This window comes from Dermacentor andersoni, chromosome 7, assembly GCF_023375885.2.
Source record: "Dermacentor andersoni chromosome 7, qqDerAnde1_hic_scaffold, whole genome shotgun sequence".
NCBI lineage: Eukaryota > Metazoa > Arthropoda > Arachnida > Ixodida > Ixodidae > Dermacentor > Dermacentor andersoni.
In genome coordinates this window covers 82,369,253-82,430,200 of record NC_092820.1, presented here as the reverse complement: position 1 = coordinate 82,430,200, position 60,948 = coordinate 82,369,253, and the positions used below count along the sequence as shown (strand labels likewise).

General features: G+C 48.1%; 1 protein-coding gene across 1 annotated transcript; it reads right to left on the bottom strand.

Moving 5' to 3' along the window:
- Nucleotides 1–6,772: 6,772 nt before the first annotated feature.
- Nucleotides 6,773–15,153, bottom strand: LOC140219584 (neprilysin-1-like). The gene is made up of 3 exons (XM_072289487.1): nt 15,082–15,153; nt 12,186–14,101; nt 6,773–6,893 (listed from the first exon to the last, which is right to left on the bottom strand). Exons 1-3 carry the CDS (start codon nt 15,151–15,153, stop codon nt 6,773–6,775), a joined length of 2,109 nt encoding a protein of 702 aa, XP_072145588.1.
- Between the last annotated feature and the right edge of the window lie 45,795 nt (nt 15,154–60,948).

The window sequence follows — 60,948 nt, the reverse complement described above, 5'->3', positions numbered from 1 at the left end:
TATATATATATATATATATATATATATATATATATATATATATATATATATAGAGAGAGAGAGAGAGAGAGAGAGAGAGAGAGAAAACAGATGGCGCAGCAGAGGCACGCGCATTTGTACTAGTTTTGTATTAAAAAAAGTACAGCAAAGATGCATGTATTTACGGAGTTCAGATAAAATGAAGGCAATGATATAGTGGCTGCAATGATTAAGAGACCTGTCTACCTTGCCATCTCCGCCAAACCACTCTTCCCGTCTTGTTTAGAAAATCAAATGCCTTTTTTGAGACTTCCATTGAAGGCGCACCAACACACGTGTCCCCCAAACCATAGCGATCTTCACCGCTTCAATTATTTCACGAGTTGCTTGCGCCGGACTTCTTATCACGCTGCACTGAGTGAATATAACGGATTGCATTCACAGTTCCTGCAGTGAAAGGCCAGATGGCCCATGCGTCCAGTTTGCCCACGATTTGCGTGCTCACCTAGCTTATCATGTGCGCAACGACCCCTCTGGCCAGTGTGTTTTTTGTCTCAGCACAATGGCAATTCGTACACAACGTTACTCTCACATTTAACACATCTTTGTCGGTGCTTTTTCTGGCAGCTGGGCGTCTTGAAGCCGCAGTAAGTGACCTTGCACAGATTGGGAAGCTTGTATGGCGCTGAAAAGATAAGTCTTGCATTTCAGTTATTTCCGATATTCTCCAGCCTGTGTGAGACATGTGTACTACGGCATTACTACGTATTTCTGCTTCACTCGCTCCGTTTGCGGCGTGGCATATTGTGCATCCTTTCGGGCTCATTTGACGGTATTAATCAAGCTTTCGGCCACTGCTATGACAACATGCTGTGGAAATCTGCAGTTTTTATTTTCTGGTTACCTGCTTGTGCCAAGAAACTGCTGCAACACTTGTGAAAACATGAACGGCGAAGCGCATTCATTAAGACTAATTTGCTATGCCTCTTTTTACCAACTTGAGTGGTAGAACGAAAAGGGATGCAGTGGCTTGTTGGGACTTGGTTCATACAGCCAGCGCACATGGCCTTCCTCGAAAAACATTCTTACCTCAAGGAATCGCAAAGCCTTGTCGTTTGGCAATTCATGTGTGACTGAGCGGTTGTAAGCACTTGGTGAAAGTATCTGTAGCACGTGTGAAGTATCATGGCGAAGCCTGGCTGAAGTTGTTTGAAGAAACATTAGGTGGCCATCAACGTGCCTAAATACATTCTCCACATTTGTATTTTGTATGCCAGCTTTTAGTTGCCTGTTTACACGAGCAAGATAAAGATCGCTTAATATTGGCGCGATGCAGGAACCAATGCAGATGCCTTGCTCTTGCAGAAAAGAATTTACATGCCACTTGGAAAATGCGGCACACGCGTAAAAAGAGAACAGTTTAAGAAATCATTGTACAGATATGCAGACGGAATTCACACATTCAGTTTATCGTAAGCATCAATAGCCTCTTGAACGCATGTTAATAACTATTGTGCAGCAGGGAATAATACAGATCCTTAATCTATAGAGAAAGCGCTAAATTACGGCCTGCATGCATCTTCAAGTAGCTTATCACTTCTTCCGAATTCTTGGTAAAAAATTCACCGACAATTACGATGCTCCCTAATGCGAGATTTGAGCGCCGCTCTATACGTGTTTTCATTTCGCGATATATTGGCTGGCGCGGACATTCGGCCTCGTGCGGCACGTTGCACACCGAGCGAAGTGTGGCCCGTCTGCCTCGCTAATCGGGAGATCGAGAGAGGCAGTGCGGGGGTGACGCGTGCGTGCCATTCAAAGCAGTCGCCGCAGACAGACCTCCGCTCATGCAGCGCGTTGTTTCCATAGAGACGCTTGAGGAGGGCGAGGGCTCTTGCCCTGCGTCTGCCTACGTTGTGTTGAGGATTAACATGACGGGGAAACGGTGCAACTCGTATGTTGTTCCTTTGATCTTCTGAAATTTCATATTTGCGCTCTTCCATGAGGATAGGGTTGACCCCAAGAACCGCCAGGATCTTCTTTCCAGCCGGGGTACGGGATAGACGGGCCAGTTGGGCTGACTCCTGGGCCTCGATTATCTCGTCCAATGTGTTGTGCACTCCTAGTTGCATAAGGAGATCCGTGCTCGCCCGTAACGGAATGCCTAGTACTTTTTTTATACCTTTTCTGATGAGCGTGCCTAATCGTTTCTTCTCGGAGTTATACCAGTTGTGCATGGCTGCCACATAAACTATATGACTCATGAGGAAGGCGTAGAACAACCTGAGGAGGTTGTCTTCCTTTAAGCCTCCACGCCTATTCGAGACTGTTGATAAGTGTGATCATGTTCTCAGTCTTGGCTGTGAGCTTGTTGCGCGTCGTATTGTTACCGCCATTGGATTCGATGAACATGCCAAGCACCCGAATGGTGTCTACTCTGGGGATGGTACAGCCGATTTTAGTGTGGGGTTTGATGTTTATTTCTGACAACGGTTTCTAACCTCTAGGTTTGGGAGCTCTCCTGACTGGCCTGTAGAGGAGGAGCTCAGACTTGCTCGGGGAGCATCTAAGCCCGGTATTTTGCAGGTACATCTCTGTTTGATCTACAGCCTCCTGTAAGCCTAATTCAACAGCTCCTTCGCTTCCTCCGGTGCACCAGATTGTGATGTCATCAGCATAGAGAGTAGGATTGATCCCTTCTATGTTGGAGAGCCTTTGCGATAGTTTCTTCATGGCGATGTTAAAAAGCAGTGGTGAGACTACCGCTCCCTGTGGCGTGCCTCTGGGGCCCAAAGTGAGATGGTCGGACTTGAGGTCACCGATCTTGAGCGTGGCCTTGCGATCCCGTAGGAACGAGCTTATGTACACTCTAAGAAGAATTCCGGGGAAAACGGGAGCAACTGCGCAGTTAGTCCCAAAAAGGGCGCTTTCGTCCCTCAAGGGAGTAACTGCATGGATGTGCGGGCCGTGTGCAAATTTTCGAGAGTAAGTGTTTAGTCCCTGGTCAGAAAGAGAGCAACGGGAGGACGAACGGCAACAGTTACTCCCCATGCGCTCCGCTGTTTTCGTCCGTGTCGTGCAGTGATGCGGCAAAAACTGTGTTGTCTATAAATCGTCAATAGTTCGAAGTTCGTGCACTGTCTATTGAACTACATGCAAAGCAGCACTTTGCCTCGTCGTGAGAAAATTGCGTAAAAATTAAAGTTGGGATGTGAAGAGCCATGCCCTTCGTTCGCACACCATAAGTGAGCAATACACATTAAACGCGCAGGTCATTGATAGACTGCCAGATTTTGCTGGTGAATAGTACCTAACTTCCTTCCGTTCCAAGGAGATTACGAACTTAACTGAAGCGATGTGTAGCTCATACGGGACACACTAAGCGACAGAGCAATTGTCCGTCTCTGTCGTCTTAGGTGCCCCGTTTGAGCTCGCTACACGTTTACATCGCCTAGTGTTGCAGTTTAAAGCACCCTAAGAATACTCGGGCAGATTTCTTTTCGCTCTCGCTTATCGTTGCAAGTACACTCAGCGTTACACTCTCCCCGCACAGCATACACAAAATGCCGAGTCGCTTTTACATTGCCGCACCTGCGTTCTGATGCTTAACCTGTCTCAATTTCCTACCCCCCGTCATCCAATCTGCGGCGTGCAGTGGTTAGAGTAGCTTACTTGGGAGCGAGAGGACGTGAGTTCGAATCCTACTTTCGGGCACTTTTTTTTTCAGCTGAGTAATCTTTTTTATTAGCGTATAAATGCCTAATTTTATTAATTCCACCTTTGCGGAGCATCGGAAATAATGACCGTTACTCCCTTGAGGAGCATCGGAAAAGAGCAACTGTTAGTCCTCGGAGGAGTAACGGCATGGGGAGTAACAGTTCATCCCCTCGCACTTACCCCCTAAAGGGAGGAATGGTTGTGGCAGATCAGTTGCTCCCCAAAAGGAGTAACCTCAGTACCCCATTTCCTCCTTTTCTTGTTAGAGTGTATCTGTGGAAGGTGCCTCCCAAATTGAGCTCCAAGATGGAGTTCAGAATGTGAGCATGGGATACATTGTCAAAGGCCTTCTCCAGGTCTAAGCCTAAGATGCCTCTTATATCTCTTGTGGTGTTGTCAATGATTTGACACTTGATGAGTTTCATCACGTCTTGCGTTGACAGGGCCGGACGAAAGCCGATCATGTTGTACGGAAACAATCCATGTTTCTCGATGTGCTTGGAAATTCGATTGTGTATGTGGCTGAAGGGCTCGGCCTGACAGTCCCAACGTGGGAGCGGCCCGCGTCAACGTATGGTTGACCTTCAGGACCCAATAAAGTTCTCCATACCATACCATAACATGTTCCGATACTTTCCCCATACAGGACGTGAGGGAAATGGGTCTGAGGTTTGAGAGACTCGGGGGCCTTCCAGGCTTTGGAATGAGAATCACCGAGGCCATTTTCCAGGACACCGGGACGACCCCTCGCTCCCATATTCCATTAATCTCCTCTGTCAACCATTCAATAGAGCAGTCGTCCAGGTTTCTGAGGGCCGAGTTGGGGATGCCATCAGGACCAAGGGCCCACCTGCCATTTAGATTCTGGAGAGCTTCCCTTACTTCGCATTCCTTGAAAGGGTTGTCTACTAGGGGCAAGGTGAGCCTTTGTAGGGGGGATAGTCTTCGTCACTCGAGTTGCCCAGTGGCAGATACTTGCGAGCGAGACTGTCGAGTACGGTCTGCAATGTCTCTGATTGTGGTGCCTGGTGTAGAACCTTCGCTATCACTTGTCTTTGGTTTGACTTGGTGTTGGTATCATCGAGCAGACGCTTGAGTAGGTTCCATTTAGCTCCAACTCTCATCTGGCCATCCACGGAATTGCAGACCTCATCCCACTGTTGTCGACTCAAGGTTTGGCAGTGATCTTCTATAGTTTTGTTGAGCTCCGCGATCTTTTTTCGGAGCCTTCGGTTGAGCTTCTGCCCTTTCCATCTGTTCAACAGTGACGTTTTAGCTTCCAGAAGATGAGCGAGGCGGCTATCCATCCTGTCCACCTCCACTTCAGTCTGGATTTTTTTTTGTCACCGCGCTGATATCCTCCTTTAACTGTTCAGCCCACTGCTCTAGGCTAAGTGCTGTCATGTGTTTGTGCTCGCTCTTCCCTAATCTTCCCTAAGCCACATGTAATAGGATTACATGTGGCTTTTCCGGGTGGGTCCGAATGAACTGTTGGAGGACATTCCTTTTACGATGGAATCCCCTACAGGTCCACTGCCAGATATTAATTACCCTGTGATGTGCCGCCATGGTGGGACGTAGCAGTTAGCTTGTATTATAAAATGCTGCGCAGCGCAGCCGCTGCCGGCCTTTCAGTGTCGGTGTTAGTCACTTTGTCCAACGAGGTAATTGCAGCCATTGTAGGAACATGGCGCTCCAGATTGTCGCATCTGATTCCTAGGGCTCTGACCACCTCCGCGAGTTTGTCAATAACAATTTGAACTTTTTCGAGGGATTTATCAATTTTATCTATCGTTTCTTTCCACTTTACGAACACTGGCGCTCTTGCCTGAGGCATGAACTGCCAGCGCCCCCTTCTTGGGTAGACCATTGGCACTCGGTACCGCTACGGGGATCTCCATGGGCGTTTCTACTGCAGGGGCCTGAGTGGGTTGAACGGTCTCTCGCTTGCTGGCTTTTTTGAGTTCTGTAATTTCTGCTCTGAACTGCTCCACTGCGTATTTTAACGAAGCGTTTTCTTTTTCCAATTGTGCAATCCTGTTGTGCTCTGGCGATTGACTCTGGCTACCAAGACTGTACCCCTAGAAGGGGCACGGTCTTGGTAGCTGCCATCCTCGCCGCCGGGGTCTCGGGATCGGCTCCTGGATCTGTGCGAGCTGCTGAGGGCCGGCTTCAGAGGGGTTGGCGACCCAGTTGGTTGTTTGGATTATTCGCGGTTGCGCCGTTCTCTTCTCCGTTGTCTAACTACGAACGGAATTTGGAACCTTTGCTTGCAGGTTCTGTCAGGCGTGGGATGAAGGCCACTGCAGAGGGGGCACTGCGGTGTACATTCGTGCTTATTGTCCGGGTTGCTCGCACCACATCTGCGGCAGATTGCATTTTCAGGGGCTGGGCAAACGTCAGCTCTGTGGCCAAGCTTCCCACATGCATAGCAAACGTCAGTTTGTCTGCGATAGACAGAGCATTTGACCAAACTGGGACCGCATTTTACGTAGTCCGGGACTTTGAGTCGATCAAACAGGATGACTACCGTGCTTGTGTTCTTGATTCGTCTCACCTCGAGGGCGCGTGGATTCTTGGGTTGAATGATGAGGCGTTTGAGCTCCTCTCGATCGATGGTGGGATCAATGTCACGAATAACCCCCTTGCACGAGTTTTCGGGGGCTGCGATATATGCACTAACTTCGTAGCTTGCTTGTCCAATAAGTATAGCTTTCACATCGGTGTAGGCCATGGCGTTGCATTTTGATGGTGTGCTTGCCACCAATATGTATTGAACCATGTTCGGACATATAATAACCTCCGCCGTATCCGCCTCCGTAAGTCTAGCAGCGGTAGTGAGGGCTTTGGCAACTCTGAAGTGGCCCATCCTCTTGATGTCCAGCCCTCCATGGAGACGGATTATGATTCGAACATGCTCTTTCGGTAGCCGAGGCAATCTCGAAGCAGTCGTTAGCCATGTCTTGACAATCGCCGGAGCCTGGCTTTTATTCCCGCCACGTCGCGTGTCGGTGACTCGGCCGCCCTGCCCGAGCGGGCCCTGGATGATGGATTTTCGCTTGTGTAATGCCGTGGTTCACGCAGCGCTCTCACTGACTTCGTCGGGAGAGATATCCTCACCCTCAACGGTGATTTGCATAGCCGTAGACATGGTGGCTTGAGCCTGCGGAACCGCGCTGAGCTCGCCCGCCGAGCCCCTGCCGGGCAGAGGTCGCGCAGAAGAGTCCTCGAACGATTGGGAAAATGTCCACCCACCGTTGAAAACTTGGTATCGGCGGAATCCTTGCAACTTTAGCCGTCGATTGGTGCCGACATCCTCAAGATTGAAGCAAGTTCTCGACCTTAATCATGTAGAGAAGCAGGAAAAGCAGATATTGACGCACGCTCTCGTTTCTTCTTCTTCTTCCGCCGCAATACCGATAGAATTGCGCAGTTTGTTCGTTGTTGGTGCCACAAAATGTTATTATCAAATCGATAGAATTCCAACAACACTTCTTTTTGCAAGGATTTGCCAAGCCCGCTAGCTCGTTGATTGCGCTCCGTAACGTTCCGATGGCCTCCGCAATCGGGTCTGATCTCAGAGGCCATGGTCATCAGTTTTCTCGTTACAACAGTTTGTGCGAGGCGGCCCTTGTGCGCCTAAGAGCCAAAGTGTTCGGCATGTGATGCGTCGTTCTCCTCGTTGCAACACCTCGCTCGTGGAAGTGCCATACTTAACATGGTTGTGAATAGTAATGCCGTAGCTTCTTTTTGCATACCTCTCACTATCGCGCTAATGTAAATCGCAAATTACATTTCTAAGCAATCCTATATCACAGCGGCACTCTCTTTCGCTTTCGTTACGTCCTGTCTGCGAAGTAGGCGAATTTGTCTTGTCGAGGCGATGTCATCAATGCCGCTCAACAAGCTTTCCCTGGCGGATTGCAGGGGTGCCACAGTCATTTCAGTGAAGCTGAAAAGTCTGCAGACTTTTCGAGCTGGTTACACTTTCTACGGAGTAAATGGTACTGATAAATGATACATCTGCACGCTTATGCTAACGTCTTAAATCGTTTCTTTTTTGTTCAGTACAAATGAAAATACAAATTTCGTGTTCATTGAGTGGCCTTCGTAGACGCATTCTACATTTCTGTTGTGTGAAAATAGGTGTGGTAGCAATCCGTGAAGCTTTTCTTATTCTGTCTGCGAAATATTTTCCAGCTGCTAAAACGCTTAAAGGGTCTGAAACGGTTGGACAACTTTTTAAAGTGCGCAGGGTACAGTTAAAGTGAAGCGTCTGTTATTATCGGAGCTACGGGCGATTACAAATTACCCTCCACCCTGGCAACGCATTTTCTCCTCAATCGGTTCGCCGACTGATCGGTGCTGAGCTGCGCCTTCACTGGCTCTGCCTCGTGATCTGACGCCGTGTTGTCTATTTCAGATTGTCTTAGAGACAGAAAGCGAGAAAGGCCGATTTACGCTCGAGCCACCCAGCCCCGCAGGCCGCACCGGACGCGTCCGGTCGTGCGAAAAAATTGCACATGTCGAACACTTGTGCACAAATTTCAGTTTACACTGTGTACTGTTAACTCTGCGTACACAGTGTAAACCAAAATTTGTGCACAAGTGTACGACATGTGCAATTTTTCGGGGCCGGGCGGCTCGGGCTTAAATCGGCCTCAAGCATCTCCGCTAGCCGCCTGGTAGTCGATCTTTAGCCAGAGCTATCCAAGCAGCGTGCGTTGCGAGCATTCTGTCGCCGCGCCCAATTGCTTCATGGGCTCGAAACTGTGATAGTAATTCTCCGGCGTGAGGTTTCCATATGTTCAACATCTTCCTTTTATCGTCATCGTCACCCACCATGTACCTCTTTCTTCCCTCTTTATTTCCCTCTTCCCCTTCCCCCAATGCCGAGTAGCTGGCTAGAGGAACATACCTCAGGCCGACCTCTCAGCATTTCGTATCATTAAACTTCTCTCTCTCTCTCTCTCTCCGGCGTGAGCGATGGCGGCGAACGCATAGGTCCTGGTGCCGATCGGATACCGGCAGCCCGATGAGCTAGAGACACTCTGCTGGCCCGTTGCGTTGCAGAGTGACACGACGTCGCAGCTTGACATGTCGCCAATCGCTATATTTGCTGCCCACAACGGAGTAAGGATGTTCAATATTCCCCAGGAAACCTCGAGACCAACACTAACCACGTAGCTCGCGTGATCCCGGAACACGTTGTAACACAAGCAGACGACACTTATTGTGCGCAGAAGTGCTTGCATGTAGTCCAACACTACCTACTAGGGCTAGTAGTCGTGATCTTGTTTTATTCACTGCTTCTTTATGCATATTGCAAAAAAGAGAGAGACAAGCTTATAGCTTGCTGTAGCCGTTGTCAAGAACTCCTTGCTTCGCAAACATGTCAGGTGCTGTAACAGCGATCAGCTGTGCAATGACAATCATTGGTTGAACATTTTTCTGAGTTTACAAATCAACATTTGTCTCAAAGGGTTCTATTAGAACCTTGGTCGTGCCCTTGTCGTCAGACTTGAGTTGTAAAGGCCCTCATGAAATTCTTCCACGAGAGTGGTCTGAATTTGAGACTTTGAAGAGTCTTCGCTGATCAAGTTGATTCGCCACCATCTTCATCCTCATAAAAACCTCAATTTTGAATGCGTAACCATTTCTACGCTTACGAAACCATAAATTTGTCCGTCCGTCACTTAAGGCGAATGCAATGGCTCATTTTCTTTTGCTTTTTCACGTTTTCTTTCTCTCGCATTTTTTCTCCCTTTCCCAAATTTCTCTTACGCTCATATTTGCTACTAGCATTGTATAACATCTGTGCTTATTTTTGTTCAGCTTACTTTTATTTATTTTAGTACCATTCTGTTATACTTTATTTCAGTTTTACAATTTGTCGCTAATACTGTATAACGCTGCACGTTTCATTCTGTTTTGTTTGTTTATATGTTGCCATCCACTCCCCTTTGCAATGCCTCGGGGATTGAGGGTATCGAAATTAAACAAACAAACAAACAAACAAACAAACAAACAAACAAACAAACAAACAAACAAACAAACAAACAAATAAATAAATACCCTCGTAAAAAAGAGAAAAATGCAATTTCTCACACCCACGAAAGGCTCAGCAAAGCTTTGAGCAACGTGAAAGGAACACTGCATCCATTCATTGAAATCACTCATACAACAGACAAAACAGCATGCTTTTCGATAAAGAAGAAGCTGAAAACAAGCATCTGAACCATCAATAAAGCACTGCATATCCCCCTCAGCGATTGTGGTAGTGGTTTTGCAACAGTTTCGCTTGACATCCAGGTCGATAAGAACCAATAAAAATTCACAAGGGCCGGATAATGTTCGATAAGGGAGGTAACGACCGATGAGGATTGATAACGGTTTATGCTGGTCGAATCAAGTCTCATAACATTGATAATGAAACCGGGCTGTGGGGAGATGAGCGAGTGGCTCAAAGCTTACGCATACTGAGACAACTCCCACAGAAGTTACTGCGTGAATTTGTTTACTCCTGTTTCCCTTTCCCAATGTTGTGTAGCAAGTCAAAACTTTGATTCACATCGCCCTCTCAGCTTTTCTATGGCAATATATGTTTCTCTCCTCCTTGATTTCCATATGGCAGCGACTAGCAGTGGTAGGCTACCGCATAACACGGGGCAAAGCAGCAGCTATGCCGTCGAGTGAGCAGTTTCAGTTGATCGTGCCCTAGAAAAGATGGCGGATGGGGGTTTGCTGCAAGTAGATAGATGGCGCTTGATACTTTGAACAGTTAGTTTCCGAAGGGGAGCACATACGTGACTTCTATGATCATCTCCTATACTCAAAGTCTTCTCAGTCAGCCAGCTGTTTTTTTGTAGCTACAAATTGTTTTTTTTTTTCAGATTTCTTGTTTGCTTAATTTGTAAACCTCCAAAACATTTTTCTTGCATCAAGAACGTCCGAATTTACCCTTGCGATTTCACACTTTTGACGACTCCATGTTGTGGACTTGTACTCAGTCTTTGGTATCGAGGCAATCCTCAAAACAAATTTTTCTTTGCGCTCCTCCATATTCGTAAGACGCCCAACCCATACGTCACCCTGCAATGCCTTAGTTCGTAGTTTTGCCGTGGGCTGCCAAAGCCTATGCGCTCGCAGGCCTTTGGTGAAACTTGACACCCAACAGGATATCCAAATTTAAGCACAGAATGGCATAGCTGCAGCTCCAAAGTACCTTTGTTTTATTATAGCCACGCTCAGCCACAGCTTGCCGTGGGTGGGCCAGTAACCCTCTGCGTTCACTGCGTGCGCTGCTTCCCAATAGCGCCACGGCGAAGTCCGTCCTATCAGGCGCATTCTTAAGTACTTATAGTCCGAAACCAGATCAATATGCGAAAAGAGAATAGTTGCATTCAGCGATGTCTCGCCAAACAATTTGCAAACAATTTTAGCCACTTGTGCAGTGACCTCATCATTTGAAGAACAAGCAATCAAAACGCTAAACACATAAGGGCGAAGAAAGGGTCCGGGACTACTAGCACAGTAAACTGGGAACAATAGATTTCACTTCAGATAGAAAAAAAAAAAAACAGTACGTAAACTACTCTGTGCAAAATTATGTACCGATCCATGCCACAGGTCTTCTAAGCATCTAGCGACTTCTTTCAGATGAAATTGCAGCGAGCCGGCCATAATGGGTAGAAATGGCACACAATGCATCAGCTTCTGCCTAAAAGCTGGTGTGCGGGGAACATGAGTTTTGGGGTAAATCGAGCGGTGGTGAAACTGCGAGATATGCACCGTGTTTCACAAGACGCAAACGTTCGATATTGAAGCTATATTCACTACTATATCTGTCCCTTTCAGCACTGCCATAGGAAAATGTCAAATTGTTATATAGGCAGACGTGATGATTTCAGGTTGCGTTATAGGGTGGCGAACGACACACTGACGCTGAAGCCGTTCGGCAAAGTCTCTGCGGATGCCGGGATGATTTCTTAAAGTTCAGATCTGGCTCATGCTACTGTGCCATAGTAATGTACGTATACAATGCACTTCATGGCAACATGCTTGTTGAACAAACATTGAAAGAATCACCCATATTAGAGCTTATCGAATCATCTGCGCGCCAAGTTGCCTTTACAATTGCATCACTGAGTTTCTCCATGTTTGTGACACAAGCGTGTGTTCGAACTAACAAGGAAAGCTCGAAGAATTAAAAGACAGTTGCAGAAAGCTAACAACAATGCTAACTAAAGCTTCACACAATAATACCAGCAATGTAGTTTTCGTCCCCAAAATATGTAGTCACTGGTATCGTCTGTGCTCGTTTACGTCTTCATCCAAAGAAGAATTCGCATTTCTTTTCGGCATTCATCTTGGATCCTACAGGACATTGAAAAGCTTCAGCGAAAGCAATGGAATTCCTCGCTACTTTGTTACAGCCGAAATCACGGGAGTGCTGGCGACCAGAGATTTCGCATGAAATATAACACAACGTCATGAAGAAGACCTTGTCTTCCGAGAGGTCATTGCGCAGCGCCAGCGGTTCGCTGCCGTCTCGAACGTGGGATTGCTTCATGGCTGCGTAGGCTATCGCAGCAGCCGGCGCTTCGGGGAAGAGGCTGCGCTCTACGGTGCCGTCCAGGCATCGCTCCCTGTCGCGGTATTCGAACAGCGTCGCATTGGACAGGATGCTGTGGACTTCGGTTCCGTTGGACGTCCACCTCAGGCCTTCGCTGTCGAATGCGCGAACTAAGTTAGTCGCCACGAGGTACAGGAGACCACCGTACAACATAGACTTCGCACCGTTCGGATAATACAGCGGTGCTGCGATGGTGGCGGTCGCAAGCTCTACAACGTTCGAGACGTAATCGTAGAAAGCGTAGCCAGGATAGCTATTCCAAGGCAGCCTCATTGTCTCCATGTATGCGCCAGTCATGTTAGCCTGGCTCGCAGCCACTCTCGTGCCCATCCATAGGGCCGCGAAACTTCTAGTATCTTCTGGGAACTCACCGTACAGCTTCTCCAGCAAGTCGGCGTTCACGATAGCCTCGGGCGGCCACAATGACTTCTTCACAGCGAAGATCTTCTCGCTTAATCGCGCCTTGCTCTCATCGTCCATCCAGTCCGAAGCGTTGACCCTTTCGACGGCCGCCGAAACCACGTTGTCGAAGCCTTCGTTGACGGTCTTGATGTCCCTCGCCGTGAACCCGAAGACGAAGTCTAGCGCTGCAACAAGAACCTTGAAAGAAGCCTCTAGCTGGTGGCCGCAGTAGACGGGCAAATGCGACGCGGCTTTGTCCTGGCTCCCGTAGTAATCGATGAGCATGGGGTAACCGGCCACAGCAGAGTAGTACTGCACGAGTAGCCACGTCAGGTGCATGTTCAGCTGCGCCACGTCGTACTTGTTGAGGAGCTCGCTGACTCTCGGCAGGAGGCGGACATCACTGACGACGATTTCGTCGTCGAAGGTGAACTGTCGTCTCAGAGGGATGGATGCCTGGAAGCTTCGAAGCCATTCAAGAGCCGAAGCATTGGGAACGTGGGCCGGAATGTTGCCGAATGAGAACACCGCCTGCCGCGGCACTGCGGTATTGTCCAATGACTTAAAGGTTTCGAGTATGTACTTCTCCATGTTGCGAACCTCGTAAACAGCTGCTTTGTTCATGGCGGGTCTCGTTGTCTCGTCCGGATACATGTGAACGAGAAACTGCTTCCAGTACGTAGTGTACACGGATTCAACGATCACATGGTGATAGAGCAGCGTGGGAATGAGTGCGCTCGGCCGAATCTGGACCCGCAGCCTTGCAGTCGACAAAGAATGGTCCCGTATCTCGAACACTCTCACCGACACCCAAAATGGGGAATGCCACAAATAGGCGAGCTTGATTACGAAATCGAGCGGCGGTTCGAAGTAGCGTGGCGATTCGGGCCAATTCATTCCCAAGTCCCTAAGAAATTTGAGGAAACGCGGCAGATCGGGCTTGTCTGACGGGTACTGATCCAGGCACATCTCGTACATGGTGAGCGCCTTCTTTCCGATGGGAAGCTTGCGCGACCCGCCGTGAAGTATGCCGCGAAGCCTTTGGAACCAGGAGAGCCGGAGTCCGTCAAACACCGTCTTGAAGAACTCGCTTCGGTCGGAGGAGGAGGTCGCCGCCGAGCAAACGAACGCTTGAAAATCTTCGCAGGGATCCAGCGTCCAGTCGAGATGCTCAGTGAGCAGCTTGGCGTGCGCGCGGCAGTCTTCCGTGTTGCAGAGCTGCGCGCGGACATCGGTGCGTCGGTGCGAGCTGGCAAGCAAGATGACGAAGCTGAAGAGGGCGACAACTCCTAAGGTGACCAACACGAGTGCCCAACGGTAGGACTTTGCAGCGCCAGGCTCTGACGCTGACGGCAACTCGGTTCTTGGCTGCAACGAACATGGAACGGTGTCCGCTGTTGGTAGCGAAGCAGGGTTTGGGCGTGGGCTAGTTGGTATTCCATTGCAAACTTGACTACGGCGCGTACAGCGCGTATTTGGAAGTAAGCGCGTATTTGGAAGTAAGCGCATGTCGCCGCCGTTCTTTCGGTCCTTTTGTCCGTGTACACGCCGTAGTCAAGTTTGCAAAGAAATAGGTAGCGAAGGCTGTTTGCCCTGCATTGTCTAACACCCGCTTTTTCATTTTTTTCTGAGCGCATATTTTGTTAAAAGGTTGACGGGGATAACGGCACGGCAGGATGCTACTAAGCAACACGTGACGCTGGTATTCTTAGATAACTTTACTAGACTTCCGTACTATATTCCAGAAATTTTGGGGCTCTTGATTTTTTTTCTTCCACTTATAAAAGCGCTGGCCTTTTCTTCCCTCTCTGTGCTCGTCGTGTTTTTGTTGCGCTGATTTTCCTCACCAGTATTACACCTCGTCCTGCTTGTTACCCTGCTTTAACCAGCTGCCCTTTTCAATTACGAAAAGTCCGCACTCAGTCAAAATGGCCCGTCCGTTATTTTTGAACCGATGAGCCGCTACTTATAACACTTGATATTTTTAATTCAGTTTTCCTTGACTGTGGGTGAGTTCGGGATCGGCGCTACGTTCATCTCGCAATAGATAGTCGTAGGTTGCCCGTAGCACATACCGCCTTACGGATTAACAAGAGTCTGCCCCCGTAGACGACTATAGCAACGCTGGTAGCGACATCTCGTGATGATTTGTCCAATTACTACGCCTTTGATGCGTTTGTGTGTTACAACACTGTTCTCGTCAAATAAAAAATGGTAGGTGACCCTAATCTTTGACTTGGGTGTCTCTTAGTGGCGCTCGTGCCTCGGCGTTGGTATTCTTTAGTTCATTATTGGGCAACTGCTGTCCATTAATTAGCGGGTAAATATCATGCCAGCTTGTGTGTCACTTCATTAGTGGTGTCACTACTTCCACTTTCTACTTCCGGGTTTCCAGCAATTTCGCCAAAGTCTGCTCGCATGGCGGGTCTCTAAAGTGTACGATTCTGAGCTTTGGTGTGCGGTAATCAATGATTTCTCCGTCTAATTATTCCAGACACTTCAGTAATTCAACTTAAGCTCGGATAGCTTATAACGAAACCCATTGAGTTTGTACTTTATTACTTGTATTTTTTCTGACTTATTTTGAATTTTGTCCTCGGTCATCTCAGTGATTTCTAATTACCTCTAATTATTCCAGACACTCCAGTAACTCAACTTGTAACTTAAATTACGCTCTGATATCATATCTATAATGCAATTCATGAATTTTGTACTGTAATATTCTTTTTCTATTTTTTTCCTGATCTATTTTGAATTTCCTCTCCGGTAGTTTGAGGAGGTGAAGCGGAAGTGCAGCGCAAGAAACAAGAGTGTCACTTGATGCTCGTGCCATGATAAAAAAAGAACTGAATTTCAACGGCTGCGTCGCTACTGGCAATCTATGCAGCTAAAGAATGCGTCAGGTCACGGTAATGGCTGCAATGTGTTTTCCGTGTCCTCTCTGGTTAAAGCTTTCGCAACATATCGAGTAGCTGCTCGTGCAGACGTCTCCGGCAATCCCCGTTAGCGCATATCCAGTGACGTGGGAGTTTAGCTTGAGCAGATTTTTAACACTTATTGCTCTTGACTAAAGGCCGGGTTTACCGGTGACGTTTGCGTTTAACTGGCAGCCTCGGTGCCCCCACCACCTGGCTCAGTGTTTACCCGGAGAGCACACAGAACCTTCTGCGTTTGCCGGAATACCGGACAAGCTAAATCTTTCTGATACCTTTACGAACCCGCTAAAACTCTCAAATGACAAGAAGACATGAAGTTTTCCTCCAAACAAGTATTTTTGCGGAAAGAGCCCGTGCATGATTATCTTCTAACAAGCAAAAAAGACACAGTTGGAGAAAAATTAAGCAGGTCCACTCACGTAGTTCGCCGGTTTAGTGAACGGAAGGGCCGTCCGTGCAGGCCTCAAATCGGGGGCAGACGCGGGAAGCTGGACCTTCCCCTCGACCTTGCTGGAGCTGATGGGAAGCTGCACACCGCAGAATATTGCCGGTTGTTCATAGTGCCGACATGATCTGCTGACAGGGCAACGCGTAGGGGGCGTAAAATGTTCTTGTTAAACTAGTGGGTTGATTAATCTACATTTTAGCACCACAGCTGTTGAATTGGTAGCAGTACGCTGTAGCCATTGAAACGCTCCGCATGCGCTCCAATATTTTAATAAGATATTCATACATATTTATTGGAAATCATACCGAGTTTGTATGGAATCCATGTAGATTTTACACAAATTACTTTAAAGAACGTATGAAATATTTGGAACGGCATATGGAACGTTTCCGTAAAATAATTGGTTGTTTATGAATAAATAAATAGCGCAGTCTGCTATCACTTCAACGGCAGTCAGCAATGGGGGGGGGGGGGGGGGGAGTAAAAGGACAGGGTGAGATGATAGAGCAAAGAAGCGAATCATTTGCATATACACAACAGGGCGAATACTTAAGAGTCATCCACAGTTCGCACGTGAGGTGAGTCCAGAGATTTTGTCAAGCGGCCTTGCACACCAGCACTGTCAGGTCACGTAGAGCAGCCAGGCGGCGAAGCCCGACTACTCGACAAATGGGTTTTACTTTATATGCCTGCTTTGTTCGACGTGCCTTTTTCATTACGAATATTTTATGCGCCTATTTCGTTCAGAAATTTCACACACGTAAACCTAGCCTGTGGCGATGTCTAGTACAAAATTTGAAAACTTCCCCATCGGGAAAGACGATGGAGTCGTCTGTTGTCCGAAGCACCAAGGGGTCCGCGCACGCCGCTTCGCCCACTTATAGAACATACAGCGCCAGTGTTACTTTTCACAGAGTCACCAGTCAAGAGCTCTCTGCGAACGTGACTGATACGAGTCACTGGTATTGTTTTCGCCAGAGTGAAAAGCTTTACGGTACATACCACTCGTATGGCTGGCACGACAAAGCTGCAGAGGTTAATTCTAACTCGCGTGATGCCTTAATGAAAGCACGTCCTCCTCGCGGCCTGCAAAATAATTCGGCTCGAACACCGACACAGCACGCTAGAGATCGGGTGGAAAAAGAAGCTGTCGAAGGATGAAACCCACCTCAAAAAAGAAGTCATTTTAGGTCGTTATTACGTCTCAACACAAGGATGTTAATTGAACGTATGCCACGTGCCAAACCACCGCACCTCCTAAGCAGACATCAGCGCGGCGTTCACCCTCCCATTACCTGGAAATTGGAGAAAAGGATGAACGGATGGGAACCACGACAACGAATGGATAGGCGCAGGTAATTAGACGAGCCGAATCACCACCTATCCCTCGGCACTTATCCAGCCGTTGAGACAGCGTGTAAACCGGCAGTTGCAGGGTTCCACGAAAGGCCCTCAGCCCGCGCTTCACCTTGCAGACTGAACGAAAGACGGGGTGGGCAACGAGGAACGAACTAGGTGTCACCGGATGACTTCTTTCTTCCAGAAATTCCAAACAAGTTTCTTCGAGGCGGAGTTACTGCGGGTTATGGATAGCATGGACGTGGTATCGCAACGGAGTCGACGATGGTGATCTGCTGCTGGACAGTCTTCAGATTCCCTAGTCGTCTCGCCTAGGGAAGACGACGGCAAAAGAGAGACTTTTCGAGAGCGACAGAGGGTCCTGATGTGAACTGAGACGTTAACTTGCTCCTGTATGGAGTGGGCTTCCGCACTGGTGCCGTGTAACTAAGCTAAATGAACCCTTTTTTCTTCGTTTTCTAAAACTTGACGTCGTAATCGATGGGCTTGGTGGTTTCCATGCCCTGAACGCCACCCTAACCGCAACATCGTCTTAAGCAGTCAACTAATGGAGATTCTCGGGCAGCAGATAATGAAAAGGGCTTTGTAGGTCATTCACCTTTTATTGCAATGACATCTGCTTTCGTGGGCATGGAAGTGAATATTCTTACAATCACTCCAGAGTGATCTACAGTGCGGAGAAAGCTATTATTGCATTCATAGGTAGATTTCTCCCGGGCAAGTATTCTGGTACGGACAATTCAAAATATCGCCTTTATTTCCTAATAAAGGCCCTAAAGATCAACGTTGCCAATTATTGCCTGAAATGACATAACAATATAACCAAACAGTGCGGAAAACGTGTTACAATCTGCGTAATGGTTTGATGTCTTCGTTCAACATCCGTCAAAATATCAACTATGCACTAAACGCGTCATTCTGCCGCTAAACAAGCTAGATACCCACTAGATCAATTTTATACACAATTCACTTGTAACCCTCTCCAGGTTCCTTCACTGTTCAAACAATATTATTGCTTTCAAATATATTCGTACACGCTGGGACGGGTACATTTAGCCTTCCTATTTTTTGACATTCCGAGATTTCATTATTTTGACATCAGGCTTGTATATTGAGAAAGGGAAGAGCGACAAATATTCCAATGACAGTTGTAGATGCTAGCCTAGCGAAATGCCTGACATGCTACTTGAAATGATATCACGGATTAGAGCCATTTATAGGACATACACAGATTGCAATATGTCTCTCGCGTCGATGATAAGCTTCACCTTCGTGGTTCGCCTTCTTCAGGCACCACATTTGCTGCCATGATTTGTATGAAAGCTCTAAAAAAATTAAAGTTATCAAATAATTGCAATGATAGTTTTCATAAGTTGCATTATCATCGTGACTTATGTAAGCAGCTAAGCCTCCACCCCTCCTTTCCGCAGTACATCGTACGCAGATTAGACCACATTTATAAGCTCTGCATTTCACCGCATGAAAAATTCATTTATTTATTTGCGCCACGCACACCCAACGAGTGCAATCACCTCTTCGAATCAATGAAACCTATCTTAGACCAGAAAACAGCGTAATAGCCAGAGTAACACTATATAGAACAAGTAAATAATAAACTTATTACACTTCCTCTTGTCTTTGCCGAGTAAATATGTACTAAAGAAATATCTTTGCATTTTGCTGTGGCACCTAATGTTGTACAACATGGAACTAACAACTCAAGTAATATTGCGCAACAAAAAAGCGACACGGACGTAAGAGAAGACACACAAAGCACTTGGTGTATCTTCTCTTACGTCCGTGACCTTTTCTTTTTGTTGCGCAATATTACTTGAGTAATGGATTACCAACTTGTGCGGAATGCTGCTCTCATTAAGAACTAACAGCACTTTTCGTACGTTCTGTCGTGCAGTACCTTCCTTGAGTAAGGCTATTTGACCTTCAGGGTAGTCCGAAATGAAAACACGGAATGTTGCTCAACCTGTTGCAAGGAACCTCCGACTCCCGCTACAGGCTTCTGCAGCCGGATCGCTCTGCCCGTACTTCCTCCTTTCGACACCGTCTGCCGGGTGGTTCCTCTGCTCGGATCCAACTGATCTGTGCGGCCAGAGGACGGGTCAGTCGGGAGTGTGTGCCCTGGGCCTCCGTCCCGATCCTTGGCCGAAGCCGGCTCGGCAAGGCCGGCGGCTCCGATCGACGGGGTGGTGGCGGCTACCACAGAAGGCACCAATGTCATGCCGCTCGATGGGGACTTCGAAATGGGCTCCACCTCCAGGGTGCCGCCTTCCTGCTCGGTGAACCGACCTCCGTTGCCATCCTGTTTCGGTGGCGTCGCCTGCGGACGGGCCGTCATCGACAGTTTTTAGCAAGGCGACCGCTGGCAGCAGGCAAGAAGCGAGAATTCAGTCAACGAGTGACATCGCGCGGGACTGTAGGGCAGAAGGTCTATACGTGAGTGGCCTACACGAACTACTTTACGTTAGAAATTCTGTGGGCAGAATTTTGTCAATGTGCTCTGTGTGTAACGTGACTCGGGACTTATGTGACGGCCGGCTGTCACTAAGTGTCAGATACACACTCTCTCAAGGCCACGTTACACATGCTGCACGGTTCGAACTTGAAGCTGTGGAACATGCCCGACCCACGGGGGAACGATGACTTGCACGTTGCGCGCTACGGGAGCACTGCTGTTATACTTTGTTGTGTATGTCTCTGAGTGCATGTATTAGCTGTTTGTGTCTTTATATTTATTTTATTATTTATTGTCGTTGCTCTCAAAGCCCACAGGGCTTTACAGAGAGCAGTGGCATGACTCTGAAGTTGTTGTGGCACGCAATAGCGGCGATGCAGGCAGGGAGATGGTTCCATTCTCTACTGGTGCGCGGTATGGAGGAGTTGAGGTAAGCACTCGAGCGCCAAATCGTCACTCGAACGTTGAACCGATGGTAAGCACGTATGCGAAGTATACAAGAAGGACGAAGTAGAAGTTGCTCCTTAAGATCAGGATTAGCGCTATAAAATGTTTTAGAAAAAAGTCGAGACGAGACAGGCGATCGAGTTCACGTAAACCAAGGGTTGATTTCATGGAGGAGGCATTGGCATGACGAGAATAATTGGACAAAATGAAACCAGCCGCCGCGGTTCTTAACGGACTCAGGAATGCTCGCGAGGGAAGCATACCAAGGGTCCCATATCGAAAGTGTATATTCGAGCTCGGGTGGTATGAGTGCTTTGTATGAGGATAACTTTACCGGGACATTTGCAGATGAGAGACTGCGTCGTAAGGTCCCAGGGCATGCGATTAGCGTTCTTAGATGCGAATTCTACGTGTATATTTTATGAAAGGATGCCTGTTATGTGAACACCAAGGTATTGATATGAAGTGACGCTTATCAGCGACGTAGTATTTGGGATGTATACTACTGGGTTAGGATCTTTTGAATGACGCGAGTTACGTATGCACGTTCACTTAGGTACGTTGAGCTTCAGTAGCCAATGGGAGCACCAAGAAGAACTGTTATCCAGACCATTTTTGAAGCATTGCATTTTCAGAACAGTCAGTGACAGTTCGATAAACAACATGGTCATCGGCCAACAGTTTGATGGCAGATTGAATTTTAGTGGGGAGGTCGTTAACATAGATAAGAAACAACAGTGGCCTCAGACCAGAGTCTTGTGGTACACCGACGGCAACAAGGGTAAGTCTGGAGCCGCAGCCATTGGCAAACACATATTGTGAACGATCGAAAGGAAACATTTAATCCACTTGATGTTGGGATTGACGTTAAACTTGCTTAGCTTACAGAAAAGTAATTCATGCGAGACAGGATCAAAAGGCCTAGCAAAATTTTGGACAATGCCGTCTATCGTGAGGCCAAAATCAAGGGCCCGAAACAAATCATTAGTGAAGGACAAGAGTTGTGTTTTGCAAGATAAAATTTTCCTAAAAATCTTGTTGACAGGAGGTGAAAAAGTCAATTACATATCGGAAATTGGAGCAAATTTGAGGATATTATATATACTCCATTAGTTTAGATGGGATGGTAGTTCGCGATATCGGACGAGAGTTAGAAGGTGAGTGTCGACTACCTGATTTATGGACGGGAACCAGCTTTCCTATACCTTCAAATGTCATGGTATGCTACAGGACTGCAAGGACTGTCAGAAAGAATTCAACGCCGGATAAGATCAGTCACATAGAGAGCAACTCACTTTTTCGAATCCGCTTTATTGCACCTCTCCAAGACAGAATCACGGAGGGTTGGTCAGCTCGCCCTCTTTTTACTATGAAGAACACAACCGCGCATCGTAAGTTTCACTGTCAGCGAAATTGTACAATACATAGCGGGATACTCGATAAGGAATTCATACTCGGCCAGGAAGCAGGTAATTGAGAGCTGCTAAAAGTGTTTCATATGGCCGTCGAGCTTCAGAAAGAAGACACGCAGTTTGACGCAAAGTCGAGAAATCTGGCAGGCCTTGTCCTCTGCTTCTTTTCCTAAGAGAGGATGCCTTCTTACCGTTGTCGCGGCATCGGGGACGGCCGACTCTGGAACCGCAGCCACGGCACCTTCCCGAAACGGATGTCCCATGCTGCCACTGCTTTGCGACACCGGCTGAACCGACGTACAACTTCCGGCTGGGGACAGTAGCCCAGTGGTGACGTTTCCCTGTGACGATGGCTGCTCCACGGCGGGGGCGGCAGGTGGCAGCCGGGATGGCCGGGAGACGGGGCTTTCCACGCCACTCGCGGACATCTCGCTCACATCGGAGGAGACGATAGTGGACATCGTGGCCACCGACGACGTCCTGGCCTTGCTGTCCGCCATGTTCTTGTGCCGACGACGGCGATGTCCCGTGTCTTTCTTGCCCACTTCCTTAGACATCGCGGCCTGGGAAATTTGCAGTACAATTTTCGATAACGCAGGAGGTCTGCACCCTCTTGCCGATCTTTTACAAAAACATTTTGCCACCACACGAACTTTGCAAAAGTAAATGCACACGTGACGTTCAGTATAACGCAAAAAAAAGAACAAACATAAAGCTGAGCCATTTACAGTCTCGCGCTGCAATAGATGCTGTAAATCTAGACTTGGGCCGTTGTTTGTTTCTTGCAATGGATTTTGCGGCTTCAGCGAATTCCGCAAAGATCCCTGCGGCGTTGCTGTACCAACTGAGCGGCGCCTCTGAGCAGGAAAAGGATTCTGTCCTCTCTCTCCTACTGAGCTGATATGGATGCACTTTTTACAGCGATAGCGTTATGCGGGGGCCGAGACTTCTTGCACTTTGGAGATCCCGCGTTCCCGTGACAAAAAAAGTATTGGCCGTTTACGAAAAAAGTGCAGTCTATTACCACGGCTAGATGTCACGGAGGAATAACGCGAAAATTGGCAATTGGCGCACGCGCCAGACATTTGAAAGAGCGACTTTTTGGCATCGGAGAAGCATATAAATGTGATCGGGGCCTAATAGGTAAAGCAATTGGGCTGTCGTGCTGGACGACGGGTGTTCGATCACACCACCGGTCACGCATTACTACGGCCTTATAGATGAACTTAACCCACTGCGGAGGTATGTAACACAATACTCTAGATGTGTTGAGCTGCTGCGAGCGCTTCACAGTGTGCACGACGCCATATATGTTATACGAGATACAGAACCGTCACTTTATGTTTACGTCTACGGCTGCTCGTGTGCGTAACAGGCGAGCTTGCGTACTGTTATTCAGCAATATCACTTTGTATGTACGCTATCGCATTCTTATAGTCAGTGGGGCTAATATATAGCACTGTTGCTTTTTAAATGCAAAGCATTTCTTTACATAGTAAAAGGCCATATGAAACGCGAGGCCGCTCAAGGTCGCAGAGCTCGTTGGATGGATGCATGTTACGAGAGTCCGCTTTAGAACGGGGCGGTGGGCTGCACCACCAAGCTCTTGCTATTATACTGCCTAATGTCCTACCTAGATCAAAAAAGAAAGAAAGAAAAAGAAAGGAAAAGCGCACGATGGATTACCATAACGAAATTTTCTGGCCCCATATTGTGAAATTTGTTTTTGTACGTCTCCGTTTTTTGTTGTTTCCCTATTTTTCTTCCACCAATCTTCCAATTGCCACTTTCTAATCTCCCTATTGCGGGCATGTTTACTTTCCCTCTGCTTTCACTGAATCCAAGGGCTTCAAGGAGGCCAGTGGTTTCTAAATCGAGCGCTGGGCAGATATCTTACCATTCCAATAAAATATGCTCCATCTTTTCCCCAGCTTTACCGCATCAAGCACATGCTTCTTCCTTCGTATATCTAGCTTTATAGGTGCGTGTTCTAAGGCATCCTCATATCGCTTCGAAAAGTTATGAGCTTCCTTTGAGTTATCATAAATTATTTCTTTCCTGATTCAGATTTTCGTTTTAAATAGCTACTCATGACAGGTTTCTTTTCCATTGCCGCCACCCTTGAGATTATTTAAGCCTCTGACTTCCCGTTTGACGTTATTTGTTACTGTCTTGCTCACCCTACAGGCCGCACACTTGCTGGTAATCTTCCTAGTTCTTTTCCTCCACTCGGAATCAATGTTTTCCCTGTACAAATACCTCAACACTCTCCCAACCAATTTACTTTCTTCCATATTTCTCAGTCGTTCTTCATAATCAATTTTACTGTGAGTTACCCTCTTTTCAAAACTTGTCAAGCCCATATCACCCTGCACAGCTTCATGTGTAGTTTTCCTTTGAGAGCCCAATGCGAGGCGTCCGACCGACCTTTGTTTGCCATCGAGTCCTGATTGTAAACCTGATTTCAAGCAAGCAAGATCATTTCCAAAAGTAAGTCCTGGAACCATTATACCTTTCCACATACCCCGAAGCACCTCGTACGTGTTCTATCCCCATAGCGATCTGTGCTTCATTATGGATGCATTTCCCTTCCCCTTTACTGTTATTGCTTTTTCCTATGTTTCCATAGATCTATTACCTTCGTTTATTCATATACCAAAGTATTTACATTCTTTTAGCCGAGGTATTTCCTAGCCCTGTATTGGCACCGTCTGTTCACTGTTTTGATTGAATCCCATACACCTGATTTTCTAACACTAAATTTCAAACCTAAAGTGTTGCCTTCCTGTCCACAGATATAAGCCATACGTTGCAAATCACTTTGCTTGTTAGCTAGCAACACAATGTCGTCCGCATAAAATAAACCTGGTAGCTACTGCTCTACAACTGTACCCGCCCGTTTGTGTGAGAGATTAAAAACGATATTACTTCCTTCTAGCGCCCTCTCCATCCTCACCATGTACATCATAAACAGCAGTGGGAATAAAGGGCTTCCCCTGCCTCAGGCCCTCTTTATCAACAATCACCTCCCTCCTCATCCCTTCCCATTCAACGCAAACGTTATTTTCTAGATAAATCTCTCTCCACACCTGCAGACAATCATCGCTTAAGCTTTCCCCTTCCAGAATATCCGACAAAATGTTGCGGCATACGTTCTCCTACGGTCTTGTAATATCTAAAAAAGGCCACATATAACGGTCTGTTTTCTACTCTCGATATTTCAATACTCTGAGTAAGAACAAGTAAGTTATCGTCCAAACGCCTACCTATTCTAAAGCCACTCCGAAGTTCTCCGAAAATGTCATTATTCTCTGCCCATGCTTGCAGCTTTAATTTGTTTGACGGTATTGCTAACCTGTATGTTACTGATTTAATGGTCAACGGTCTATACGAGGGATTTCTGTCTTTCTCCCCCTTACATTTATTAACTTCATTCTACTTTATCGCCAATTGTGTGATATTCGTCTATCTTTTAAAGTTTTTTTAAAGGTTTCACCAGATCTTCCTTACTTTTTGGTCCGAGTTCGTTAATCAGCCTATCGGGAACCTCGTCTATCCCTGTGGCTGTACGCTTAGGAATTTTCTCTTAAGCTTTCTTCCAGTTGAAACTTGTCAGCACCAGCTCCTTTTCCATCTGGTTCTCTTTCATGCTCTTTTTTTCTTCAAATGCAACCTCGTCATTGCCTTGGAAAGATTCGGCTATTATGTTTCGGATGTAATTTGATGCCGCTTCCCCTTCCAATTTCTTTCCATCGTCGTCTAGGATATGTTGCTGTATTGTTGCTGACTTCCTGTCCAATAATTTTATGTGGTTCGAAAATATTCTAGGTGCAGCCTTCTTTTTCTCGCGTATTTCTGACAACCAACGTTCACTTTCACCTTGTATCTTTGCTTGCACCAGTATTTAAACCATACATTCTTTTTCTACCGGTATATTTCCCATTTACTGGCTATTTCATCCTGCGGCAACTGCGCTCTTTTTGCCTGCCTGTGCTGTCGGGATGCTTTCTGTCGTTCGGTGATCGCTCCTCGTATCTCTCTGTTCCATTAGCTTTTCGGTTTCTTTTTTCCTTTCCAGCGAACTTTTTTCTCTTTGCGTATATCTGCCGCTATTACACTTAGAAGCTCACTATATTCCCTTTCTTGGCCATTTGCCAAGTTCTTCTTCGACTCTTGCGTCTATATTTGTTATTTTTTCAGCCTCCAAATTTGAAATGGCCATTTTGCACTGCTTGCTGTCTTTCCCATCTACACATCCCATTTTCAAAATTATGTGTGTATGGTCCCTCCCTATGCTGCTATACCCTTCCTCATCAATGACCATTTCTCTCAACTTATCATGAATTCCTTCTGTCATCAGTCATTAATCAATGGTCGATTGCCGGTTTCCCACTTCCCACGTGATCTGCCCTTAAAACTTAGGCCCTGTATTCATGATAACTAGGTTATGTTGCTCACAAGGATCTAGCATTGACTCCCAGTTGTTGTCGTTATAGCCATCTAGATTTTGTATGTGGGCATTCATGTCACCTAATAGGATAATTTCAGCATACTTCCCGAAACCCTTAATATCAGCACTTATACATTCCACTAACTCTTTATTCTTCTCTGTCCAATTATTTCCGGTCCGCAAATACGTTATGGCTGCCAAGTGTTTTTTTTTTCACTCATTGTACCTTCTTTCCTTCTGCCGCTCTGCATGTTGATGTAGCCAATTGCATGGCGAGCTAGCTTTCTTGTTTTCTCCCTGTTTCAGTTATTGATGGCGATGCTATTCTGAGGTTCCCGTAGGGGATCTTCTTCCTTACTACTTCTATACCACCTATCCTGTGGCGCCCCCAGCAGGAGAGGCAGTAACTACGAACACAGACGGAGCCGGTTTCAGGTGCCATTGAGACGTCTGTCTATTCTGTCACCTTATCACAGACGAAGGCCGGTGACACTCTGTACTGAGGCTTGCGATGCACTGTAGAATGCTATCACTGCGTAACGACGGATAAGATCAACCACGTAGAGCGCAACCTACTTTTTCGAATCCGCTTTATTACACATTTCCAAGACAGAATCACGGAGGGTTGGTCAGCTCACCCTCGTGTTTCTATGAAGAACATAACCGCGCATCGTAAATTTCACTGTCAGCGAATTTGTATAATACATAGCGGGGCACCTGATAAGGACTTCATACTTGGCCAGTAAGCAGGTAATCTAGAGCTGCCAAAATTGTTTCATACCGTCGTCGAGCTTCAGAAACAAGACACGCAGTTAGAGGCAAAGTCGACAAACCTTCCAGGATTTCTCCGCTGTTTGCTTTCCTAAGATAGGGCGCCTTCTTACCGCTGTCGCGGCATCGGAGACGGCCGACGCTGGCACCGCATCCACGGCACCTTCCCGAAACGTGCGTCCGACGCTGTCGCTGCTTTGTGAGCCCGGCTGAACCGAAGTAGAACTACAGGTAGGGGATAGTTGAACGGTGGTGATCTTCCCCTGTGATGCGGGCTGTTCGACGGCTGTTTCCACGCCACTCGCGGACATCTCGCTCACATCGGAGGCGAAAATTCCGGACATCGTGGCGACCGACGGCGACCTGGCCTCGCTGTCCGCCGTCTTCTTGTGCCGACGACGGCAAGGTCCCGTGCTTTTCTTGCCCACTTCCTTAGACATCGCGGCCTGGGAAATTTGCAGCACCGTTTTCGATATCGCAGGAGGTCTGCGCGCTCTTGTCGATTGTCTACAAAAAAGTTTCGCCACCACACGAGCTTTACAAAGGTAAATTCACACGTGGCGTTTAGTATAACGCAAAAAAAAAAACACCCTAACCCATCCTCAGTGTCGCCAGGCAAGACATGCAGTAAACCTAGAGCCCGGCCGTTCTTTGTTTCAGACAGTAACTTTTAGGCTTCAGCCAATTCCGGGAAGCTCCCTGCGTCGTTCCTCTACCAACTGAGTGGCACCCATGAGCAGGAAAAGGATTCTGTCCTCTCTCTCCAAGACTAAGCTGAAATGGACGCGTTTTTTATAGCGATAGCATTGTAGGGGGGCCGGGACTTCATGCATTTCGGAGATCTCGCCTTCGCGTGACAAAAAAAAAAAAAAAGTATGGACCGCTTCCGAAGAAAGTGCAGTCTAACACCACGGCTAGATGTCACGGGGGAAGAATGCGTAAAATTTGCTATTGGCGCGTGCGCCCGACGTTTCAAAGAGCGACTTTTTAGCATCGGAGAAGCATATAACTGTGATCGGGGCCAAATAGGTAAAGCATTGAGATGTCATGCTGGACGAGAGGTGTTCGATCGCACCGCCCGCCAGGCATGATTGAGGCCTTATATATGGACTTAACCCACAGCGGAAGTATGTAACACAATACTCCAGACGTGTTGAGCTGCTGCGAGCGCTTCGCAGTGCCCACGACATCCTAAGTTATACGAGGTACAGAACCGTTACTTTGTGTTCACTTCTACGACTGCTCGTGTGCGGAACAGGCGAGCTTGCATACTGTTATTCAACAATTTCCCATTCTAAGCCCGCTATCGCATACCTACAGAGAGTCATTGGTGCTAATATATAGCATTGTTGCTTCCTAAATGCGAAGCATTTCTTTACATAATAAAAGCCAAGTTGAAACGCGAGGCCACTCAAGGTCGCAGAGGTGGATGAATGGATGGATGTTATGAACGTGCTCTTTGGAACGGGGCGATGGGTGCGCCACCAAGCTGTTGCAATTATGCTGCGTAATGTTCTACCTAGGTTAAAAAAGAAAAATAGAAAAAACTCTCGATAAATTTTTATAACCAAATCTTCCGACCCCATAATGCGAATTTTTTTTTTACGACTCCGTTTTTTGTCGTTTCCCTACTTCCACCAATCTTCCAATCGCCTCTTACTAATCTCTTTTGCGGACATGTTTACCTTCCCCCTGCTCTTGCGGAATCCAAGGGCTTCAAGCAGTCCTTTGGTGCCTAAATCGACCGCTGGGCAGATATCTTCACATTCCAATAAAACATGCTCCATCGTTTCCCCAGCTTTACCGCAGCAAGTACATGCTTCTTCGTTTCTATATCTCGCTTTATAGGTGCGTGTTTCAGTTTTCAGTTTCAGTTTGTTTATTCAGACATACATTGCCTGAGTTGAAAGGACTAAAGGCAGATGAACTGTGCCTTACTAACGTCCCTCCACCCATACATTTGCTCAGAAGCAGTGAGAATAAAAAAAAAAAGAAATACAATGGCTTTGTACATTGAAGCACCACAAAAAAAATTATCATGAACAGAAATAACATCGCGATTAGGCATCTTAAATTGGGTAACAAAATCACACAATAATGCAAACAGCAATAATCCGTAACAAGAACAAACGCGTACAAAATGGCAACATATTAAAGAGTACTAACTTTGTGCAAGCGTTATACAATATGTAACACAACCATTCATAGCAATGTATAACTGTTAGAAAACGCAGCAGAGTAGAGAGGTTATACAACAACAAAAAGGTTTTTTTTTAACTCAAGAATTTATTTAGGACACAGTACCATGTAGTAAGTACATTGTAACATTTTTCATTAAACTGTGGATAGAAGTACATTTTTCAATAAGTTCGTGGATATAACTATTGTTGCGGAGGAGGAGGTATAAGGTAGAGTAATGTTTGATTACCGTAAATGGTTCTGAATAACGGTATTCTATATCGCTCGTGTCGGAGATCATAGGGAACATTAGTAGGGTAGCATTGAGCCATATAACTACTCAATTCATTTCCAATTTCCTTGCGAATATACAAGGCGAGCATCATGTTAAAAAGTTGGTTAACAGTAAGCAACTTAAGCTTGTTAAAATTGCGCAGTGTGTTCAGTTGGCTCCAGATTTTTTATGCAGCGAACAGCTCTCTTCTGTACAATTTTTAACCTTTCAAGGTTCGTTCCTGAAGTCGTACCCCAGATTAAGAGACAGTAATGGAGAGGAGAATGAACTAGTGAATAATATAACTGGAGCTTTAGCCAGTTTGGTACCAGAGACTTAAGTTTATATAAAACAAAAGTTGATCTAGACATACTGGCATGTACTTTGTTGATTGTCCAACTGAGGTTTTCATGAAAAAGTACACCTAAGAATTTAAACAACGGGACGCGCCCGATGTCATTATTTTTAAATCGAACACAAATGGTGTAATCTTCGCGCTTATTTCTGCCTTTGAATAAAATATATTTAGTTTTATTAACGTTTAATTCTAGCTGGTTACACTCAAGCCAGTATGAAAGCGAGATCAACCACTCGTTCGTCGCGATTTCTAAATCTCTTAAACGGCTGCCAGAGAAAAACAAGCTGGTACCATCCGCATACAAAACTATAGAGGAAGTTTGTGGTACCGGCACGACATCATTTATGTAGTTAGCAAAAAATAGTGGACCGAGTATAGAACCTTGTGGTACACCGAATTTCATAGGATGCAGCTGAGATTTCTAATCGCGCAAAAACGTATACTGCAGCCTGTCTGTTAAGTAACTGCGTAATAATTGTAGAGCTACCCCTCGAATGCCGTAATGTGGTAATTTTTCAAACAGTATATCATGCTTAACCAAGTCAAATGCTTTTCGGAAGTCTAAAAAATCCCTAGGGTGAACACCTGGCTATCAATATTCTTAGCTAATTTTTCTTTGATACTAAGTAAAGATGTTTCTGTAGATTTTGTTTCGCGAAAGCCGTATTGTTCCTTGATAAGCAATTCATGTTCATCAAGAAACTTTGCTAGTCTTGTTTTTATTATGTGCTCTAACACCTTTGAGAATGAGGGTAACACCGAAATCGGTCGATAATTGTTAAGATTATTGAAAGACCGCAACGCTAGCTATTTTCATATTAACTGGAAAAATACCTGTTGATCATGCTCTGTTGTAACTATGTTGCAAAGGTGCTGATAAAAGCTTAGCAACGAAAATAATTGGAGTAGCTTTAATGTCATCATTACCGGCAGCAGCACTTTTATTTAGCTTCTTAAAAAAATAGTTTATCTCTAATTCACTGCAGGGAGACATAAATATAGAATTCGCAATGCAAGAGGATATGTATTTCTGTGCATCTAGCTGAGTGATGGAAGTTGAATATGCGCCTGAAGATATGAAGATAAAAATTGTGAATTCAATTTATCCGAGAAAGTCTCTTTACTGTATTCGACACCATCAGTAATTAGTGTACCAGGGATGCTTTTCCATTGTTGACCAATAAGCAATCGTAATGTGTTCCAAATTTTTTTAGGGTCATGAGAAACAGCAATAAGCCTATTCTTGCAATATTCACATCGAGCTTTCTTGAGATCAGAGTTTAACTTGTTTCGTATTTTCTTAAAAAAATTAGAAGAGAAATATCTTTTAGATTAATAAATGGACGGTACGTGATATCAGGGGCTTTTATTCTCTGAAATAACTCATTTGTTACCCGTGGTTTTCTATATTTTTATGTGCTTTTTCTGCATAACACAAAGAAAAAGCTTATTCATTGCAACTTTTAGCTTTTTGTAGAAAGATGTCGTATGAAATGCTTGCGTTTTCTTCCACATAAACATCCGACCAGTCGACACACTCGATGATCGAGTGAAAAGCAGAGAGACTCATTTGAATAAAACTACGATAAGGTACTGGGGGAATGCAAGCGGGATGTATTTTGTTTTTTGGAACAGGAAAGATACAGAATACAGGCAAGTGATCACTAAGATCGACTGAAAAAATGCCAGGTATAACATCACTTTCATCATTACTAGTTACACATAGATCAATCAGAGTTTCCCTTAATCATGTTATTCTTGTCGGCGAGCGTATAACATTTGTACAAGAGAATGACTCAATTATGTCTAAAAATTGTCCAGACTGAGAAGTGTCTGTTAGTAAGTCAATGTTAAAATCGTCGACAAGGACAATGGGAAGCATTGCAGAGGACACATATTCAAAAACAGACGTAATATATTCAAAGAATGCTTTAGCTTCAGTAGAATGCGGGCGATAAATTGAAGCAATCACTGTTCCAGCACTCCTAACGATTGATTCATAATGCGCGGTAATACCAGAAACCTCCGACAAGACATCATAGGCAATGTCATCTTCAATATACAGTGAAGTTCCTCCACCTCTAGGACCTGATCTATAAACACCCTCAGACCTATAGCCGGAAAAGTGTACAACATCTTGAACATTCTGAAACCAAGTCCTAAGGCATCCTGATCTCGCTTCGAAAATAATGAGCTTTCCTTTGAGTTATCATAAAGTGTTTGTTTCCTGATTTCGTTTTTTCCTCTTAAGTCGTTTCTCATGGCAGGTTTCTTTTCCCTTGCCGCCACACATGATATTATTTTAAGCTTTCCGCTTGACGTTCTTTGTTGCTGTGTTGCCCACCCTACAGGTCGCACACCTGCTGGTAAGCTTCCTAGTTCCTTTCCTCCACTGTGAATAACTGATTTTCCTGTACAAGTACCTCAACACTCTCCCAGCCAATTTACTTTCTTCCATATTTCTCAGTCGTTCTTCATAATCAAGTTTACCGTGAGTTGCCCTTACTTCAAAACTTGTCAAGCCCATATCACCCTGCACAGCTTCATTTGTAGTTTTCCTTTGAGCGCCCAATGCGAGGCGTCCCAGCGACCTTTGGTTGCCATCGAGTCCTGATTGTAAGCCTGATTTCAAGCAAACAAGATCGTTTCCGAAAGTAAGTCACATAACCCGAAGCACCTCGTAAGTGTTGTATCCCCATAGCGATCTGTGCTTCATTATCGATGCATTTCTCTTCCCCTTTACTGTTATGGCTTTTTCCCATGTTTCCATATATCGATTGCCTTCGTTTATTCAGATACCAAAGTATTTACATTCTTTTACCCGAGGTATTTCCTGGCCCTCAATTGCCACCGTCTCTTCACTGTTTTCATTGAATCCCATACACCTGATTTTCTAACACTAAATTTTAAACCTAAACTGTTGCCTTCCTGTCCACAGATGTAAGCGATACGTTGCAAATCACTTTGCTGGTTAGCTAGCAACACAATGTCGTCCGCATAAAATAAACCTTGAAGCTACTGCTCTACAACTGTACCCGCCTGTATGTATGAGAGATTAAAGACGATATTACTTCCTTCTAGCGCCCTCTCCATTCTCACCATTTACATCATAAACAGCAGTGGCGATAAAGGGCACCACTGCCTCAGTCGCTTTTTGATATCAACTTTTTCCTCGCTCTTCATCCTTTCCCATTCAGCGCAAATGGTATTTTCTAGGTAAATCTCACTCAAAAGCTGTAGACAATCGTCGCCTAAGCCTTCCCCTTCCAGAACATTCGACAAAATGATGCGGTATAGGTTGTCATACGCTCCTGCAATGTCTAAAAAGGCCAGATATAATGGTCTGCTTTCTACTCTTGATATTTCAATACACTGAGTAGGAACAAGCAATCATCAACACGCCTACCTATCTAAAGCCATTCCGAATTTATCCCAAAATGCCATTATTCTTTGCCCACGCTTGCAGCTTTAATTTGTTTGCCTGCATCACTAAAATGTGTATTACAGATGTAATGGTCAACGGTCTATATGAGTGAATTATATCTTTGTCCCCCTTCCCCTTTAAATTAAATTTATTCTACTTTGTCACCAACTGTCTGGTATTCGCTTTTTCCACTGCTTTCACCATATCTTCCTTACGTTTTTATCCTAGTTCATTAATCCGCCTAACAGGAACCTCGTCTAGCCCTGTGCCTGTACGCTTAGCAATTCTCTTCGGCTTTCTTCCAGTTGAAATTTGTCAGCTGAAGCTCCTTTTCCATCTGGTTTTCTTTGATGCTCTTTTTTTTTTGCAGTTTCTTTCCATCTTCGTCTAGGATATGTTATTGCGTTGCTGTTGACATCCTGTCTAATAATGTTATTTGGTTCCAAAATATTCTAGGTGCAGCCTTCTTTTTCCTCACATATTTATGACAACCGCCGTTCACTTTCACCTTGTATGTTTGCTTGCAGCAGTATTTAAACCATACATTTTTTTTTTCTCACGGTATATTTCCCATTTACTGGCTATTTTCATCCTGCGACAAATGCGTTTTTTTTTTGCCTGCCTGTGCTCTCGGGATGCTTTCTCTCGTTCGGCGATCGCTTTTCACATCTTCATGTTCCATCAGCTTTTCAGTTTCTTTTTTCCTTTCCAATGAACTTGTTGCTTCACTTTGCGTATTTCTGTGGTTATTACTCTGAGAAGCTCACTATATTCTTATTCTCTACTTGGCCATTTGCCAAGTTCTTCCTCGAATCTTCTGACTATATTTGTTATTTGTCCAGCGTCCAAATTTCGACTGGCCATTTTTCACTCCCCGCCCCCCCATTGCTCGCTTTCCCATCTACATATCCGATTGTCAAAATGACGCGATTATGGTCACTCCCTATGCTGCTATACCCTTCCTCGTCAATGACCATTTCTCTCAACTTATCATGAATTCCTTCTGTCATCAGGCAGTAATCAATGGTCGATTGCCGGTTTCCCACTTCCCACGAGATCTCCCCTTAACACTTAGGCCCTGTATTCACGATAACTAGGTTATGTTGCTCACAACGATCCAGCACTGACTTCCCGTTGTTGTCGGTAGAGCCGTTTAGATCCTGTATGTGGGCATTCATGTCCCTAATAGGATAATTTCGGCATCATTCCCGAAACCCTTAAGTACTTATGCATCCCACTCACTCTTGCTTCTTCTCTGTGCAATTATTCCCGCTGCGCAAATACGTTATGCCCAGCCAAGTTATTTTTTCACTTATTGTACCCTCCTTCCTTCTGCCGCTCTTCATGTTGATGTAGCCAATTGCATGGCGAGATCCCTTTCTTGATTTCCTCCTTTTTCTGTTATTGATGGCGATGCTATTCTGAGGTTCCCGTAGGGGATCTTCTTCCTTACTACTTGTATACCACCTATCCTGTGGCGCCCCCAGTAGGAGAGGCGGTAACTACGAACACAGACAGAGCCGGTTTCAGGCGCCATTGAGACCTCTGTCTATTCTGTCACCTTATCACAGACGAAGGCCGGTGACATTCTGTACTGAGGCTTGCGATGCACTGTAGAATGCTATCACTGCGTAACGACGGATAAGATTAGCCACGTAGAGCGCAACCTATTTTTCGGATCAGCTTTATTAACCACCCCAAGACAGAATCATGGAGGGTTGGTCAGCTCACCCTCTTGTTAATACGAACAACACAACCGCTCATCGTAAATTTCACTGTCAGATAATTTGTAAAATACATAGGGGGGTACCTGACAAGGACTTCATACTTGGCCAGAAAGGATCTACTCGAGAGGCGCCAAAAGTGTTTAATATGGCCGTCGAGCTTCAGAAACAAGGCACGCAGTTTGACGCAAAGTCTAAAAACCTGGCAGGCCTTCTCGACTGTTTCTTTTCCTAAGATAGGGTGCCTTCTTACCGTTGTCGCGGCATCGAGGACGGCCGACGCTGGCCCCGCAGGCACGGCACTTTCCTGAAGCGGGTGTCCGACGCTGCCGCTGCTTTGCGATCCCAGCTGAACCGAAGTAGAACTACCGGTAGGGGATAGTTGAACGGCGGTGATGTCTCCCTGTGACGTGGGCTGCTCGGCGGCGGGGGCGGCAGGCGGCAGCCGGGAGGCGGCTGCTTCCACGCCACTCGCGGACATCTCGCTCACATCGGAGGCGAAAATTCCGGACATCGTGGCGACCGACGGCGACCTGGCCTCGCTGTCCGCCGTCTTCTTCTGCCGACGACGGCGATGTCCCGTGTCTTTTTTTCTGACTTCCTTCGACATCGCGGCCTGGGAAGTTTGCAGTACCATTTTGGATATCGCAGGAAGTCTGCAAGCTCTTGTCGATCGTCTACAAAAAAGTTTCGCCACCACACGAGCATTCCAAATGTAAATCCACACGTGACGTTCAGTATAACGCAAAAAAATACACTAACCCATCCTAAGCGTCGCGGGGCAGGAGATGCCGTCAACTTAGACTCAGGCCGTTCTTTGTTTCAGACAGCGACATTTAGGCGTCAGCCCATTGCCCGAAGCTCCCTGCGGCATTGGTTTACCAACTGAGCGGCGCCTCTGAGCAGGAAAATGACGCTGTCATCTCTCTCCTAGACTAAGCTGAAATGGATGCGCTTTTTATAGCAATATCATCATAGGGGGACCGGGACTTTTAGCACTTTGGAGATCTCGCGTTCCCGTGACACAAAAAAAAAAAAGTATGGGCCGTTTTCGAAGAAAGCGCAGTCTAACACCACGGCTAGATGTGACGGGGGACGAATGCGAAAAATTGGAAATCGGCGCACGCGCCAGACGTTTCAAAGAACAACTTTTTGTCATCAGAGAAACATATAACTGTGATCGGGGCCAAATAGGTGAAGCATTGGGCTGCCGTGCTGGACGACAGGTGTTCGATCACACCACTGGTCACGTATAACTAAGGCCTTAAAGATGGACTTACCTTACTGCGGAGGTATGTAACAGATGACTCCACATTTGTTGAGCTGATGCGAGCGCTTCACAGTGTGCACGACGCCTTATATGTTATACGAGGTACTGAACCGTCACTTCGTGTTCACGTCTACGGCTGCTCGTGTGCGTAACAGGCAATCTTACCTACTGTTATTCAAGAATCTCACATTGTAAGTACTCTATCGCATACTTATAGAGGGTCAGTGGTGCTAATATATAACACTGGTGCTTTTGCAATGCGAAGCACTTCTTTGCATAGTAAGAGCCAAGATGAAACGCGAGGCCACTCAAGGTCGCAGAGCTTGAAGCCGATGCGCGCGCCCCCATACGTCCAACTCGCTCGCCGCTACGGCTGCGCGCGCCAGAAATAGAGGTAGCAACTCGGCGTCGCTGGGTGCGCTGTGTTGCCCGTAGGCCTCTACTTGAAAGTGCGTATGCTTGGGCATCTTGGTTGAACACGGTAATTTGTTTAGCGTACAAAAGAGGACACGATACCGAAAGGAACGACGCGGACACAGCGGTCCTGTGTGCTTTTGGTGCGCTATAATATAACTATGCCTCTACTTGAAGACAAAACGATGGGCTTTAAAGTGTGAGACGGAAAGGGAGCGCAAGGGTGCAAAAGCTCTGCAGAAGCGAAGAACCTTTCGGCAGGCAACGCGAGCAAAGGAGAGACGCAGTGCGCGATGGATGAATGGATTCGGATGAACCCTTTAAATCGGCCGGCGGCACAGGGAACCTAGCCTTGACTAGCGATACGTTCTGTATTACTGGAGGGTGAAATTTGACTCTTGATTTTAGCTACCAGTTAGACACCTCCGTTTGGTTATTCTATTTTACCTCCACTGTTTCCAAACCCCAATGCTTTGAAAATATAAGCCCCGTTGCTTGCAACTGCAGGGCGAACCCGTTTTCAGGAAAGTGTCAGGTGTTCAGCAGCTTCCTCCTCCTCTCCACACGCACTGCGGAGAGGAGGAGACGAGCGCGGACGAAAAGACACGAGGACGAACGGGCGCCGAAGAGCCAGCGGCGAGGATTGGGAGACCGGCACTTGCGGAACGCAGTAGCGTACTTCACTTGGTTCAAGTTCAATTAAGTGCGGCGTGTGGCGTCGGCGGTCGCGTCTGGTTCCAATCGGACGTGCATCATGGTGTCGCGGGCCGCACATGGGGTGATTCTCGTGTGAGCGTTTCCCCGGGAGGGCGCGAGTTCGTTTGAGTGTTGCGCCACGCGCATGTGTTGCCTTAATTAACAGGGGTACGGTCGCGTGTTTCTATTTATGCCCAAGCCCAGCGCTCGACCACTGCGCCGCCATGCGCCGTGTCCACACGTATCACTTTTCAATGTACCTTTTCACCGAAGCGTCACGGCACACTGGCTGTGCCTGGGCGCGCAGTCTGCTCGGCCTAGCCCGCATTCGCAGAGTTTAGGGGTTGTAGATAAGTTTTATTTTTAAATGCGTAAGAATTTCTATGCTAACCCAACGAGAAGACCACTTTAGAGATAGCACGCATCATCTCGCTTGAACGCGAACGAAGCGGCGAGAACACAGCGCGCGAAGCTATCAGCAGTCGGCACTCTTTGTAGGCATCGCAGATCGCTTTCAAGGTGCGGCCCGGGCGGCAGCGCAGCACGAAGCCGCCGCCTCAGTAAGTTCATGGTTCATAATGATTCGACGCGGATGGATAAGGCCCTAAAGAACGATAACGGCTTATAATGATCGGAACGTCATCAGCGCACCTGGCGCCTCCACCTGCAGTACTTTGCTTGCGTCATCAATGCTATTTGCGCTGCCGTGGGCACCAGTTCGTGCCACCACTGTGCTATCGTTAGTGCTGGCCTAATCAAGTTACATAACGTTGGTAATGACACCGGGATGTGTGGAGATGAGAAAGTGACACAATGCTTGCGCATACTTAGTCTAACTCCCAGAGGAGTTTCTGCATGATCTTTTTCTGTTCCTGGACGTCGCTCTAGAGTTTAATATGTGCGTCATCTGTGGCACCTGTCCCTTGCTATTGTATAGGCTGGAAGAGAGACAGTGGTGTAAAGAAGGAAAGGAGGCTTGATTGCAGCGATGATATGACTCTTGGTGCGGGAAACCCCCCATGCCCCACGTATATCCCAGCTTTTGTAGATCGAAGCGCCTCGCACACCCCGACCAACTTCCTATCACATCCCTTTATACCCTTATCCACACAAAGATTTCGTCCGGTCTTACTTCAGCTTCCTCACGCAACTTTTATTTCAACATAGGGTGGGCGGCGTGTTTTGAAAAAGCTATTTTCTCTTAGCGACAGCTGGCTGAGCAGATTGTGCGCCCAGGCATAACATCTCCCTAGTCCCATCAAGTACCTAGAGGGATCTAAGGCACTCGCCGTGGCTCTTCAGGAAAAAAAAATACCTAGAAACGTGGTACACGGGAGCGGCGCATGGCGGCGCAGCGGTCGAGCACTGGGCTTGAGCGTAAATGAAACACGCGGCCCGGTCCCGTGCCTCTCTGGAAGCAAGCGATTCTCGTACCTCGAGAAGCCCTCGTACCCTCCGCCCCTCAACGAGGTCAACGAGCGCCTGGTGTCGCACCGCACCCCGTTTGTGCGAGGGAAACGTCTCATGCATGGCGGCCGGTCGGGAATCGTCGGCAAAATCGGCACGTTCCGGTCGACGTGGAGGAGATGGTGCGCTCGCGGCCCCGCAACGTGGCACCACCTCCTTTGGTACCAACAACAGTAGCAGCAATGGAAGCAGGTGCAGAAGAAGGAGGAAGACAGTGAAGGTGACCCGTGCCTTGGCGGCAGGGCCGCATAAATGCGAAAACGCTATAACAAAGTTGCTCCAAGTTGCGTACCTCTACAAGTTGCACCGTTTACTTTCGAAAGCGTTTCGCATTGGTTTAAATAATAATGGAGGATGGTTTCTGTAGTAACTTTTTTTCACAGGATGTAATTGCGCTGACTAGTCAAGGTGCATAGAATGCAGATATGATACTTCAGCGGGCCAGGCCCAAAAGCTCGCTTTGCTGCGTGGCTCACCCTCCAACGCGTAGCCGGAAATCTTCCGAGACGGTTTCGCGAGGCGTCAGGAGGTTTGCAGACTTGCGGAGCACGTGGTTACCGGAGAGATTACGTGAGCGGTTGGGTTGGTGGCTCCACCTGGTAGCGCAGAGTAGAACCAAACGAAACAGAAATCCCATTGCAGTAACCAACCATATTTCACTAAATGAGCGACGTTTGGGTAGTTAAAGCTGAACGCCTTTTAGGCCGGAAACAGCGAGGCATGACAAAAACTGGCCGAAAGTCGACAACACATTTTTGTTAAACATTTCCCTTGAGTATGGACAACTTCTAGCCACCATACCTTGAGGCTATACAGCGCGTGTGTTGCCGACTCTCCGTCAGTCTTTGTCTTGTAGTTTTGTTTCTCGCTTCGAAAGTATTCTGCGTCGCCGCTGGCGTAAATTTGCGGCAGCGGCATAATCGCGAAGACATCGACTTTTTAGTTTCTTTCTTCAAGAACAATCTTGTAACACAACAACGTGTATAGGGCACTGAGATTGTAGGAAATGCCAATACATGTCGTTGACAGTAACAGCGCTGGTATGCCTGTCCAGTAACACTGTAGACCAGAAACGTTAAACAGTTTGGAGACATTAAGCGGGAACTCGCTCTCCCTGCGGGCAGCAAGAATAAATGGTAAAATGGTACATCGGTTAGTAGCATCTCATAAAGTATCAGCAATGCTTTGGCGTAAGCATCGAGACCAGTTTTTTGTCTTGGCGCTGGTAGGCCTATACTGCACTGGGCCAGGGAAATGTTACAAATGCCGCTTAGCAGATGGCACTACGGCATAAACGTTGGTAATGTGTTGACAGTGCGGAACGCTTCAAAATCCCGATTGTTTTACTGCATCATTAATTGAATACATTGCCTCAGCAAGGTACGCGATGACGGTGCGCTAATGCTTTGTTCTCTCGACGTGCCTACCACGGTTCCGTGGAGTGGCGGCGAATGCCCTGAAAGAAGCATATCACGTGTCACGGTAGCATATCACTTATCACACAAAGCCGCAGCGCAGAAGTGGCGTGACAACGAGGGTGAATGCCGTAACCGTCTCTCTTTAGGCGTGGCCTAAACGATTACCTTTAGAAAGCTTTATTTTGGAGTGAAAAACACCTGGGTATGAGCCATTGCTGACAAAGAAGTGCTCATATCGGCTCCGTCATTAATGCCCGCTTTCGCAGTGCTAATTAGTTTGGATCCCGAAGATTTTATTACCACTGTGATCGTCAAGGTATCCGCTATCCTCCGACACTCGACTTTCCACCAAAGGTGCGTTTTTCATCGATTTATCGGACTTTACCTGGTTCACCGCCAATAGGCATTGCTAGGCCTAAGCGAAGCCAAGGCCTGCTTGACCTAGCCAGCCGTGCTACTGCCACGACAACATGGAGGTTTTCCCCACCGCTTTGACGCACGGTTCCCAGGTTTCCCAAATGTGCGTGCAAGTAGAGGGAGAAGAAATTATGCCCGAGGAATTTCATCGCACGCCCGGATGGCTGCACAACGGTGGGCACACGAGCCGAACACGCCTGCATGCAACGCAGGGTGAGTCGAATGCTCGTACCGATACTCCGAGCTCTCAGCAGAAGACTAAATTCCACAAGAACGTCAGGACCGCAGTTATTCGGGCGGCTCGCATGCCCGCAATGCCTGCGGAAGAAATTAAGATCGTCGTGCGGCCCCGCGGAGGGCTCGATATTTCCAAGGCGGGAGCTGCATGCGTGGCTACTGCCATCATGGCGGCAGCGGGAATTGAGAAGGCAGATCGAGCTGAGGATATGGCGTGTCCCAATATCCATCAGAACATTATGGTGCTCAGCACTCCGTGTGAGGAGCGAGCGAAGAAGTATGCTCGAATACAAGCTATCAACGTCCAAGGCAAAATATACGAAGTGAGCGCTTACGGAACAACCACCCACGACACGGTCAAGGGCGTGATCAGGGGCATAGCGCTTGAGGACAGCGAAGCCGAAATAATGCAGCAGATCGTTACAAAGTACAACCCCCTCGCCGTGGGAGCGAAGCGTATCGGGAACACGACTACAATAATCGTTGTGTTCAACGGTACCAAGGTTCCCAAGTATGTGCGTTATGGATCCACGCTCTATCCGTGCAGTCTCTACAGGAAGCAAATAGAAGTGTGCAAAGTATGCGGGAAGGTCGGCCACAGGCGCGACGTGTGCCCCACACCAAACGTACGTGTTTGTCTTTCATGCGGTGTTTCTAATCCCAGAGAGGGCCACAAGTGTGTCCCCAAGTGCAAGCTCTGTGGCGAAGAACACCCCACTGGAGACCGCCTCTGCAGAGCCAAATACAAGGTTCCGTACGTCGTGCGGCGACGGCGATGGGAACGCCGTAACGCCGAAGAACAGCGAAAGCAAGCACTCGAATCAAGCGCCTTTCCACGCCTAGGACGCTCCCGCTCGCGCAGCGCTTCCCGTGGCGGATCCCGCAGCGCGTCGCGCCATGCCTCACGCCACGCATCACGTTACGCTTCCCGTCATGCCTCGCGTAGCGCATCCCGCGGCCGTGACTCGTCGGACAGGAACAGCTGCGGCGCGAAGCGATCGCGCTCCCGTGACAAAGTTAGCTGGGCCGACGTAGCCAAGGGCGAAGTTAAAGGCAGCAGCGCCAGCTCCAACAGCGCCACTAGTGGCCGAAGCACACCGAGCAGCTGGCAGGCGTGGACTACCAGCCCCTACTACAAGGAACTCGAACAACTCCGCGCAACCAATGCGACCCTGGTAGAAACCACGCGCCGGCTTGCCGAAGAGCTAGCCGAGGTCAAGAAAGAACTTCAAGCACAGCAAGCCCATCCATGGACAGAGCCAGCTCAGTCACCCGAGACACCTACACCCGCCACCGACACGCCACCACACCAAGGCATACAATCAATGGACACAACCCAAGACGAGCCCCAGGAGGAGAAGACCACTGATCCAACCCCCAAGAAACGAGCGCGCACCGAACCAACACCCACCGTTGTCCCCGAGCAGAACTCCGACACGCTATCGCACCAAGTCACAGAATCAAAGGACAAAACCCAAGACGCGCCCCAGGAGGAGAAGATCACTCACCCAACCACCAAGAAACGAACACGCACTTCATCACGACATAACAAGGACCTGACCCAATTGGAAACTCAGCTCGAAGCCAAAATTGAAGCGCTCGCCAACACCTACGCCAGCACCGCTGCCGTGACCGACCAACGACTGGCACGGCTGGAGGAACTGATCACGACGTCCTTCCGCACCATACAAGAGCGTTTCGAATTCATTGAACACACCCTCAAGCCCATAGTCCGCAGCCCCATCTTTTCAGCGGAATTCGCCAAACACCCATACCTCCAAGAACAGACGCAAGCCCCACCCTCGACACAACTATGTCCCAACACCAATCCACAATAGCATCGCTACCAGGCTTTACGGTCTGGCAGTGGAACTGTCACAGTTACAACAACAAGAAAGCAGTGCTGCAACAACATATTACCACAGTAAACAAGAAACCCGACATTATCCTGCTGCAAGAAACGACGACGGTGACCCCCACCCTCCCTGGGTATCGCGCTCACGTTAGCCAAGGGGAGGGACGGGGCGTCTGCACGTTCGTCCGCAAAGGGCTCACGTTCATCGAGCACCAACTCAAACACGGACGCAGCAGGGTGGAATACGCCTTCACCGAAATCATTCCAAGCAAACAACGGAAAAGCAGCCTGTTCATCGTCAACATCTACAGTAACCCCAAGCACCAAACACAGAAATTCAAGACCCTACTACACACAGCCAGCACCCAAGCCAGAGGCAACACGTTGCTGATCGGAGGGGACTTCAACGCCGCCCATCGAGCGTGGGGTTATGTGAAGGACACGGCCAAGGGACGGGACTTATTGCAGGATACCCTGGACCACAAATGTGTGCTAATCACGGACCCCACGCATCCTACCCGCATCGGCAACTCCGTAGCACGAGACACCACACCAGACCTTACGTTCGTAAAAAATGATCACACGGGCAAAGTAACATGGCACAACACGGGCGTCGACCTGGGCAGTGACCACTACATCCTCGAAATTACGATACCCAACCAATTACGGAGCAATACCATTATACATAAGTGGACGGACTGGGACGAATTCCGTAAGGGGTGACTCACCACAGCGCAAGACATCAAAGAGATCGAAACCTGGACGGTGGAACTCCGTGATGCAGTGCGCTCAGCCACAAAGACCATAGAAACAGACGAGGACGTCATCATCATGGACAGCCGCCTGGCCCATCTGATAGAGGCCAAACGTTCGATACAGGCGCGTTGGAAGCAGCACCGGCTGAATCGCAAATTGAGGAAGAAAGTGGCTGACTTAAATAGGGCCATTGAACAACATTGCAGGCTCCTGTGCCGTCAACAGTGGAACGAGATCTGCAACCGAGCTGACAGGGAACTGCATCGCAGTTGTACATGGAATCTATTTCGGCACCTCCTAGACGAAACAAAGACCAAGTCAAACCAGCGCGACCGCCTGGCCCGCCTCATGCACACCATCACACAACAACAAGGAAAAGACGCTGTTATCAGGAGCCTGGAAGCCAAGTATCTGCCAGACACGCCAACGGAAACCCACCCGCCGTACGGGGGGCTGCCCAACGCGTGGCTCGACCGAGACATTACCATATCAGAGGTACGGGTAGCGCTGCACGAGCTCAACACCCGCTCAGCAGCCGGCCCAGATCTCGTTACAAACAAGATGCTACGCAACCTGGACGACGCTTCGATAGAAGCCCTAACCGATTACTTCAATGAATGCTGGCATTCGGGCAAGCTCCCCCGACAGTGGAAAACGGCAAGAACGATCCTGATTCCGAAACCACGCAAACCACTGGACATCGGCAACCTGCGTCCCATCTCGCTGACGTCCTGCGTGGGCAAGGTGCTGGAGCACGTGGTCGCCAACCGGTGGCAGGAATACCTAGAGAAGGAAGGCCTCTATCCTGACACGATGATCGGCTTCCGGCGCAGACTCAGCACACAAGATGCCATGTTACAACTCAAACAAGAAATCGTCGACAACAAGACACAAGACAGCAAAGTAATTCTGGGTCTCGATTTACAAAGTGCATTCGACAAAGTTAAACACTCAGCCATATTAGGACAAGTATCAAGACTCAACATGGGGGTAACGAGCTACAATTATATTCTAGACTTCTTGACCAACCGCACGGTAGAACTGCGCGCCGGAGACCTCAAGCTCCCCGAACACAAGCTCGGCAGTACGGGTACTCCACAGGGTTCGGTCATATCGCCGTTGCTCTTCAACCTCGTCATGATCGGGGTAGCGAGGGCAGTAGCGGGGACCGGCGTCCGGCATACTATCTACGCCGACGACATTACCCTGTGGGCGGTCGGTGGCACCGACGCCAGCATCGAGCAACAGCTGCAAGCGGCGGTTACCGCCATCGAGCAGCACCTTGATGGCACAGGCCTAATGTGCTCGCCCGCCAAATCCGAGCTGTTCGTCCTCACACCGCTTCGACCGGGACGAAAGCGCGCTCCTCTTCGGGAGTGTGATCACATCAAAATTGTGACTGCATCGGGGCAACGCATCCCCGAGGTGCCCAAGATCAGAGTACTGGGCCTGCTGCTCAACAAGAGCGGCCGCAACGACGAGACCATCAACAAGCTTACCACCAAGGCAATGGACGCCATCCGGCTCATACATCGAGTCTCTACACGACGGGCGGGCATGCGTGAAGACAGTCTCGTGCGCCTTGTCCAGTCGTTCGTGATCAGTCACATTGCCTACGTTGCGGCCTACCTTAATTGGCACGTCACTGACAGGACCAAGATCAACACGCTGATCAGACGGGCTTACAAGACGGCGCTGGGTTTAATGGAGACCACGAGTACGGCTCGGCTCTTGCAGCTCGGCGTCCATAACACCCTAGAAGAAATAGCCGAAGCGCAGCTCACCGCGCAATTCGAGCGCCTCTCTACCACCAAGACGGGGCGCAGTATACTGACGTCCCTGGGTTACAACCCCCAAGCTCCCAGCCGGCAACCGTGCGAGATCACAGATGAGGCGCGGGCCCACATTTACGTGGACCCCATCCCGAAGAACATGCACCCAGAATACAACCAAGAACGGCGGCAGGCGCGGGCCAAGGCCCTCACCGAACAACACGCCCAAGACCCGCACGCCCGGTATGTGGACGCCGCGGAATACAAGCGGGAAGGCTTCGCAGCAGTGGTCGTTGCGGCGGCTAACGGCACCAAGACAACGGCAGCGAGCGTGCGGTGCACGAACGCCACAGACGCTGAGGAGGTTGCCATCGCTCTGGCGATCACCGAGGCCGAGTGTCGCACCGTGCTCAGCGACTCGAGGAATGCCGTGCGCAATTTTGCCAAGGGGCGAATATGCGCGCCGGCGGCCGCCATCATCGGCAAGCTCCAATTTCAAGACCGCGGCAGCACCGTCCGTATCAAGTGGTTCCCGGCGCACGCCGGCGAGTGTGCATCCTCACCGAACCACAACGAGACGGCCCATTCGGCGGCGCGAGCGCTTACCTTCCGCGCCCACGAGAGTGACCGTTCCGTGTGGTGGTTCGAAACCAAGGACAGATTGACTACACGTTTTCCCACTCAATTTAATCCAAGCGCCAGTCAATTTAATCCGAGCGCCAGTCAATTTAATCTAAGCGCCAGTCAATTTAATCCAAGTGCCAGTGATTTTAATCCGAGCGCCACTCAATTTAATCCAAACGCCACTCAATTTAATCCAAACGCCAGCCGAAATAATCAAAACGCCAGTGAATTTAATCCAGGCACAAGGGAATTCAAGAACCTTTGGATTTCAAAAATTCTCAATATTTGCGAACATATTATGAGTTAACACCTTGAACTTGAAAGAGCAGGGAAGTAGACCAGTAGCTATCCTGCCACGGGACTAACGACAACTTTTGGAGGTTTTGAAGCGAAAAGTTTCGCTACGCTAGTCAACACCGTGCATGGAGCGAGCCGGCGTATGTCGGAATTGGCTCCGTAAGCATGTTCGGAGTCGAATTGGCTCCGTGAGCGTGTTCGGAGTCGAATTGGCTCCGTGAGCGTGTTCGGAGTCGAATTGGCTCCGTGGGCGTGTTCGGAGTCGAATTGGCTCCGTGAGCGTGTTCGGAGTCGAATTGGCTCCGTGAGCGTGTTCGGAGTCGAATTGGCTCCGTGGGCGTGTTCGGAGTCGAATTGGCTCCGTGAGCGTGTTCGGAGTCGAATTGGCTCCGTGAGCGTGTTCGGAGTCGAATTGGCTCCGTGAGCGTGTTCGGAGTCGAATTGGCTCCGTGAGCGTGTTCGGAGTCGGCGCAGGTGGCCACTGCCGCGCGCTATGCGTCATCGTTTCAGTTCGCCGCAAGCGCGTGTTTAACGCAGAGGCCGACTATATAACCGCTTGCCAGAGAATAGGCGTGCGCATTCAACATGGAAGAAGACGAGAGTGATACTACCGATACAGAGAGCTGTGTTTATGGCTGTACAGAAATCGCAAGAGACTGTGCCCAGCAATGATGAATAAAGAAGTTTAATAATCCTGCATAACTTATGGTATATATCATTGATAAGTAATTTGCATAACTACACAAGGCACACGTGTAGCATAACCATAAGCTAACCAAAGCATATCCATAAGTGAAACCGTAAGCATAACCATAGGCTAAATCATAGAGCTTAACCATAAGCTGAACCCCATGCATATCCATAACTTAAACCATAAGCATATCCATAAGTAAAACCGTAAGCATGTTGCCACATCCTATATGGTCACCGCGGGTATGTGCCAGGCGATGGGAACGACGCTGAAGTAGCGCGCGAGTGAAAAAACAGAGACGACAACGACGTCGCGTTGACTGCTCTGATAAAGTGCTTCCATAAGTCCTCTACGCCGGCTTTCCCGTCTTCTACTAGGCAGCGACACTGGTGGAGGTGCGGGGTAGGATTGCCTGATGCTCGGCACCCCTTCGCGGAGCCATACCTCGAAAACGGAATCACCTTCGTTCGTCGAAACTCCTCTTCACCGGTACAGTCGCCGCCTGCTAGGCCTGACGCCCGAGTTCAACCCTTTGCAGGACCCTGCTGGAACGCGTCTACCTACTTCCGCCATGGCTACTGCAACTCCATCGCAGGTGACGCTGCAGAATCCTAAGATACCAGAAAGTTTCCATGGCGACGCTTTTGAAGATGTCCAAGATTGGCTAGACCAATTTGAGCGTGTCGCCAGTTATAATGACTGGGGCCCCCAGCAAAAGCTGTCTAATGTCTATTTCGTGCTTCAAGACAGTGCGCGGACGTGGTTTGTGAACCGGGAGAGAAGTTTGACCACATGGGATACCTTCCGCACCCAGCTGCTGGACACGTTCACTAGTACCGACAGAAGAGACACTGCGCAGCGCCTACTCGAATCCCGTATTCAAAAACCAAACGAGAGCGTAGCCATGTATGCAGAAGATATGACCCGCCTTTTCCGCAGAGCAGACCCTGAGATGATTGAAGAAAAGAAGTTACGCTATCTCTTGCGCGGAGTGAAGGAGGAACTGTTTGCCGGACTCGTGAGGAACCCACCGACGACAGTGGTCGAATTCACCAAGGAGGCTACCGCTATAGAACGGGCACTAAAGCAACGGTACCGCCAATATGATCGCGCGAACTCGCCGGTGAATGCTTCAGTTCTACCTGAGAGCTACGGCACGTCTCTGCGTGAAGTCATCCGGGAGATTGTGAGAGAGGAGATCCGGCAGCTCGGGATTTCTCCTATGGCACCAGCGGTAGCTTCTGTCGCCGATATCGTTCGGGAGGAAGTTCGACAGGCCTTTTCGTCCCCCGACCGGCAGGCGGTGCCGCGACGACTAACCTACGCGGAAGCTGTCTGTCGTCCACCTCCCGCGACTTCGATGCTGCTGACACCGTCGACCACTACGACGCAGCCAGCACCGCCACCCCCGACGCCATATTTTCGCCAGTCACAGCCGCCGCCAGCTATGCCGTATCGCCGCCAGCCGATCGCTGCGCCTCGGTCTTACGGCGAATCCCCTGTGGGCTACCCGCTTCGAAAGACCGATTTGTGGCGCACCGCTGACCGCCGGCCGCTGTGCTTTCATTGCGGCGAAGCTGGACATGTTTATCGCGCGTGCCACTACCGCGCAGCCGGGTATCCAAGGTTTCCCAACTGCAATTACCCTGTGTTTGATGCTGCACGTACCTGCGACGAAAATTCTACAAACTTTCGGCCAGAAGGTTCAGCGACGCCTCGATCACGTTCCCCTTCTCCGGCTCGTTATACCCCACCGACCCGTCGCGATTTTTCTGACGCCTCTAGGGGCAGGTCTCCTAGCCCACGCCGGGGAAACTAGAAGCAGCGACCTCCGGGGGTGAGGTTGCAAACCGTCTATCTTTCCAAGAGCCCCCATCACCGACGACCGACGACTCTAAAACTCCGACGTCTCCAACCGCATCCCCTGTAACCGATGCCGTCAGCGCCGATCTTGTCGTTTTCATTGACGGCCACCAAGTGGCCGCTCTCGTCGATACTGGTTCGCATTTTTCGATAATAAGTCAAAAGCTGGCCGACAGATTGAGAAAAGTGAAGACGCCGTGGACCGGGCCCAACATCAGAACTGCCGGCGGCCAGTTGATGACGCCGATCGGAAAATGCACAGCCAGGATAGTAATCGCCGGTGAAACCTTCGTCGCCACCCTCGTCATTCTCTTTGAGTGCTGCAAGGAACTTATCTTGGGTATGGATTTCTTGAGAGAGTACGGTGCAGTGATTAATGTCCGTGACCTCGTCGTCACATTTTCTACGAGCTCAGACGACGTCGACCCCGCGGAGCACCAGCGACCCCGCTTACGTATCGCCGACGACGACGTCACGCTTCCGCCGCGAAGCTGTGCCCTCGTACCTGTTATCTGCGACAACTTGAACACCGGGACTGGTGTCGCTGAACACATCGACGCACTGGTACTGAGTCAAGGCGTTTCCATCGCCAGGGCCGTAATTACCGTACACGACGGACGTGCTGAACTCCTGCTGACGAATTTTACCAGGGAACGTCGACACGTTGTTAGAGGCACGGCTGTTGCTTACTTCGACGAATTTACCTCAATACAAGAGTGCCTCTCAGTGGAGCACGTGACGGCCACCGTGGCCATGCCTGCCCCTGTGGTTGATATCAGTCGCACCTTGTCACCCGTCGAACGTAATAGCCTTCTTGAGCTCATCGATGAGTTTAAGAGCTGCTTTTCATCTACGTCACGAGTCAGCCAGACGCCGCTCACTAAGCACCGTATTGTCACCGAAGCCGACGCCAGACCAATTCGGCAGAATCCTTATCGTGCGGCACCGAAAGAGCGCGAGGCGATAGAAACGCAAGTGAAGACGATGCTTGAGGACGGGGTTATTCGGCCATCTAAGAGTCCTTGGGTATCGCCTGTCGTGTTGGTGAAAAAGAAGGACGGTAGCCTGCGCTTCTGCGTCGACTATCGAAAACTCAACCAGATCACAAAGAAAGACGTTTATCCGCTGCCGCGTATCGACGATTCACTGGACAGGCTACGAAACGCACGTTACTTTTCGTCGATGGACTTGAAAAGCGGCTACTGGCAAATAGAAATTGATGAGAGAGACCGCGAGAAGACCGCTTTTGTGACGCCCGACGGACTTTATGAATTTCAGGTGCTCCCCTTCGGTTTGTGTTCGGCGCCAGCAACGTTTCAGCGACTAATGGACACGGTCTGGATGGACTCAGGCCTCAAATGGCAAACCTGTTTGGTGTACCTCGACGACGTGATTGTTTTCTCCGCCACGTTCGAGGAACACTTACGGAGACTAAAGACGGTCTTTGAAGCAATACGCTCAGCTGGTCTAACTTTGAAGCCTGAAAAGTGCCATTTTGGCTTTGAAGAACTTCAATTTCTCGGTCACGTTGTCAGTCGTGAAGGTGTCCGACCTGACCCTGATAAAATCTCTGCCGTTGCTAATTTCCCAACGCCATCAGATAAGAAGGCCGTGCGACGTTTTCTGGGCCTTTGCGCCTACTACCGACGCTTTATTGTGGACTTTTCCCGCATCGCATGGCCATTAACGCATCTAACCAGAGAAGATGTCCCCTTCGTATGGGGTGAAGACCAGCAACGGGCATTTCACGACCTACGGCAACGGCTGCAGACGCCTCCCGTGCTCGCACACTTTGATGACGACGCTCCTACGATTCTTCATACCGACGCTAGTAATGTCGGCCTCGGCGCAGTGCTTGTACAGCGGCAGGAAGGCGCCGAAAGAGTGATTGCTTACGCCAGCAGGACGCTATCAAGAACGGAGGCAAACTATTCCACGACAGAAAAAGAATGTCTCGCACTGGTATGGGCCGTCCTGAAATTTCGGCCATATTTGTATGGTCGGTGTTTCACCGTTGTCAGTGATCATGATGCACTTTGCTGGCTGACTAATTTAAAAGATCCAGCTGGTCGGCTAGCGCGCTGGAGTCTTCGTCTCCAAGAGTTCGACTTCACGGTTGTCTACAAATCAGGGAAACGACACACCGACGCCGACTGCCTTTCTCGGTCTCCTGTTCAGACTGCAGTGCACGACGATGATGACACGGCTTTTCTAGGCGTGCTAGATACTGTCGCCGTTTCACGCCACCAACGCGAGGACGCAGAACTGGTCCCTCTTTTTGATTACTTAGAGGGAAGAACAGGCAGCGTGCCGAAGTTATTCGCCAGAGGGCTGCCTTCATTCTGCTTACGCCACGACGTTCTGTATAAAAAGAACTTTTCACCTAGTGGCAGCAGCTACCTACTCGTCATTCCCGCATCTCTTCGCGACGAAGTCCTACACGCCTGTCACAACGAGCCGACCGCTGGTCACTTGGGCTACACTCGGACATTAGCAAGAATTAGGCTAAAGTACTATTGGCCGAGACTTGCGTCCATCGTGAAACGTTACACACAGACATGCCTGGATTGCCAGCGCCGCAAACCCCTACATGGCAAGCCAGCTGGACTGCTGCATCCTGTTCAGACACCGCAAGCGCCGTTCGAACAAATTGGCATGGACCTTTTAGGTCCGTTTCCGCGGTCTACTGCCGGAAATAGATGGATAATCGTCGTCACGGATTATCTTACGCGATACGCCGAAACAGGTGCTATCCAACGTGGAACAGCAGCCGAAGCAGCGCGATTTTTTGTCGAAGCCGTCGTCCTAAGGCATGGCGCTCCCGCAGTGGTCATAACAGACAGAGGATCTGCGTTCACGGCTGCGCTTCTGGATACCGTGTTGCGACTAAGTGGTACCACTCACCGAAAGACCACGGCTTACCATCCCCAAACCAATGGGCTGACAGAACGTCTGAATAAGACTCTGGCAGACATGATGAGTATGTACATCGACGTCGACCACAAGAGCTGGGACGAGATTTTACCATATGTTACATTTGCATATAACACGGCTCGCCAAGAGACAACACGCGTGACGCCTTTCAACCTCGTTTACGGACGTGAAGTGACAACCATGTTGGACGCAATGCTGCCGCACGAGTGCGGTGACGACGAGACTGGTGCCGAGGAGTTTACGCAACGCGCAGAGGAAGCCAGGCAGCTTGCGCGTTTGCGAATCAAAGAACAACAGGAATACGATGCCCGACACTACAATCTTCGACACAGACCCGTCACGTACAACGTCGGTGACCAAGTGTGGGTCTGGACTCCGATTCGTTGGCGGGGGCTGTCTGAAAAGCTCCTGCGAAGATACTTCGGCCCGTAAACAGTTCTGCGGCGTATCAGCGATGTTAATTATGAAGTTGTCCCCGACAGCCCTAACTGCTCCAAACGCCGGCGGCATCTGCCCGAGGTTGTGCATGTGCTTCGTATGAAGCCATACATTTCCTCATGACCTCAACTTTGCACCGTCTGTGCACAGCCTTCGGACGTTGGTGCATCGGGACGATGCCTCTTTTTTCAAAGGGGGAGCAAATGTCACATCCTATATGGTCACCGCGGGTATGTACCAGGCGATGGGAACGACGCTGAAGTAGCGCGTGAGTGAAAAAACAGAGACGACAACGACGTCACGTTGACTGCTCTGATAAAGTGCTTCCATACGTCCTCTACGCCGGCTTTCCCGTCTTCTACTAGGCAGCGACAATATCCATAGGCTAAATCATAAAGCATAACCATAAGCTAAATCTTAGAGCATAACCATAAGCTAAACCATGAGCATCACCGAACCTTTTCGATTCGAGATATCCAGGCTTAACCTTAGCTAAGCCCCAGGCAATTTTCTTATTTTCTACTTCGTTATGAGAGCGACACAGAAGATGAACATTCTCCAAATTGAGAGGAAACGTCAGCATGAGTACGTCGAGTTAACGGTACGCATGCGATTTGGTCATGGCTATCATACGAAAGAATAAAGGTTGATTCGATGATAATCACTGGGCTCGCCGGGAGGCTTCGGTCGCTAGCGAATACTATTCACTAATCTACTGTGATATCCGCAGCCTCCAATCAAACACCTTGTCATCGGTACCGCTAAAACAGTCATGAATACCATTTAATTGCATGACTGATAAGGTCGAGTCACTAGTGATCACAAGTGAAATACAATGCGCAGTTCGGGGTTCTTGGTGTTTTGCGCAACATAAGGTCATATGCATTGAATGAAATACGATGAAACGAGTGGCCCACTATGCCTACTATAAACTCGTATACTTAAGTCATTGGCGAATATTATTCACCTATTTTACTATCCCTGAGGCAGCTTTCCTTCGTGAGTGCCGTCAGTAGTATCAATGAAGTTGTAGCACGATGGAGCACATTTGCGTTACCACTGCCAACTGATACCGCCGAGTTTTTAGCCATCACTAGTGATACGCTCACTGCGATGTTCTCGAATTTTCATGCAGAATAGCGTCATAGATATGAAATTAAATGTAATTCAGACGGCTATTCACTAACTATAATTTGATAACTATACGAAATACCAAGATTGATTCACTCTAGTGATGAAGAATCACTTTGTGTAGTTTGATGGTCACAGCCATCATTCATGCACGCCGTCAATGCTATAAATGAAAGTGTCAAGAAATGAGAGTTTTAATCAATCAACATTGCAAAGTGACATCGCAGAGCCATTAATGGTCACTAGCGATAAGCTCTGTTCGGTGTTCTTGCACTTTTATGCTGCATAGCGTCAGGCATGTCAAATGGTAAGTAATTCAAACGATGATTCAAGATTAATAACCTGGAGATGATAAGAATTAGCCACTAGTAATCACGAATCACTTTGTTATGACAGCGGTAGCCACCATTCGTTCATTTTGCCACAGGTATTGAATGTGTTTCCCTAATTACTTTCCTCTGAGATTTCTGATGTGATCGAATTACTGGGGGTCATTGGTGACTACGTTCACTTTAATTTTCTCGACTGCTCACAAATCACAGCTTCATGGACATAAAATGTAATGTTTCTCAAAAGGTGATTAAGTTATCACAATTATGAAATGAGAAGATTGGGCCAGTAGTAAATATCAATAATTTTTACCATTACAGCGTCTACTTGTACGCGCTGCAATTGAGTAAAGTTTCAATAAACCAGCAATATTTCGAAGAATAGAAAGAACATCAGCGAGTCATTAGCAATAAATAGTGATTTTGCACAGTTCTGTTTGCCCGGTATATACAATTCTTCACTGTAACGGCATCTCAAGAAAAGTCATTAGCAACGTAATTAGATTATACTGTGTAGGATCTCATATGGTTTAGTCCCTGGAGATGACAGATCACATCACATTTCCCGTACGTCGCATATATATAAACTTCGGTTATACGCTATGAAGTGAACAGGGCGTTCACGGTGCTTTACAATGCGTATGGTAGCTGTGATGCGTACAGAACGTTTTCGCAGGTCTGATACGTTCAGAGAAAGGCGGCTTATTTGACGGTTTGCTGTTCTAACAAATTCCTTGAAAAGGCGAATGATGTGAATTAGTAAAAAGGGCGGCAACAAACGACGAAACGCCCAAAAGGACTGGAATGGACACATAATTGCTCAAAATGCAATCTGCAAGAACGGCTTTACAATAATTTAAAAGAAAGCATCAAGCCTCTTGAGAAGCAAGCGTACCTGCGTGCACTACAATTTGTGTTTTGTTTTCCTTCACTTAAAGAGGGCCGTACTAACAACAGGGTAAATGATAAATGCCTAGAACGGTTGCATTTGTTTTGCTTCGACGTGTTTCAGTGTACATTATTCCTTTCAGGGAGACCTTAATTTGTATATATGGCCTTGCTTATCGTTATATCTCTCAGTCATTGCTTGTGGACATTAGTCAGGTCCATCGTAGGGGATGCTTTCTTCTTGCCAATATTCCTGTATAATTCTGTTCACTGTGTGCGTCCGCTGGATGCGCGCTTGTGAAGCAAAGGCCAGGCGTTCCTGAACTTCATCGATGGCTGACAAAAGTGGCAAATCTTGAACTGCGGGAAAGCTTACTTACGCGACCGCCATAAGCCTGCCACTTTCGTGTTTCGACTTTAAGAAGCCCTTCGAATGGCCACAATGAATTTTCCCGTTAGTATCACAGTTTCGCTCCCGGTCTTTGCCATATGCTACTGGCTAGGCAAAAGTAAGACCATGCCTATATACTATAGGCTCGCAAGAAGCTAGGAGGGTTTCGGAAAAGCTAGACTTCTGAGCATCAAAGTACTTTGATGTCGTAGAGAAAAAGTTCAAAGTAATTTTTTTTCATCAGCCTAATAATTTGTGCTAACGCGTCAAGTGATTCTCATCGAATCAATCTTTATTCTTTCGTTTGATAGTCATGACCAAATTGCATGTGTACCATTAACTCGACGTACTCATGCTGACGTTTCCTCTCAATTAATTTGGAGAATGTTCATCTTCTGTGTGGCTCTCATAACGAAGTAGAAAATAAGTAAATTGGCTGGGGCTTAGCTAAGGTTAAGCCTGGATATCTCGAATCGAAAAGGTTCGGTGATGCTTATGGTTTAGCTTATGGTTATGCTTTAAGATTTAGCTTATGGTTATGCTTTATGATTTAGCCTATGGATATGCTTACGGTTTCACTTATGGATATGCTTTGGTTAGCTTATGGTTATGCTACACGTGTGCTATGTGTAGTTATGCAAATTGCTTATCAATGATATATACCATAAGTTATGCAGGATTATTAAACTTCTTTATTCATCATTGTTGGGCACAGTGTCTTGCGATTTCTGTACAGCCATAAACACAGCTCTCTGTATCGGTAGTATCACTCTCTTCTCCTTCCATGTTGAATGCGCACGCCTATTCTCTGGCAAGCGGTTATATAGTCCTCCTCTACGATAAACACGCGCTTGCGGCGAACGTGAAACGATGACGCATAGCGCGCGGCAGTGGCCACCTGCGCCGACTCCGAACACGCTTACGGAGCCAATTCTACTCCGAACACGCTCACGGAGCCAATTTGTCTCCGAACACGCTCACGGAGCCAATTCGACTCCGAACATGCTTACGGAGCCAATTCCGACATACGCCGGCTCGCTCCATGCACGGTGTTGACTAGCGTAGCGAAACTTTTCGCTTCAAAACCTCCAAAAGTTGTCGTTAGTCCCGTGGCAGGATAGCTACTGGTCTACCTCCCCGCTCTTTCATGTTCAAGGTGTTAACTCATAATATGTTCGCGAATTTTCAGAAGTCTTGAAATCCAAAGGTTCTTGAATTCCGTTGTGCCGGGATTAAATTCACTGGCGTTTGGATTATTTCGGCTGGCGTTTGGATTAAATTGAGTGGCGTTTGGATTAAATTGAGTGGCGCTCGGATTAAAATCACTGGCACTTGGATTAAATTGACTGGCGCTTAGATTAAATTGACTGGCGCTCGGATTAAATTGACTGGCGCTTGGATTAAATTGAGCGGGAAAACCTGTAGTTATGCCGAAGTAACCAAGTGTTACCGCTTAGCTCGACGGACAATGCCGCCTCCCCACCCGGCACTCAGTCGGGAGGAGGCCGTAATCCTAAGACAAATACAGACCGCGTCACTCCTCGCCCCCGCAATGCTGCACGTGCTTCACCCAGAGCTCTATCCGAGTGGGCTGTGTGGTGTTTGTGCAGCGGGTCCGGCGGACCAATGGCACATCATGTGGGACTGTGCCAGGTTCCCGACGGCAGCTAACTCCAGGACTTACCCGCCAGAACTTCAAAGTGCGCTGCAGTCTACAGACAAGGACTCACAACTATGGGCCGTCCAGCAGGCCCGGGGTGCGCTCGAAAAGCACAAGCCTCGTGACCCACTACAAACGGGCCCAACGGGGCTAGTGCAGAGTAGAGTATAACCCCGGGTCGACGCTTGGCCAGCGTCACGACTCGTTAAATCGTCGTTTGCCGGCACTTTATTAAAGTTATTCCTATCCTATCCTAGAAAGCTCCTACGAGAGTTATGAGAACTGGACATCTGTCGATGATCGTCTTAACCGTTTCTTACGTGGAATGTCCTCCGAGAAGGTGCCGTTCGATCTCGGAGGCTATGTCCATTGTAGCCACTGTACCGAATAATCACGGAGGCCGTGTACATTGCGGTCACTTGAAATCTTTAACTGTTCCATGCCGGTAAAGCGGCCATTAGCAACTGCAAGCCTTTTTCGCAAGCAATGGCCAACGTTGCTTAGCGTCAGGGATCTCACGAGAACTGTGGTGCTGAGCGTAACATCGCTAACGGTTCGGGTTCAAACGCATTCGGTACCCTCGTAGATTTTAATGATGACGTTAAACGGTACGGTCCTAGAAACATGGCACGCGACCACATCGAGGAGCTATGGAACCCGCAACAATTACCGCGGTGAAAGGTGCATCACAGCGTACCTCTTTGGATGCTGCCGATTCGCAGGCGTGCAGAGCGTAGCTGACAGGAACGAGACTCGGACTTCTTCTACGCCCGTGGCGCGTGCTTGCGCGTGCTTGCTCGGACTGATGCTGGAACTGGTGCCGATGTTGATGCTTTGTCCCTTGAATAGACAAATTTGCATGCTTGATATACCCAAGATGGCGAAAAAAAAGAAGCTCAGGAAAAAAAAAACACTTCAGAAAAAATAATAATGGTGCTGATTTGTATGCAATCAATGTGACGATGTTCAGAGCACTGCAAATTATTTGATATAATACTGCAGCCAGTTCAGGTTTCATTTCCCTTCAGGATACTGTGTTGTTACGCCAGGACACACTGTTAGGTCACGTGGGAGCAGAAAATGCGACACATTTACCGCAGAGAAATAAAAAAAAATATTTAAAGAAGTCACTGTGCGAGACCTTGTATCAGCAATACGTCACACATATGTGGACACCTATTTCTCCTGCCCAAGGCGAAGTGGCGCAAGCTTGCAATAAAAGAAAGAATGCTAAATGAAATTAACAAGATATGTCATACTTTTAAGTTCTTGCCACTAAAAGTAATAAAAAATATTTGCATAAAACGAGCCGAGTATTTGTAAATAAAAATTTGCCGCTACTTTTTCCTGCGCCACCAAGTGAAGCCAGACCAGTCATAGACGCAACGCTGGTTCTTACGTGTGTGCGTTGGCGGTCTCTGTTCTTACGCGCAAGCGCACAGTCAACCACAAAATTTCAGGGAACGCGAAATGTGAGAAGAAAAGCTGAACATCTGCGCAGCTCCGTAAAGCAGCCTAGTAATCGCATAGTATTCTACATGTAGTGTTCTACCTTTATATATACCTTTCATTGATTACGAGAAAGCGTTTGATTCAGTCGAAACCTCAGCAGTCGTGGGGACATTACGGAATCAGGGTGTAGGCGAGCCGTATGTAAAAATACTGAAAGATATCTATAGCGGCTCCACAGCCAGCGTAGTCCTCCATAATGAAAGCGGCAAAATTCCAATAAAGAAAGGCCTCAGGCAGGGAGATACGATCTCTCCAATGCAATTCACAGCGTGTTTACAGGAGGTATTCAAAGACCTGGATTGGGATATATTGGGGATAAGAGTTAATGGAGAATGCCTTAGTAACTTGCGATTCGCTGATGATATTGCCTTCTTTAGTAACTCAGGGGACCAATTGCAATGCATGCTCACTGACCTGGAGAGGCAAAGCCGAAGGGTGGGTCTAAAAATTAATCTGCAGAAAACTAAACTAAAGTTTAACAGTCTCGGAAGAGAACAGCAGTTTACGATAGGTAGCGAGGCACTGGATGTACATCTACTTAGGAATACATCTACTTAGGACAGGTAGTGAGTGCGGATCCGGATCATGAGACGAATAATCAGAAGGATAAGAATTGACTGGGGTGCGTTTGGCAGGCATTCTCAGATCATGAACAGCAGGTCGCCATTATCCCTCAAGAGAAAAGTGTATAACAGCTGTATCTTACCGGTACTCACGTACGGGGCAGAAACCTGGAGGCTTACGAAAAGGGTTCCACTTAAATTGAGGACGACGCAACGAGCTATGGATAGAAGAATGATGGGTGTAACGTTAAGGGATAAGAAAAGAGCAGATTAGGTGAGGGAACAAACGCGAGTTAAATGACATTTTAGTTGAAATAAAGAAAAAGAAATGGGCATTGGCAGTACATGTAATGAGGAGGGCAGATAACGGATGTTCATTAAGGGTTACGGAGTGGATTGAGGGTTACAGAAGCGTAGCAGGGGGCGTCAGAAAGTTAGGTGGGCGGATGAGATTAAGAAGTTTGCAGGGACAGCATGGCCACAATTAGTACATGACCGGGTAGTTGGAGAAGTATGGGAGAGGCCTTTGCCCTGCAGTGGGCGTAACCAGGCTAATGATGATGACGATTATTCTACCAGTATATGTGAACAACATTGCGATGTTCGGTTTTACTGCATACCGTCACAGGCTGTTCGGAAATAGAACCCCGGTCCGTAAACTTTTGTGGTTGACTGTACATGCCCCGTCTGTGAAATCGGCGAGATAATGTGTCGCCGCGAGGGAAGCGAGCGCCGGAGGACCAAGGCGCCTGGAGTTGGAGAAGAAAATCGTGCATCGAGGAAACTACGAAGGAATGCGATTCACGCGCTGGTGTTCCTGTATATGCTCCCTGCGGGAGCATTTACAGGAACACGAGCGCGCGCGGCAAAGCAACAGCACCTAGAGGAAAGTCTAGGTGGTGTTAAGCGAAGCGGGGAAGGAGAAAGAAGGCGAAGCGTTGCGGAGGATGAGAGCAATTGGAGGCGCGGTGGGTTTACCTCCTCTGGCAGTTGTTACGGGTTCCGTGTGCGCTATGGGCGTACCGGGTTCGTACCGTGATTGAGAAGCGACGCGAGCGGCTGCAGGTCCATCACGAGTCGAGACGAACTGAACAAGTGGGGCAAAAGGCGCAGGCTTGGGGTGCCCAATAGACTCCAGGAAAGGGAGAAGAACAAGAAAGGGGAAATGAATTGTGGGAATAGTACACCACCAAATTGCCGGGAACAATAAATACTGTGCATTTCCTTACGGTGATTTGCTATCTTTCCTAATGGCACGTTACACTTTGTAAAAGTCGAAAAAAAGTACATAATACATACAAAATAAAATATAAACTTTCAAATAACCTCCAGACGTGGACCAAGGATTTATTCGCTAAGAAGCTACCAGGCTGTGTGGCATTAGAACTCCGCTTACACCCAGGCTTGGTTGGTAAAGACAGGAGGGTCAGCTTCCCCGCCTTGTGCTTTATGTGGAGCTCGGGGATGCGGAACACTTCATCTGGTTCAAATCCCTGAGTGACGACGAAACAAAGGCGTTGCTACATAGTTAACAACAACTCCCGCGCCATGGATATTCAGCGCGGGAGTACTTGTGTACAGAGTCCAAAGTTCACAAGCGGAAAGCAGGACGTGTTGTCCAAAATGGTAACGACGGTGTGAAGAAAAGCGACGTTATGCGAGAGCAGGACATCCGGATAAGGAGATACGATGTAGTCACCGTCTGGTACATGTAGAACGGGGGAGACACCTATGTAGGTAACGGCACGGTGAGGGAGGCGAGTATGCTGTGTGGAATATAGCCGTATCGGAGCACTATCGGGAGGGTCAATAGCAGCAGGTAGAGCGAGTTGCACAACACCGGCAGAACATTCTATCAAAGCGGAATGTGTAGACGAAGTCAAGGCCCAGGATAAGGTCGTGAGGGCAGTGCTCTAGTACATAACATAAAACAGAAGTATGATGTCCGGCGACACTCACGCGAGCCGGACACATGCCAAAGACGGCTGGTGTTCCACCGTCGGCGACTTTGACCACAGGCGAAGGAGCAGGATGAGGACTTTTTTGAGACGATTCCGAAGCTGAGCATTCATCACAGATACGTGCGCGCCAGTGTCAATCAGAGCCGTAATAGGTACACCATCCACGTCCACGTTAATGAGGTTCCGATGTGTGGGCAAGGTCAAAAGAGGATTTTTGCGTCGGGTCGGTTTGGCAGCATCACCTCCAGGTGTTGCACCCATTAGTTTTGCGGAAGGCTGGAACGAAGGGGCTAGGAGACGGTGATCGGCGAGACGGGGGCGATCGGGAGAAGTGGCGACGTGGTGAAGGAGAGCGGCTAGAGCGGGTAGGAAGAGAAGTG

What these genes read in the sequence shown, in the direction of transcription:
- LOC140219584 (XM_072289487.1), bottom strand. Translation starts at nt 15,153, where the DNA reads ATGCGAGCAGACTTTGGCGAAATTGCTGGAAACCCGGAAGTAGAAAGT. An exon ending in GTAGTGACACCACTAATGAA is followed by an intron (nt 14,102 to 15,081) that starts GTGACACACAAG and finishes TGTTCGTTGCAG; the next exon opens with CCAAGAACCGAGTTGCCGTC. An exon ending in GACAAGGTCTTCTTCATGAC is followed by an intron (nt 6,894 to 12,185) that starts GTTGTGTTATAT and finishes TCTGCCCGGCAG; the next exon opens with GGGCTCGGCGGGCGAGCTCA.